At 39.6% G+C, this 70842-nt stretch overlaps 3 protein-coding genes and 1 pseudogene across 3 annotated transcripts; 3 read left to right on the top strand and 1 right to left on the bottom strand.

Moving 5' to 3' along the window:
- The first annotated feature begins 1748 nt into the window (after positions 1-1748).
- Positions 1749-2222, top strand: LOC126604893 (V-type proton ATPase subunit c4-like). Its single transcript, XM_050272219.1, has one exon. The coding sequence runs from the start codon at positions 1828-1830 to the stop codon at positions 2194-2196; it is 369 nt and encodes a 122-aa protein (XP_050128176.1). The 5' UTR covers positions 1749-1827; the 3' UTR covers positions 2197-2222.
- A 13704-nt stretch (positions 2223-15926) lies between these two features.
- Positions 15927-19875, top strand: LOC126602908 (uncharacterized; annotated as a pseudogene).
- Positions 19876-23683: 3808 nt separating this feature from the next.
- Positions 23684-25651, top strand: LOC126605018 (putative UDP-rhamnose:rhamnosyltransferase 1). The gene is given in 2 exon segments (XM_050272368.1): positions 23684-24238; positions 24241-25651. Coding segments are annotated over 2 exon segments (1422 nt in total). The 5' UTR covers positions 23684-24126; the 3' UTR covers positions 25551-25651.
- A 121-nt stretch (positions 25652-25772) lies between these two features.
- On the bottom strand, positions 25773-35846 carry LOC126605017 (uncharacterized). Its single transcript, XM_050272367.1, has 6 exons — positions 35493-35846; positions 35315-35412; positions 33947-34764; positions 26757-26886; positions 26138-26496; positions 25773-26055 (listed from the first exon to the last, which is right to left on the bottom strand). The coding sequence occupies exons 1-6, from the start codon at positions 35791-35793 to the stop codon at positions 25932-25934; spliced, it is 1830 nt and encodes a 609-aa protein (XP_050128324.1). The 5' UTR covers positions 35794-35846; the 3' UTR covers positions 25773-25931.
- Positions 35847-70842: the final 34996 nt, after the last annotated feature.

A 70842-nucleotide genomic window follows, 5' to 3' on the forward strand; every position in this document is an offset into this window, starting at 1 on the left:
TGCCAGTGCTGGGTGGGTGGTTTTCCAGTGGCCGAATTGCCCATGGGCTTTTTCATGCCTTCTGATTGTTTTTGGTGGTTCCTGCAAGGACAAGCTGGGAATTGTGTGTGACACGTGTTAGTACCATATTATATTGGGCCTCGTTGCTTGGGCTTCCAGATATTGAGCCCATGATATATGTAAAAGGGGATGAGCCCTTAGTCTATAAAAGGGACTCATCACCTTTACAATCCTCAAGCCTCACATCCCCAAACAGAGGCTCTCATATTCAGAACAACCCTTTCACAAACTCTTTCTTTCTCTGAGGGACTCCCCTCACACTTGTAATCCATACATTCATATAGAGAAATACAATCAACATCAGTGTGGACGTAACCCAAACATTGGGGTGAACCACGATACATCTTGTGTTCTTTACTTTCTTGCAGATTCACAGTTGGATTTACGTTGTTCCAAGACCCCTCCGATTTTGTGCATCAACATTTGGCGCCGTCTGTGGGAAACGACATGAAAAGCTATGTCAGTTCTCTTTCATTTTTTCACTTCCACCGTGAATATGCAAAAACCCAAGAAACCAGCTTTTCTCTCTTTCTCTCTCCCTCCCTCTCTCTTTCTCCTGCCTCAGTGCCCAGTCCTAAATTCATTGCCCGTACTCATCCATCTAATCCTTCTCAGTGGACTAGATCGCTGATTAGAGAAAGAGGGCCCTTCATGACCAGTCGACTCGAGGCAGACTCAGCTCAGGCGGTCTCCAACTCGCTCTCGAGCTCATTCTAGCTCTAGCTAATCATCAACGACACTATTTCACCATGACCCAGCCTTTTGGTTGTGATGGGTGGAGGAGACGTCTGATGCAATGAACCTTGACCTGAATATGGGTTATGGTCCCGATGCTGGCTCGATGTCAAATGAACCTGTAACTTTGGATGCTTGGATTGAAACGCCTATCCGCAGAATTACGGAAGCTATAAGGAAGGCTCGGCAGAGGAGATGGCCACTACTTAAAAGGCAAAAGACTCCGACCTGACCCGACTTCTCCATCTCCGACGATGCCAGCGAGATCCAACAAAACCTGACCCGATGGCCCGTAAAAAAATCAGAGAGTATGACTCCAAAAGGCTGCTCAAACAGCACCTGAAATGACTTGCTGGAATCAATCGCCGCCAAGTTTAATTTTCCTAACAACCCGCCGAAGATTTCAGAGGGAAAGCTGCAGAGCACGGGCGATATCCAAGTTGAGGCGGAGTGGTTCGCGAAGATTCCGAGGTGCCACCAGTTAGAGTCACATACGGAGATGCCACAACAAAGACGATTTCTTGTACTACCAGACTCAGCAGCAGCAGCATTTTCAGAAGCCCAAGCTTCATCACTCTTTTGCTTACGACGACGGCGTTTCCAAGGAAGGCTCCGATCACGAAGTTGAGTTACCGTCGCATCCGACACATAGTCCTTACTCATCTCATAATGAGTGGGAACGGAAATTTACCATGTTGTTACATGACAAGAAGAAGCAAGCATTGGTTACGAGGAAGAAAAAAGATAGATGCGACTTTGAGAAAATAGCTGCTTTGGCAAGCAGAATGGGGCTTTATAGCCATCTATATTTGAAAGTTGCTGTTTTTAGTAAGGTCCCATTGCCAAACTACAGATTTGATTTGGATGATAGGCGCCCTCAGAGATAGGTAATTCTAGATGCTTTACTCTCATGGAAATGTTGCTGATTTGGGGTAGATGTTCGAGCTTCTTCGTCTTCATCCAAACCCCCAGATTCGCTCACGCCACCCAATCCCTGCAACCATACACACCTACTCACACACACAGCGATACATGGCTTCTTCTACCTTCAGCGGCAATGAAACCGCTACTTTCTTCGGCTTCCTCAATGCCGCCACAACTCTCGTCTTCTCCTGTATGGGCATCGCCTATGGGACGACCAAGAGTGGTGTGGGCGTGGTCTCCATGGGAGTGATGCAGTCGGAGCTCGTGATGAAATCGATCATTCCGGTGGTTATGGCGGGAGTGCTTGGGATCTATGGGCTTATTATAGCTATTATTATTAGCATCGGGATTAACTCGAAGGCCAAATCTTATTATCTGTTTGATGGGTATACTCACTTGTCATCCGGCCTTGCTTGCGGTCTGGCCGGACTCTTCGCTGGAATGGCGACTGGGATTGTCGGTGGCGCTGGTGTCTAAGCTAATGCACAGCAGCCCAAGCTCTTTGTTGATTAAGGGAGTCCACTTGGCACGATGACAGCGCAAAAGATGCCCATCAAAGAAAAGAAAAAGAAACATATCATGATGTTACTAAAGAAAAGAAAAAGAAAAAGCTGATGAAGTTTCTGGGCCACAGTATTAAAAAAAAAATGAAAAGCATCAAAGTGACGAGACAACAGTCATCCACCATCTACTGAAAAAACACCTACATGAAAAAGTAGGGAATAAAGGGAGGCTTTCCTCTGCAAGATCACATGAGGGACACTGCAAAAGCAACTGCCAACTGCACATGCTATCCTATTATCCAACCATCTGCCATCCCCACATTCTACAACAGCTTTTTTGAATGATATGATTTACTTTTCTTATCTTTCGAAGACATCTGTATAACCCCACCGGAGGGTAATCATAAATAAAGAAAAAAAGTATGTCCAGTACTCCAAAATTATTCGGCAGCCTGCCGTTATTATCACCCACTAGTTGATCAAAAGTACGTCCAGTACTCCAAAATTATTCGGCAGCCTGCCACTATTATCACCCACTAGGTGATTAAAAGTACATCCAGTACTCCAAAATTATTCGGCAGCCTGCCGCTATTATCACCAACCAGGTGATCAAAAGTACGTCCAGTACTCCAAAATTATTCAGCAACCTGCTGCTATTATCACCAACTAGGTGATCAAAAGTACGTTCAGTACTCCAAAATTATACATGAGCATCACTCAGTCAATCATACATAAACATTCATGAGCATCACTGATGCGAAAATTAACTTAACACACAAATTTAACCATCTTTTGACAACTGTAGTATAAGTATAAGTAGGGATCGTTCTGGATCGGGGATTAGGAGGGCTTGCTAATAACCTCTAAACTGACTAAAAAACATAAAAATAAACTTAAAAATACTTAACAAGACTCACAAGACTCAAAGCAAACTTAAAATACTCAAAACAGCTTAAAACAACTAAATAAACTTAAACTAGACACTAGGAATGACTTTGGACGAAAATTGACTTTTACTTGAATCAAAACATTTAAAAACACAAATTAAAATAGATTCTAACTAATTAGACACACTAAAGTAAAGGGGGATTGAGTTTTGGACAAAGTTGAAACAAACAAACAAGTATGAAAAACTAGACAGATTGTAAAACAAATTTGAAAAATAAGATGATGGATGGGATAACTAGAGGTTTTTTCTCCACACATGATATGTATGCAAACAACTCGATTTCCAGTTACTACTTCATTGAATTATGAACGACAATGCCCCAAATTAACTGTGACGTCACTAGTTAACCCTTAGATTTTCCTTGTTTTATTGGATTGGATGACATCATTCGACAACCCAAAACATTCTTTAAAAGTTCCCTACATGACATCATAATAGAGATACAATCAAAGATCATTACGTTTAATGAAAATCTTAAGCATTGACAAAACATTTGCAACTATGACATCATGTCACTCATGCTAGGAATTAAACTTAACGCGATCGTTTATAAACGACCTCCACTACATGTGAATATAAGATTGTAACGATTATGTGAAACTTCCTTATATTCTAGCAACGGATTTATGCATGCCAATTAAGTGTCGACCCTTAATTAACAAATACAAATAAGTTATCAATCAAATAGTTAAGTCAATTGCATTCACGATTCAAGAGTTCATAACTGGAATTTATCAAATTATATTGCACACATAATCATGGCTTTGAAATCACCCCTAGCCAAGAGGAGTTTAGCCACTCATATTTACATCAAAAGAAAAGGAAATGAATTTAAACATTAGAAACAAAAGAAAGAAAACACCTAAACGCTCCAATGATCCAAGTTGGACAGCAAGCATGTCCAAGCACTTTCCTTCCCTTCCTTTGCTACGGCACAAGGTGTTGGTGAGTGTTTGAAGGTTTGTTTGTATGGAGGAATGGATGTGAAGATGAATGGATGTGTTTGGATGAAGGTTGTGTTGAAATGGGAGTGAATGATCTAACTAAGTATGAACTCAATTTAAGTTACACACACTTCTTTTTATAGAGAAAGTGCATGGCAATGGAGGGGAACATGGAGTGGTGTAGCAATTGAGTGCAATGATTCAATGTAATGATGCATGAAATCTGAAATGATGGAGGGAACAAGGAATGGTGTAACAAATGAGTGCAATGATTCAATGTAATGATGCATGAATCTGAAATGATAGAGGGAACAAGGAATGGTGTAGCAATTGAGTGCAATGATTCAATGTAATGATTTATGAAATCTGAAATGATGGAGGGAACAAGGAATGGTGTAGCAATTGAGTGCAATGAGTGGTGTTTGAAATGATTCAAAGGTGAAAGTGAAGTGATGATGAAAAGCATGGGGGTAAAATGGAGTGGTGTTACAGCTAGGGAACATGAATGATTGTGCACATGGTAGAGAAAGGAAAGGGAGGTGGAATGATGCAACAAATGAGTCAATGGAGGGAACATGGATGATGATGCACGTCATAGGAATCCAAAGGGAGTGCAATGGTGGTGCACGGCAATGATGGAAAGGTGAATGGTGGAGTGACACCCCTTTGTGGCTGAGCTCTTTGTCCTTTTTACATTAATTCTTCTTTCTCTTTAACACATTCCTAGGCTCTTTAGTCTTCAATTTCGTCCATCCACCTTGCTCCATGTATGTGCTATTCATTCTAAGCCCAAAACTGCTCCAAAATGCACCAAAATGCATCTTATTGCTTCATAAGGCTTATGGACCTACAAACACATGAAAATAGCTTAAAATACATAATTAACTAAGAAATAACAACATAAATACATGAGAACAAGCTAACTCAGTCGCATAAATATGCTCCTATCAATCACTCATGTTAATCATACATAAACATTCATGAGCATCACTCATGTCAACATTCATGTCAACATCCATGAGCATCACTCATGTTAATCAACATAAACATTCATGAGCATCACTCATGCCAATCAGCTTCGAAAGCTTCATTTACAAAGATTCACTTTCAAAGCTTCACCTACAAAGCTTTAGTGCATGGTATACAAAGACCGTCTCCGAATAACTGCCACTTCGGCTCGTACATGGATTGAATTTGAAGTCTCCAACCAGCAGACTCTATTGACTGAGGACTTGGGGGACTACACTATGTACCATATATTGGGCTTCCGCAACTGGGCTTCATGAAAAATACTTGGGGGACTTAGCCCATTATTTATATACTGAGGAACGAACCCTTATGTTATAAAAGGGACTCCCTCACTTTCATTAGAGAGCACTCATTATTTATGTATTGAGGAGCGAGCCCTTATTATATAAAAGGGACTTCCTCACCATCATTAGAGAGCATCGCCGCTAGCTGAGCAACCGTCTCACCGCGAGCATCACTCCTAACCCATTACTTATGTATTAAGGAGCGAGCCCTTATTTTGTAAAAGGGACTCCCTCACCTTCAATGCCACAAGCCAAGCCAACCAAGGCAATATAAGCCACAAGCCGAGCAGCCTCGCAACATGTGCTACTTCTAGTTGAGCATCATTTCACATTGAACACCGCCTTATATCGAGTATCAGTTCTAGACGACATCTAGTTACTTCGGTCCACACATGGACTGAATTTCAAGTCTTCAGCCAAAAAACTCTCTTAATTGAAGACTGTTAGTACCATGTTATATTGGGTCTCGTTACTTGGGCTTCCAGATATTGAGCCCATGATCTATGTAAATAGGGAGGAACCTTTAATCTATAAAAAGGACTCCTCACCCTCACAATCCTCAAGCCTCACATCCCCAAACAGAGGCTCTCATATTCAGAACAACCCTCTCACAAACTCTCTCTTTCTCTGGGGGACTCCCCCTCACACTTGTAATCCATACATTCATACAGAGAAATACAATCAACATTAGTGTGGACGTAGCCCAAACATTGGGGTGAACCACGATACATCTTGTGTTCTTTACTTTCTTGCAGATTCACGGTCGGATTTACATTGTTCCAAGACCCCTCCGGTTTTGTGCATCAACAACACGTGTCGGTCATCCTCCTATTCTCTTTTGGGGTTTATTTTGCTTGCTTTTTGTTTCCGTTTCTCACTTGCATTGGTAGTTTTCTATCACTCTCAGCTTCTCTTTTCTTTTGGTTCCCACTGTGTGCTTCTCTTTGGCTGTGGTTTTCAGAACGTCGCATGCGCTTCCTTTGTCTGATAACTCTGTGGTGCATGATTTTTTTTTAAGATTTTTGTTTTCCTTTGCAGATTTTTATGTTGGTTTGCAGAACGGGTTTTCTTCTGTTACATTTAAAGAGATATGGACTTCGTTGGCTTTTTTCAGTACATTGTTTAATTTTTGTGATGTTCTTTGTTTGGGTGATGGGTTCAAATGGATTTTAGGTTTTTAAACTGTGAAAGGGTTTTCTTCTGTTGCGTTTAAAGAGATGTGGACTTTGTTGGTTTTTTTTTTTTTTTTTTTGCAATTCATCGTTTTATTTTTGTGATGTTCCTTGTTTAGGTAATGGGTTCGAACGGATTTTAGAGTTTTAAACTGTGAAAGGAATCAACGCCTGTGGGGAGAGAGGTCTAGGTGCATCATGGGAAGCAGAGGTTGGGGAAAGAGATAGAGGGTGTAAGAAGTGTTGTTGCAGGTGAGCATTTGAGGTTAGTCACTTGATGAAACTGTTATGGGTCTGTAGTTTTTGAGACTTTGGGTTTTTTCGCATGAGGGAGTTGGTATTGGTTCATGAATTAGTTGTCTATTTTTCTGTTTTGATTTTTCTTTGTTCTTCATCCCCTCTACAACACCACCGCCAACATCACTTTCGCTAAATGAAGGTGGAGATTGTGGAGCCAAAAATATTCACTAGGCGACACGTGGACTTTTGGACAAAAGAGGACAAAAATACCCTCGAGGCATACCGGGTTTCCTACGCGCAAGTAGTGGGTAATCATCCTCAATCAATTAAAAAATGCTCCAAAAGAGGTAACCAATTCCAAACTATCTCATTTTAGGTAATTATTTCCAAAACTTAATTTCTCTAATATATTATTTAGTTAATTAATTATCTAAATAATATATTCTTCCCATATCTCCTAAAATCATCCCTTAAAATCATAAATAATTGATTAATTAGGGGATCAACTCAATTAATCCCCTAATTGTCAATAAAGTGACCCAAATTAGTAGACAAAACCGGCCACCTCCCTTTGCTCCATACCTTTTTTGATTTTCTCCACCTTATTACCCAAATAAAGCTAGTCATTCAATTTGGTAACTTCCCTTTTATTTTTCTCATATTTAATTAAGCCAATAAATTGGCTAATTACATCACAAACTCACCAAAAAACATACAAAGTGGCCGGTCGCTTTCTTGGAAAAGTGGACCAACCTAGTCCTATAAATAGTCACCCATTTTTACCAAACACCAATTCCAATTCTCTTACAAAAAATCCTAAACACTCTAAACACTTTTTCTCTCTAAAATTCTAACTTTGGCATCGGAGGTTCTTCGGCCAAAGCCCCCCCATTCATCGTAGGCGCGTGAGGCTTTTGGCTTTAACCTAAGGTGCTAGTTGTTTTGTAGGTGCAAAATCGTCCAAGATCGAATAGGAGAAAATTTGCATCCACAAATTGGTGCTTTCATTGAGAGTTGAAATCCATACTCGTAGAAGACTCTCGCACAAAAAGGTTTTTTCTTTATTTTCTAGTCCATTTGAATATTTTTCATACGTTCTTATTATTAGAATTTTTTACTTGCAAAGGTTCTTTGATAAAACATATAAGCAAAATATAATGGCTAGAAATTTAGAAAATTCCACAAGTGAAAATTCTAATGTTCAAGAAATGGGATTGCGGAGATCTATGAGGCTAAATGCGACAATAAGTGGAGCAGCACCACCACCACGAGTTTCCACCATGGGAACCACCACAGTGGCTACCTCGGTAGCCATCTGTGGCGAGGTCCATGGTGCCTTCACCACGGCTCGAGCCATGCCATCCAAGGCTAACGGCACCAAGGCCACGGCCCAAGCCATGTCACTCCAAGCCCAATGTGAATTCAACGCGTTTCCAAGCCAAGCCCAAGTCTCGCACCTATGTGCATCACACTCTGAGCAGCCTGCTCCCGACGAGCAGCCCACTCCCGTGGTCCAGCCTGCTCCCGAAGAGCAGCCTACTCTTGTGGCCCAGTCTGCTCCCGACGAGCAGCCCACTCCCGTGGTCCAGCCTGCTCCCGACGAGCAGCCCACTCATGTGGCCCAGTTTGCTCCCGCTAAGCAACCTGCTCTCGCAGCCCAGCCTGCTCTAGTGACCCAACCTGCTCCCGACGAGCAGCCCACTCCCGTGGTCCAGCCTGCTTCCGTCGAGCAACCCACTCCCGTGGCCCAGCCTGCTTTCGTCGAGCAGCCCACTCTTGTGGCCCAGCCTGCTCCTGCTAAGCAGCCTGCTCTCGTGACCCAACTTGCTCCCGATGAGCAGCCCACTTTCGTGGTCCAGCCTGCTTCCGTCGAGCAGCCCACTCCCGTGGCCCAGCCTACTTCCGTCAAGCAGCCAATTCCCGTGGCCCAGCCTGCTCCTGCCAAGCAGCCTGCTCTCGTGACCCAGCTTGCTCTTGCCAAACAGCCTGCTCTCGTGACCCAGCTTGTTCCCGATGAGCAGCCCACTCTCATGGTCCAGCTTGCTTCTATCGAGCAGCCCACTCTCATGGCCCATCATGCTCCAGTGGTTTTCCAAGCAGCCAAAGTCGGCCCAAGACTATCTCAACCATCCGGACCTACCATTGAGCCGGGGGCATTCTCACCATATTTTTTCACGAATTTGACATTTCCCAACTCAAATCTCGTGCCTGGAGTCTACCACTCTTCCATTGCCCAATGAGGCACATTCCTTCCAAGCTCTTCCAACCCAAATGGAGAACAACACTTGTCACGACAGGTCATAGAGTTGACAAGCGTCCTCGCACAGCAGACGACCTTGGTGAACCGGCTCTTGCAAAGCACCGAGATGCAACGTGCCCTAGACGAGATGTTCCGAAGTAGGACAAGGGCAGACAAAGAACCTCTCCAGTAGCGTCCCGGTAAGCAGCCACTCGACCAGCCACGAACGAAACGTTCAGGCAGTATACACTCCCGATTGGGCCCCCGAGATAGCGTATACTCCTGTCTTAGAGCGTGGAGGAGCGTGCACTCTTGACTAGGCCCACAAACGAGCATACATTCACGGTTAGGGTCACACTCCGATAGTCAACATGAGCAGCCTTCCAGGCGAAGTGTTCATTTATGGCTAAGCCCGTAAGGAGCATCATCCACCTCACATCGGAGTAGGCAGCCCGACGGACGGAGAGAAACAGTCACTTAATCCAGCTCAAGTTCAACCAGCAGCCTGCGAAGAACTCGTTCGCCTGCTAGAAACGCACCATATGCACTGCATCCACGACATAGACGAGCCAAACACATGGAAGAGCAGCCTAGACCAGCAAGTCATGGCTGGGGGCAGCCGAGAGCTCCGCTACCCCAATAAAGGCAGATTCAGAAAGAAGTAGAGAGACTTTTGACCAAGCGATTACATGATTTCCAACGCAACGAGGTCACCGACGAGGCACTACGACGGAACATGACCAACATAAGCAGGTCACCCTTCACGGACGAGATCGAGCAGGCAGAGCCTCCACGCGATTTCAGCATGCCACATTTCACATCTTTCAAAGGGGATGAAGACCCGGAGAGACACTTAAAGCGCTACCGAAGCACAATGATCCTTTATAAAAACAACGATAATCTCATGTGCAAGATATTCGCCACTACTCTACAAGGCGAGGCGCAAGATTGGTTCTACACCCTGCCGCCACAATCCATCCGAAATTTCTACGAACTTTCTTTGGTTTTCACCAAAGAATATTCATCATATCGCTCGATCAAAAAGAAGTCTGACCATTTGTTCGATGTCAAGAAGAACCCAAAGGAGTCGCTTCGCGACTATGTGAGGAGGTTCAAAGTAGAGAAGGCAAAAATAGTCGGATGCAACGACTCGATAGCTAGAGCAGCCTTCCAAAAAGGACTTCCAGCAGACCACCCGCTATTTAGAAAATTGATCATGAAAGAAGTTCTAACTCTGGCAGACTCTTTTGCTTTGGCAGAGAAGCATGCACTCTGGGATGAGGCTTGCCAATGCACATTCAAGGACTTGAAGAAGTACCCGACATCACCTCCATAGTAGCAACGGAGGACTTATTCGCATGTTGACGGTATCTAAAGTAGCAATAAGCTCTACCATTATGCGAGAAGAGCTGGAGGCCCGACTACCTGTATTCTACAGTTCAAAAGCTCTTCTCGATGCTATTAAAAATTCAAAAGCTAACTTTGGCGATAGTTGTTGTAACCCAAAAGCTTAAGTTTTACCTTCAAACGCACGCAGTCATCATCATGACGCATTATTCCGTCGAATCCAAACCTACGACGATAAAGGCATAGACCCTGGCAGATGCAAAGTTTTCTGACGAACACAACAACTCGGCCCAAAAGACACACCAATGGCAGACAAACACTAGAAGGAACACTCAGAAGCAAGTTTTGTCCTCGTCGCCCCAGAAGATTCAACTCTAGAGTGGCCTAATACCGGAAGTTGAGCATCTCCTTCTACATGTAACATGGCCCCAGCTCCACGGCTCCCTACCGCGCCTTCAAGCCTAGCCTTGACAACGCAACAGAACGGCCCAACGGCACCCCGAAGGTAGCTGAGCACACTTTAGCCACACCTGCTCCCTCAATGGAGATTTTTGGCGTTTGCATGACGATGGCGCATCCAACTACAAAAGCTCGTGAGCAGCCGTGGTTCTTGCCACCCCAGACGTTTCAATGCTCGAGCAGGCGATCACTCTAAGCTTCAAAGCATCTAACAGCGAAGCAGAGTACGAAGCCCTACTAGTAGGCCTTCGAATGACAAAAAACTTGGCGGTGAAAAGCTTTCAATTTATTCCGATTCCCAACTAATCACCAGCCAGACTACTGGGGGCAAAGGCATGACGATCGTGGGAACTGACTACTTCACCAAATAGGTAGAAGCAAAGCCCATGGTGACCACGATTCAGACGGCCATAGAGCGTTTCATATGGAGGAACATCATTTGTCAATATGGCATCCTTTAATCCATCGTCACCGACAACAGCCCGCAATTCATGGGCAAAGATTTGGCGAAGTTCTTCAAAAAATATGGCATCAAGCAGCACATGTCTACGCCAAGATATTCTCAAGGCAATAGGCGGGCCAAAGTATCCACCAAGATGATCCTCGACTGTCACAAGAAATCCCCCACCAGTAAGAAAAGAAAATGGCCAGATGAACTCCCTAGATGTCTATGGGCATATCGCACCACCAAAAGAAGAGCAACCGAAATGAGATGGCCACAAGCTTAAATCTGGCAGAAGAGAAGTGCGAGTAGACTTCACTCGCATCGCAGCTTACCAGCAGCAATTTCAGCCCAGAGATCTAGTCCTAAGAAAAGCCTTCATCATTGCCCATAGAGAAGGTCCGTACAAAATCAGCAGAGTAGGCGGCAAGAGTAATTACACCCTCGCCATCATGAAACGATAAAATGATCGAAAAGTAGTGGAGCGCCTACAATCTGAAGAAGTACCGTGTGTGACCTCCCACTACATCAAAGCCCGAAGACTCAAAAAGCTTGACGGGCACCACCTCACAAGCTGAGGACTATCCAGTTGTTATGCAATTCCTACCTTACAACTAAGTTCTCGTTCGTTTCACTCGTTTTTCAATGAGGATTTTATAAGTAATTACAACTTGGCTCGGCTGCATGCTTACAACAACTAATCACTCATGCACTTCAAAAGAAGACTGCGCCCTTCTTAGGGACTCATCGCAGGAATTGCACCCCCCGAGGGACCAACCATGCTCTCCAGTGCGAGAGGGTAAACCAATTCCCCGACACCCATATGGGTTAGCTCTCCAAGACGAGAGGATAAACTTTACACTCTGAATATCCAGACGTGGATGAGCCTGGCTGCCCTAGTGTAACTAGATGCACGATGGCTTACGCCGGGATTCCTAGAAGTAGCCACAATGGTCTTTTTCAAGGCTTAGCTAACCGAAGGATTTTGGGTCTCTTGGCCTAATTCGTGGGGAACCGGGCCTTAGAGACGGAGGGGGCACATTACGCAGTACACCCTATAGACGGCTGCCCTGGAACCCTAAAGCTACTACCGAGTGCACTAAGGTAGCCTACGGATTCCGGAAGACTGCCTACGGCTTGCCCTTCGAGCAGTAAAGTAGCGCTAGACTTATACAACCGCACATTCTTGTGAAAGGTTAAACAAGCTAGCGCGCATATACGAAGTTTTATCCACTGCCGACATGCTACGTAGTCGATAAGCTTCACCTCTGCCAAGCGCGGAACAACCTACACCAAGTCCTAAAGTGTTATGATACTTGCTACGCAACCTACGGAATTGAAGAAAGTAAAGGTTAACAGCCTAGTGGTTACGCGGACTTGTCTGCTTCTGTAAGTAAGGCATCCGGCTGCCAACCCTATGGCTAACAACTTTGCAAAGTTCTACACCAACACCTACGGCTGCATAGGCTACGCGAGCTTGTCTGCTTATAAAAAAGTAGCATGCCTGCCACTGGTCTATCAAGTCTAAAGGTTAGGGCATGAACAAAAGAAGCGAAGATGAAGAAAAACGAAGGAAAACATGTTTATAAATAACTAGCAAAGGCCGAAGGAGTTCAAGCAAAACAAGAGCTACAAGGAAAAACAAAGAAAATCCTAAAGGCTACCTAGAATACTACACTACAACAACTTAGACATCCCACGACTACTCGGTCGCCACACCTTCAGCAGCCGTAACACTCTTAGTAGCGGCATCATCCGGCGCTTCACCCCCGGCTGCCCTAGCCTGGGCACTAACTTCTCCAACTACTTCACCAATGGAAGCCTTAAAAGTAAAAGCAAGCAAGTCTTCCGGAGAAATAGAGAAGGTCTTAAAACCTCAAGCCCATCATTCTCACCCTTCAGCTGCTCATTCTTCTTAAGCAGACTAACACGGACGCGCTGCAGCTCATCCACTCCCTTCTTAGCATAAGCAGCGAAACAAAGCTCAGAAACTGCAAACTTAAGATCTTGAATCTGAGAGAAGTGGGGGCAGAAATATTAGACCCCTTCAAAACAACAAGCTCAGAATCTGCCATAGTATTTGCCATCTCCTTAGCAGCCTTGCTATATTTGCATCATAGCAAGCAGAGCGGTCCTTCTATATTGGGTCGTATGCTTCGCAAACGAGCTTGGGCAAACAACCTTTCTGACGCCATCAACAAACTTGGCACAAGCATCCATGTTTTCAAGAGATCTGGTTTCAAAAGCACATAGATCTCAGCAGCCTCCCCAGAAGCAGGTTTAGTGGATTTCTCACAGCTGCCTACGCGAGCAGTCTCCTCATTCCCAACATGTGAATCAGTCTCAGCAGCTAAGGAATGGGCCTTGGCGCCACTTTAGCAGTAGAGTCCACCTTATCGCTTTTCATAATAGCAAGCCTCTCCAAAGGTGAACTGGACTTAGCTCCCAACAGACGTCTTGGTACAAAATTCGGCACTAAGGGCATGACAAGACCTTTATGCCCAACAATCCTATCAGCAATCGTACTAGCCATTCTTGACATGGCAGGTGCCACATGCTCAGATCTAGTAGCCTCATTTTTTCGTCCCCTTGGAAAAAGTCAAGTCAATCACAAGCCTAGAGGTAGTCGGCGAACCAACTCGAGCAGCGAAAGAAGTTTTTTGTTTTTTCTCAGCCGGCATCTCTTGAGCAAGCAGAGAAGATCCATTTTCCCACCTTCGGTTGCAGCGAGATCCACAACAGTGATTGGACGAGCCAGTGCATCCACTTTGATCCTATTCACCTCCTCTTTTGGGAGCAGCCCACGTTTCTCCTGACGAAAAGAGTTAAAGTAGCCAATGTCATTCGTGGTACCTAGCAGGGAAGTTCAACCCAACATTCTAGCAGCTCATGAGGACCGCAACCTCTTCATTTCTCTCAATCACCGGCCTAGCTCGCGTCATGTCCAAAAGCCTAAAAGGACATAAGCCATATGACTTGCCTAGTACTGCGCCCCAGTGCCACAATCCGAGACCCCAGCCACACAAGCTGCCCTTGGTTCTAGCCAAGTCGAGCAGCTTAAAGCAGTGGTCCCTGCCACAATACCTCCTCGGCCTATGCCGAGTCGACTCCTGGCCTATGCCAGCCGACGTGCCGCACCACCCCGACGGCTGCCCCGCAGTAGCACCATCCACGAAGAAGACGAAGAAATCAACGAAAGACGGTCCTTTGCACGGGCAAGATGTAGAAGATTGCTAGAGGAGGGGGAACAAATATCCTCTAAGCCATCTCTCTTGTAGGGTAGAATAAATCGCTCTCCAAAGTTGATTTAATAACCCACTTAAGGTGGATTTAAATAGGCTTTGAGAGAAATTTATTTCCCTTTCCTAGAAGGATCTAATTTCCTATTAAAGAGAGAATATACATCAAAATAGGAAGCAGTCTTAAGTTTCCTAAAGCAAGAAGATCTTTACACCTGCTGCCCTTTTCTGCGAGCAGCCCAACAAGTGTGGGGGCATTTGTGGAGCTGAAAATATTCACTAGGCGACACGTGGACTTTTGGACAAAAGAGGACAAAAATACCCTCGAGGCATACCGGGTTTCCTACGCGCAAGTAGTGGGTAATCATCCTCAATCAATTAAAAAATGCTCCAAAAGAGGTAACCAATTCCAAACTATCTCATTTTAGGTAATTATTTCCAAAACTTAATTTCTCTAATATATTATTTAGTTAATTAATTATCTAAATAATATATTCTTCCCATATCTCCTAAAATCATCCCTTAAAATCATAAATAATTGATTAATTAGGGGATCAACTCAATTAATCCCCTAATTGTCAATAAAGTGACCCAAATTAGTAGACAAAACCGGCCACCTCCCTTTGCTCCATACCTTTTTTGATTTTCTCCACCTTATTACCCAAATAAAGCTAGTCATTCAATTTGGTAACTTCCCATTTATTTTTCTCATATTTAATTAAGCCAATAAATTGGCTAATTACATCACAAACTCACCAAAAAACATACAAAGTGGCCGGTCACTTTCTTGGAAAAGTGGACCAACCTAGTCCTATAAATAGTCACCCATTTTTACCAAACACCAATTCCAATTCTCTTACAAAAAATCCTAAACATTCTAAACACTTTTTCTCTCTAAAATTCTAACTTTGGCATCGGAGGTTCTTCGGCCAAAGCCCCCCCCATTCATCGTGGGTGCGTGAGGCTTTTGGCCTTAACCTAAGGTGCTAGTTGTTTTGTAGGTGCAAAATTGTCCAAGATTGAAGAGGAGAAAATTTGCATCCACAGAGATATTTAGATACATATTAAGATGCAAGAATTGTATTAATAATTTGGTTAATAAATATAACATTTTGATACAGATGTCGAGGATCTCTACCATTTGATTTTTTTTCCTTTTTTTTAACATCTTTTGTTTGAAAAATTTCCCCTTTTTTTGGCCTCATGATAGCCGGTTTGGTTATGTGATCAACTCTTTGTCACTTTGTTTCACAACATGGATGAGTGGATTGCACATCATTTATAATTTTTATTGCTTTTTCTTTCTGTGGGTTTGTGGGAATTTCTAATGTGTCGCTGCAATTTCCTCTTCATAGGATAAATGGAAAACATTCACCCAACTCCTGTTAATCAGTTAAGACTATACATGAAGGCAGATAAAATCAAAGTTCGGATATGTAGAATTTGGAAATCCATGATCCCAGGAACTGTTCAGAGGTACATTGCCCTGCACTGTGTGTTCGTCAATAAAGCGGTGAGGAATCATTGTTTGATTAGTTTAATCAAAAGTAGAGGCAATGGCAATTAATTGAGTAAATAATGTTCACGTCGGGATGGTTTTGTACATGTCACATGGTTAAAATTAGTTGTCTTATGGTTAGCGAAATGTGTGTGTTGACCATCTGTTTCATGTCTTCATTTTTTTTTCTCAATTTTTCGGCTTCTTTGGTTATGTTTGACACGTGGTGTTTTCTAACTCAAATTTTTGTGCCCCCATAGATTTTTTTTTTTTTTACATCTTGCCTCAGATTATTTAACTGTTTTGATTTGTTGTGTTTATTTTATGGTAACAATTTGATTAATGCAATGTGAAGCAACATGCGGTGGAGGGTTGTACATCAAATGGTGATCACGATGTTATGGCCTCCAAAATTGAAGCCAGTGGATGTTATGAAATCATGGATTTTTGGACCGTTAAAATTAGGGCACAATACAAGGTAGTACCGCATGAAACCCTGATTTTGTTCAGCTCGAAAACAGTGTTTCGAAAATTAGTAAGCGTCTTACCGCCTATCCCTTGCCATCGATTTTTTCTACAATATTATAACACACTGTACCCTCGTTTGAACAATGTTGACATCCTCACAAGTACTGTTAATCTATATGTGGATATGCATGGGTTCAAGTGTGTTTGCATTTGTTTTCCAAATTGCTCTTTAACTTTCTTTATGTTTTAAATAATAAGATGTCATTGGACATATAAGCACTGTACAGCCTCTTGAATCCAAACAAATTAATCAGAGGATTGCATACAAGTGTGATGTCCGTATCGAGAATATAAGGTTATATTTTGTTTCATATGGATGTTCGTCACATTTGTTTTCATTATTTGTTAATTTGTTGCATTAAAAAAAAGTGATAAGTTTATTCGTTGTTCCCTTTGTCAACAGGAAAGAGGAAGTGATGGTTACGTTGTGGGGGGACATTGGAGAAGCCTTTTCTTCTTTGTCAATGGATGCGTTTTCTTTGCCCGTTGTTGTTTTCACAAGTCTGAAAGTGAAGCTTTACTTTGTTTTCTTAAAAACTTATTTTTGGCTTATTTATTTTGGTGTCTACAAATGTTTTTTCGTTTAAATTCTCTAGATGTTATATTGTTTTGCAATTTTATTATTTGTCTTTGCTCCGATTTGTCATTATATGTTTTTCTTCTTTGTCATCAATTAGTTTAGAAGCATCTTAATATATCAGTCATTACTGATTGCTACTGATCTCTTTCTTACTTCTTTTTCTTTTTTATTCAACCATGTGTGTTAAGTAGATTTGATCATCAATTTTTCATTAACAGTTAGAAAATGATAAATATTGTTTTATGAATGACTTAGTTGGTTTGAAATGCACGACATCATACAACTGATTGTCCCACGATTTTATGAAAACTTTTTAAACAGTTGGGTATCTACGTATTGTAGATTATCTCTATTGTGTAGTTTTTGTCAAAAAAATGTGATGAGCCACCTTTATTAATATTTTCTTTATGTTTTATGTGCTGTGATTCCAACGTGTAGATAAGATCGCTTTAAACAGCACTGGTTCGTCCCTTTTTTTTATTGATCCAGACATCCCCGAAGTCAATGCATATAAGTCAGTGTGAGTGTGTTTCTCATTGTCAAAACAAAATAAGACTGTTAATTCTTTTTGGTGGAGTATGGTTTGTGTTTTTTTTTTTGTAATTGTTAAACTCATAAAATGTTTTGATGCTTGCAGGTTTTCTGATTATACAGAATCTTCGAAACAAGCAAACGAAGATGAAATTTTGCAGACTGCTAAAGGGTTACGATTGATGAATTAGCGTTTTTAGATCCGGACTTGCACAAGGTATTAAAACTTGACGATTCAATTTTAAAATTTTCAACAAGACTAATTGTGTTGTCATTCTACAAATAAGTGACAAAATGTGTTACAGGATGACACATTTATGTGCAAAGCATCTGTTAAGCGTTTTGACATGCGCTTCGATTGGTGGTACAGCGCTTGCTTGCACTGTGTAAAATAAATGCACAAGGATCTAACTAGTGGCCAGCTCATTTGCCAAAAACATCCCAACCAGATTCCAACGCCTTAGTAATGTTAAATCGAATGTTTAAAGCAAACCTAATTAAAAAAATTGGCTCTTTCTGGTGTCCTGTGGTTTGTTGTTGTTTGCCAATCGGAACAAATAGATAAAGAGAAGGCTAATGACATTCAGTACAGAATATACAAATTTAGTTTCATTCTTTATGCAGTCACACTTTAAAAAATTTTAAATTTTGGATTGTGAAGTGTTTTTGCAATGGATGTCCAGAATGGTTCCTAAACATGATGTTCTTTGAAAAATTATTTTTGCTACCATTGTTTTCTCTTTGCTTTGTGTTTTTGTCTCATTAACATCATATAAACCTAAATCGTATAAATTTTTTTTTCCTGCTGTGGCAAAACTTTCTTTTTCCCCTTTCTTTCATTTTCCTTTTTCTTTTTTGTTATATTTGGTTGCATAAGATCATTGTATAATTCAATAAAGTTACTGCCTATGTGTGATCTGTTTTAGTTCTCCTTATTTAGATATTTAGTTTGCGGCAATTTGTGATTCTCAAAAAATCTCATAAGGTTGAGTTTCTAAATGTAGGTACAAAGTTAATCTCATTCTCGAAGATGAAACAAATGAAATGAGTGCTTTGATAATTGGTAAATGAGGCGAGAAACTTTTTGGCATGCCATGCAAAGACTTGGTAATGAATCAGAGACTGGTGGACCAACAACTATTACCAAACGAGTTTCTCAGGCTTATCGGACAAAGGAAGATTTTTCACTTACGATTTGGCAACAGGAGGTATACTTTTAATACGAACGATGTGCTCATTCACAATGTGACTGAGGATACGACTATGCAGCCGGTAACTCTGCATCCTTTGTCAAAAGAAATCACAATGTCCTCCACCACTGTTTCATCTTCTACTTCAACAGCTGAAATCACTGAGCAATCATATAAACGGAAAGGGAATCAATTAGGAGAGCTCTTTTTACTGCCGACGAACATAGGTTTGTGCCGTAACAGCTTTTGCAACTATAAATTTCAAATTTCCATATATTCATACTATTTAACATTGGGAACCCATTTAAAATAGTGGAGCCGAGGAAATTTAAGACATAGATCCAAGAGAATTAGATGAAGTGCCAATCAAATTGCTTAAGAAGAAGTCATCCCCGATTGGTGAAAAGATGAAGCCCCAGTTTGGGGTTGAGGTGATTTTAAAAAAAGCTCATATGAAAAAAAGCTGGGAGTGTTTTTGGTGTTTGGTAAACTTAAAAAAAATGGCTTATTTTGGAAGTTGCTGTGAGAATAAGCTGAAATCAAAGGAAAAAGCTGAAGCTGCAATTTGTAGCTTTGGAAAACTGGCTTTTTTTCAAAGCACACAGAACTACAGTGCTCCTTTAATGAAAAGACCCACTATCAGACTGCTTTTTTTTCTAAAAGCACTTTTACAAAAAAGTTTACCAAACACTCTGCTGATTTATTTCACAGCCGCTTATTCTCACAGCACAACCGCTTATTCTCACAGCAGTTTTTTTTCAAAGCACAGCAATACCAAACCAGCCCGAACTCCACTCATCCAAAAAGAAGCTAGGTCATTATATTTTAACGTTGCCTTTCTTTTCTTTTTTTAGACAAGATTTATTCCAACGTATATTTAATAACGATCTTACCCTTATAATTTCTTTCGTTTCTCTAGGTTGGTTTTTCAAAATTGGACAGTGCAATAGCAGAAGTTGGCCGCAATGCCCAAAAATTCTAATGGTCTTTTGTTAACCTGTATCAAACAATATTTATCTTATTTGATTGTGATGTAAATATCTCTCTAATCTGAACTTCGTAATATTTTTTGCCTATACATAGACCAGCACTTGCCAATTTTTTGTATCCGAATGCTGGTTGCGCTTGAAAGGTGGTTCCAAGTGCTAAAATTGAACACATGTCTGTAATATTTTTTGTTTGCATGTAAATAAACAACTTTTAACCTTTTGTATCTGCATTGTACAAATTAAACATTTTCTTTATAACCCTTTTGTGAGCTCTCTATTTTTTATGCTGTCGATGTTTTGTCATGCCATTTCTACATCTTTTCAGCATGATGTTAAGTATAGTTTCCCACCTGTAGTCGTTTTGAAGTAATGTTCGTCCAAACTATGGTAAGTCCTCTTTTCTTGATCTTTCTTGTTTTTCTTTTTTAGATTTTTCATTTACACATACATTTTACGTTTAAATTCTCTTTTTGTTATCCTACAGATTTTCTCTCTGTAATAAGATGCTTCATATCTCTGTCTGGTTTTGTTCTTCTTCACTTTCAAGAACGATCAATGTTTATTGAAGGTATATAATCCGTTCAGCCATTTAGTTTTCAATGTATCAAATATTTTGCATTGTTAATTTTCTGTTACTTTTGTTAATGCCTCCCTTTCTTTTGTCTTGGACATTAAGTGCATTTTTTGGTTTTTAAGTTTCACTGCCAAACATCAAATCTTTCATTGTGATCCATCTGTGAGATTGGATATATGATTTAAAAATTCTGTTAATGAATGTTGATTGTGATTCATTTGTTTTTTCAATCATGTAGGTACATGCAATCTAAGCAACTCTAAAAATGCCGACTATACTTCAGTTGATCAAACAATAGAAACTGCATGTGTGTATTATGAGAGGAAGCGGAAAGCAATTTGTCTCAGTTTTGGAATGTATTGGAATTAAGAAAGCTAACTCAAGGTCCTATTTGAATTTTCCTAAATTATTTATTTTTATTTTTTTTGGATGAATTCTTTTAGACATGAATTCTCCATGTTTCATCTGGTAGTTGAAAATTTAAATTTGGCACTTCTTCCATTTAGTTATTTAAGAGTTTGAATTTATGAATGCCAATTTATGTTTTTTGGCCCAGCTGCTATTTCAAAGCTGGAAGAAGCATTGTGGACTAATCATAGCAAATATGATGCTTTGTGGTGCTGGAAAATGCTTAAGCTGCTTGAACATTATGCGTTGCGGACCAAAATCACACAAGCGTTCCAAAAGGTGTTGCAGTGCTTCCAAAAGGTTTTCAATGAGGTACTTCCACTTACAAATCCCAAAGAAACTATATTGTTTTTTTAACTTTTGATATGTATTAAGGAGGGTAGTGAGATTGACTGCATAATTTCTAATTTGGGTTCAATGACTTGCAAAATTGCAATTTCAAAGATCTTAAATTACAGCTTAGTTATCCATTTTTTTAAATTCTTGTGCATAGTAATTGATAAATGCAATACTATTACAAGGTTGTTATTACTGGGATGAAGCTATTCTTACTATGTGTTTGCTTAGCTTGATTATAAATTAATTAGGGGTGGTTGAAAATTAGAATTTTATTCATGCAGTTTGTGTGAACTCCAAACTCAAGTCAATCCTTGACTTTCATCTACTTTGTACAAGAAAACTATCTTATTTCATGTTTAATAAAACTCATAATTAGGACAACTGTTTGAACAGAATGATACATAATTATTCATCCAATTTGTAATCCAGCAGCAACGCGCTGGCATTACTAGCTAGTATCATCTATTGGTGGGTTGGTTTATGGGTGTCGATCAAGTAAATTGAAAGTCTCAAGCAGCTCTCTATATACAAACTCCTTCAAAAAGTCTAAAAAAGAGGCACGCACAAATATTGACCATCATAAAGTTTATGGAATCACGAACACATGGTTTAGAAAAATTTATTTCAACTCATATAAATTTATTCTGCACTCAACTTACTTTATACATCCAAATTATTTTTTAGTTAAACTGTCACGTTCCGATTTCGAAGATACATTTAGGATCGGCACGTGACGTCACCACATACCCATTCAATCTTCATGTCTCGCCTTCGAGACATGACCAAAACACAGTTAAAGATTCAACCACGCTGAAACTTTTCTTTTATTTCATGGTTGCATCAAGCCATTCGTAGTTCTCCATTCATTAGACTCCTCCGTGAACGTCTGGAACTTTGAAGGTCGTTGGTATGTTGAGTTGCCCCTTGGTTTTCACCTCCCAAGACCTAGGGCCAAAGTGACTGTCTTAGAGACCTAATTAGAATATTTAAAGGTCTATCCTAGAAACCTAACTAGAATATTTGAACTATGAAAAAACTTGTGTTTCTTTGTTCCCCTTTCTCTCTTTCCAAAACTTCTTTATATAGTGGTTACGAAAATGATACAATGACTAAAATGCTCAAAAAATTCCCGAGCATATTTCAATCTAAATATCTCTTGATTTTCATCTAATTATCACATAAATAATTAAGAGGTTTAATACCCATGTGGTGGAATATCTTTGATTTATCCTATAAGATGAATCCTACACCATTCAACAAGGTTCTTGCGAAAAATAGTGTATCCAACACTATCACAATGAATATGAACTTACCAATCGAACAAAAATTGTACAAAAACATTTTTTTTTTTTTTCATCTGTGTTCAGGATCCATAGTTGTCACTACGTTCTTCCATTCTGCTATTTGAGTAGAGTTTCAAAGAAGCTTGAGTAAAGTTTCAGACAAAGTGAAGTTCTTCATTTTGCTATTTGAGTAGAGTTTTAAAGAAGTTTGAGAGGAGTTTTAGAGAAGCAGGACAAAGTGAAGTTTAGATAAGCACGATAAAGTGACAAAAATAGCAAAGTTTATCAGTCATTTGGTTATCACGTTTTTTGTTTCAAAAACTTATTAGTGTAATTACATTTTTAAGAAATCGCTAATGGCGTGTTTACCAATCGAGATTGGAATAGAGAGAAACAGAATTGCACTCTTTCCAATGCATTCTGACGTTTACTAGCAAATGGGGAATCAGAATTTCTGTGGAGACCACCCAATATCAGGAAATTGGGTTCCCTCTATAGAGGTGGTATTTGAATTCCGAGTAGAATGCTCCATCAGGAATCAAAATTTTCTACCCAAAATACCCATGTATATTCCTGCCCCTACGTATTTGTTTCCCTCACAGCACAAACCACCCAACCTTCGTGATTTGGAATGATGCCGCAACGACGAACGTGTTCCGAAGTGTGGGTACTGTGTACTGGGGCAACATCCGTTGGACGGGTGTTTGTTGTTAAAATTTTGTTGAGTGTTTTGGTAAAGCGGCTGCATAAAAAATGGGGGAGTGAGGGGGAGAGAGAGAATGAAGTAAAATTTTATCTAATGGGGTTTAGGGTGATTAAAAGTTTTTTTTTGTCAAACGATTGATTTTGTTAGATTAGATGTTAGATTTTTGAATCCAAGCCATCATGCAAGTGTTCAAAACCTTTTCACCACTATGGTAAAATGCCACTTGTAGGATGATTAAGAGTTAGAAGCAAATAAAAATTGATTCTTTTATGTCAAATTTGAACAAATCTACGTGTAAAGGGGCTTCTACATACGTCTAGAGTCTTCTCTAACAGCAAGAATAAATATTTTATACAAAAATTAAAAGAAATTCTCTCAAATAATAAAAATAAAAATAAAAGAATACAAAATCTACGTAAATTAATTGACATATAAAAAAAATTTAGTTAAAATAGGGGTACTTTAGTAATCACATTAGTTTTCATTTCGATTCATGTGAATCAGTAGACAGTTTATATAGATCAATGTCTTTTCTACTTCGATTCCAGACAGTTTTAGTAAACAACTTCAACGGAAATCTGATTCTGATTCCTCCTCAATTTAATTCCTCTCAACCTAATTACCGATTAGTAGACAAGCCACAAGCCCTTTGTGGTATATATATGGGTATAACTGTCGTTTACACATTTAAAAACCAATATGATGACTTGTTCCACGGTCTTAAGGGCTATCGGACAAAAAAAAAGAGTAAGACAAAAGAACCTAGCAACTCTCCTGCCGAACGCCGCCGGAGAATGACTAGTTTCTGAAAAGTAAATGACAACAACAACGTATTGACGATCGAGTATTATAATAGCATGCGTGTACAATTAGCTTATTTATAAGAGGCAAATGTGAACCTCCGGATGAGCTCAAACCCTCAAGCCCTACTACAATGAGCTCCTTAACAGAACCTATTACTAACAAGAAGCTTCTTCACATAGCCTTGTTTCCATGGCTTGCTTTTGGTCACATAATACCAGCTCTCGAGGTCGCCAAGCACATAGCTCAAAGAGCCACAAAGTCTCCTTCATATCCACTCCAAGAAACATCCAACGCCTCCCGAAAATCCCACCAAACTTGACCCCTTTGATCGACTTGGTCCAAATCCTGCTTCCCCGTGTCGAAAACCTCCCGGAGAATGCCGAGGCCACCATGGACGTGCCATATGACTTAATTCCGTACCTCAAATTGGCACACGATGGACTCGAGCAAGGTATTACTAGTTTCCTACAAACTCACACTCCGGATTGGATTATTTACGATTTTGCTCCTTACTGGTTACCACCAATAGCTTCCAACCTAGGAATTTCGCGAGCAATGTTTGGGGGCTTCAACACGTACACCGCATGTGCTTTCGGACCAACACTACCGGATGTACTAAGTCGCTATAGTCCTAGAACACTACCCGAACATTTTACTGTCCCGCCCGAATGGGTCCCCTTCCCTTCAAAACTATTTTTTAGGCTTTTCGAAGCCAAGAAATTGTTTGACGCTTTGGAACATAACGTTTCCGGCATTAGCGATTGGTTTCGTATGAAGTCAACGGTCGAAGGTTCCCAAGTATGCCTCTTTCGGAGTTGTAGAGAAATCGAGGGGGACTGGCTCGATTTGGTTCCAGAGCTTTACCACAAGCCCGCGATTCCAGTGGGCTTGTTGCCACCCTCGGTGCAAGATACTGAAGACAAAGAAGATTGCAGTTGGTCCATAGTTTGTGAGTGGCTGGACAAGCAAGAGAGAGCTACTGTGGTGTACGTTGCACTTGGGAGCGAGATTAATCCAACTCAAGAAGAGTTCACCGAATTGGCTCTTGGGTTGGAGCTATCTGGGTTGCCATTCTTTTGGGCTCTTAGGACGCCGAATGGATCAGCAGCCGGTAATTCGGTGAAGTTGCCGGACGAGTTCGAGGATCGAAACAAGGGTCGCGGGCTGGTCTGGAGAACTTGGGCTCCTCAGCGCCAAATCTTGGCTCACAACGCGGTTGGGGGATTTTGGACTCACTGCGGTTGGAGTTCGCTCATAGAGGGCATACACCGTGGAATTCCTCTTATTATGTTCCCCTTTCTATATGACCAAGGGCTGAATGCTAGGTTGTGGGACAGGAAGGTCGGAATTGAGGTACCAAGAAACGACGAAGATGGATCGTTTACGAAGAAAGAGGTGGCCGAGTCACTGAATTTGGTTATGGTGGATGAGGAAGGGAAGGCTTACAGGGATGGAGCCAAAGAATATAGTGCTGTAATTGCAGACAAGGACCTCCATGATAGATACATGGACAAATGCGTTGAGTATTTTGAAAAGAATGTACATAAGGTTTGAATGCTTTTGTATTATCCTTTTGTATCTTCTGATGTTTATTTAAGTAATTGTGTTTTTATCATAAATTTGGTCATTTATGTTTTGAATCAATCAATTTCATCCTCCATGTTTTGCCTTGCATATCAATGTTTTCCCTGCTGTTAAGTTCCGTTAGAAATTTCGTTAGTGTGTTGATGTGGCACGTGGGGGACCAATACAAGTAAGCACATTGCGCCGTGTGGATGAAACTAAAAAATCAGTAGTGTCATCAAACTATATATGCATCAAGCAACGGTCAGCATACAAAATGAGGTTTTACAACAGATGTAAGAGGCACAAGATCAGAACAGGTAGCAAGCACAGAAGGGAGGAGTTTATACTGACTGTTAAGATGCAGGCAAGTTATTTACTTGAGGGAGAGGTCAGCCTATTTTCGTCCGAGTCGTGCTTTGATGAAGAATCTCCACCCATCAATTCCTGGAATCCTTCAACCTTCACGGGTGGAGCCCTCAGAACACTCATGTTCCTGCACACGTGAGAGAGTTCCATAACGTCAGTGAAGCATTACTCGTATGGGTAAGTAATAATTGTATTCAGATTTTCCTTACTGCGCTTGGATTTGAGGAATTTGGGAAGCCATCTGTCTAAATTGATTTCCCGACTGAGCATGGACATTTGACATTGTAAGATTCGACGTTGGAGGAACTTGCTGCTGCCTAAACTGCATCTGTGGATGTCTGCTATTGAAACTGTTGAAGGCATTACCATCCATGGGTAACTCTGATGGGGCTTCAATCTTGACCTGTACCATTGGTCTTTCCTTATCCGTATCCATACCTGCTCGAGGAGTGGATGGTTGACATCTTCGCATTCTTTCTAACTGCTGCCGTTGCTGAAAAGGCACATTTTTTGAATGGGCAATTTGTTGCATCTGCGGATGCATTTGTCGAGACATCTGTTGGTTCACCTAACAATGTAATAAAATATACCATTGTTAATGATGTCATACTATGTAGAGATCAACTTTTTTTTTTTCCTGAAAATAGATCAGCTTTTGGAAACTAAAATGCCCCTACAACTCCATAAATTTAAGAAGCTATATGGGAAACTGAGGGGGTACGTACAGCACCCCCACAAATAACCCATTAACCATCCATAAATAAATTATTTACAAGTATCAGGATCAAAATGTAAATTTATTAAGGAAACAATTGAAATTATCAATACTTGTTGGGGTAGTCGAATGAGATTCTGGTGCTGTGGCTGCAACTGAGACTGGATTCCGTGAATTTGCTGCTGAGTTTGCTGAAAATTCCTGGAGCCGTCTTTGACTTGCTCCACTAGAGAGCCAAAATTACTTGTGGAAGAAACAAAAAAAGTAAGTAATGGATACACTAGAAAATTGAATTACTAGATGTGACTAACTTGCACAAACACAACAATGTTGATAATGGAAGTGGAGTTTAAACTGAAAGTCCAAACCTAACGTCAATCCATTGAGTTGTTAATGAGTAACCGTTATGACTTGATTTCACCGTAATATGATGTTGAGATTGATATTGGTAATGATGGTGTAATGAGAAAATCAAACCATGGGTCTTAATGGTTAACTGTTAGCAATCAATGAATTGATTTGCCATCTCTAACTGCTGGTGATATTTTTGTTAGATGGATATATAGATTGAGGAAAACTACCATTTCAAAAAGGGAGGAATGATGAGTGATTGATGTAAATCAACAAGATGTGGGTCATGCTTATACAAGGATAGGACCGATGAAAATGGTGAAAGGTATAGAAGAGCGAAGCAAGAGGCGAAGAAAGCTGTGAGAGAAGCTAAGTTAGCGGCTTATGACGATATGTATAAGCGACTAGATATCAAAGAAGGAGAGTTGGATATCTATAAACTAGCTAGAGCAAGGGAAAAGAAGACAAGGGACCTAAACCAAGTGAGGTGCATCAAGGATGAGGATGGAAAGGTTCTTGCTACAGAGAACGCGGTCAAAGACAGATGGATAGGTTATTTTCATAATCTTTTCAATGAAGGACATGAAAGGAGTACTCCTTTAGGGGAGTTGAGTAACTCAGAAGAGTGTAGAAACTACTCATTTTATCGTCGAATCAGGAAGGAAGAAGTGGTTGTAGCTTTGAAGAAGATGAAGCATAGAAAAACAGTGGGCCCAGACGATATACCGATTGAAGTGTGGAAAGCCTTGGGAGAGACAGGTATAGCATGGCTCACTGACCTTTTCAATAGGATTTTGAAAACGAAGAAGATGTCAAACGAGTGGCGAAGGAGCACCTTGGTGCCTATTTACAAGAATAAGGGCGACGTACAAAATTGCATGAACTATAGGGGTATTAAGCTAATGAGTCATACAATGAAGCTCTGGGAAAGAGTCATTGAGCATAGATTGAGGCAAGAGACACGGGTTTCGGACAACCAATTCGGGTTCATGCCAGGGCGCTCAACCATGGAGGCAATCTATCTCTTACGAAGATTGATGGAAAGATATAGAGATGGGAAAAAGGATTTACACATGGTTTTTATAGATTTGGAAAAAACGTATGATAGGGTCCCAAGAGGCATTCTTTGGAGGATTTTAGAGAAGAAAGGAGTACGAGTAGCATATATCCAAGCTATAAAGGATATGTATGAAGGAGCAAAGACTGCCGTAAGAACTCATGAAGGACAAACCGAAAGCTTCCCCATAACTGTAGGATTACATCAAGGCTCATCCTTAAGTCCTTACCATTTTGCGTTGATAATGGATGAGTTAACAGGACATATTCAAGATGATATTCCTTGGTGTATGCTTTTCGCAGACGATATAGTGTTGATAGATGAAACTCAGGAAGGGGTAAATGCGAAGCTTAACCTTTGGAGAGAAGTGTTGGAATCTAAAGGTCTTCGCCTAAGCCAATCAAAGACAGAATATATGAAGTGCAAGTTCAGTGCAAATGGAGGCCAAAATGAGTTAGGGGTGAGGATCGGAGATCAGGAAATACCAAAGAACGACCGTTTTCGCTACCTAGGATCTATCTTGCAAAAAACGGAGAATTAGATGGAGATCTCAACCATAGAATACAAGCTGGATGGATGAAGTGGAAGAGTGCATCCGGCGTGTTGTGTGATCGTCGTATGCCACTGAAGCTTAAGGGAAAATTTTATAGGACGGCAATAAGGCCAGCGATGCTGTATGGCACAGAATGTTGGGCGGTGAAGCATCAACACGTACACAAAATGGGTGTAGCGGAGATGAGGATGCTTTGTTGGATGTGTGGGCACACGAGAAAGGATAAGATTAGGAATGAGGATATCCGAGGTAAAGTAGGAGTAGTCGAAATTGAAGGAAAACTGAGAGAAAATCGGTTACGGTGGTTTAGATATGTGCAAAGAAGGCCTACTGACGCTCTGGTTAGAAGATGCGACTACATGACAGAGGTTCAAGGCCAAAGGGGTAGAGGAAGACCTAGGAAAACTTTAGAAGAGACTCTAAGAAAAGACTTAGAGTACTTGGATCTAACAGAGGACATGACAAAGGATCGAGCACAATGGCGTTCTAAGATTCATATAGCCGACCCGACTCAGTGATTTGGATTTTTCAAGTCTCCAATCGAGAAGTTTTCCCCACTCGGGAAATTAAAGGAACACTAACTCAACCTACATGCTCCACTCACAAAGCTTCAACATACAAGTTTCAACAAAAGAAAAATTCAAAGAACTTAGTGAAGAAGGCTTTGGTGTATTTAACACAATACGTTGAAATGAAACAAAGCTTATTTATTGATATCTCTAAGAAGTTACAAATATGTACATATACACGAGTCAAAATAAAAAAACAAGAGGGAGCCTTCACAAAGGTTTCTTAGAAGAAGTCTCAGCAGTCGGCAGAGCCCCAGAAAAAGAAGGCATCGGAGGGGGATCATTCGGAGCCTCAGTACTGGACAACACCCTAGAAGGAGGAGGCATCGGAGGTTGATCATTTGGAGCTTCATTACGTGGTACAGCCCCAGAAGACGAAGGCAATAAATGCCTTTGGAACAAACCCACAAACCTCTGATGATCATGTAAAATCTGACCATCAGATTCCTTCATCTGGTCAAGCTTCCTCTTCATGTTTGTAGCATAGTCATGTGCGAGCCGGTGCAACTGTTTATTCTCATGCTTGAGCCCTCTAATCTCCTGTTTGAGACTTATCACTTCAGCCGTCAATGATTCAACTTGGCGGGTTCGAGCAAATAGGCGTTGGGCCATATTAGACACAGAACCTGCACACTGAACACTGAGAGTCAGAGAATCCTTAACAGCCAACTCATCAGACCGTTTGGAAAGTAGTCTGTTATCTTTGGGAGTGAGAATGTTCCTGGCCACCACCGCAGCGGTCATATCATTCTTCATCACGAAATCCCCAACGGTAAGAGGACCAGTAGGGGATAAGAAGGATGGGCGCCATATGTTGTCTGGAGAAGGCGTGGCTGCCTCTTCAACAAGGTTCAAGTCAAAACGACGGTCGGAAGGGTCAGACATTTTCAAAGGTGTTGAAGAGAAAAGAGGTCGGACAAATCAAGATCTTAGAAATGCAAGAAGGGAGCTTTTACTGGTGGAGATTCAAGTGTGCTTTGAAACTTAATACCAGCCTCTATAAAAATCTGCACTCGATGGAGCTGCAGAAATCGAAGAGGCGCCTGCTCAGAAATCGAAAAGGCGTTTGCTTTCTCAAAAGCTGGGCTGCTCAGAGACCACGAGGGCCGATCTCAGGAATCGAAGAGGCGTTTGCTTTCTCAAAAGCTGGGCTGGTCAAAGACCACGAAGGTCGATCGCAGAAATCGAAGAGGCGCTTGCTTTCTCAAAAGCTGGGCTGCTCAGAGACCACGAGGGCCGATCTCAGAAATCGAAGAGGCACCTGCTTTTTCAGCCTTGTCAGCACCTATCACATGCACACTCAACTTTGCGGAAATTACGGGCATTCTGTTGAAGATTTCTAGTGAAGTAGAAAGCACGTGAATGTTACTGTTCAATCATTCACTTTCCACACGCAACATCAGCTCACGGGTACCACAGATAACTTTGCCAAAAATCTGTGACAAAGTTTAGACACGTGAAGCTTGCAACTCCCATTACATCGCTATGACCAAGAAGGGTAAAAGAATAGCAAAGAAACAACACTAACAAAGTTTAGATACATAAATTTTGAAGGTCTAGCTACCATATTATTACCCACAAGGGTAAAGGAACAGGACCACTGCTGGATAATTGGAAAGTCCCTGTGGGTCAACCTCTGTGCTCTGTGGCAAGGTAGACTAGCAAACAGGCTTAACCTTTACTCATATTCGAGAAAACACTCCCAACAAGATTGCTTGCTTCAAGATCGAAGAGGCACCGTCCTCCGAATCTCGAAAGCCAGACTCTCAACATGATTACTTTCTCAAAAAGCGACGAGACACCGCTCTCCGAATCTCGAGAGCCAGACTCCTAGCAGGATTGCTTTCTCAAAAATCGAAGAGGCACCGTTCTCCGAATCTCGAGAGACAGATCCTCAACAGGATTGCTTGTTCGAAAACCGAAGAGGCACCGTTTTCTCAACTTCGAGAGCCCCTTAGATAAAGCTTGTCTGTAATCCTCACACCGCTTTCTCAACTTCGAGAGCCAGTTTTCCTTGGATAAAGCTTGTCTGTAGTCTTCACACGTAACATCAGCTTTCCAGATACCACAGACCACTTTTTCAAAGTGCTCTGACAGAGTTAAAACACATGAAGCTGGCAGCTCCCACTATCGTGCTATGACCAAGCAGGGTAAAAGAATAGTATTACTCCTTCTTGTTAGAGAGACTCCTATATATGTCGACCTCCATCCTCAACGGACAGGCAGACCTGCAAAAATGCTCAACCCTTCCTCATATCTGATAGGGCACTCCCAACGAAGCCTCTCGAAATACTCAGCTTTCTTTCCCCCCGAGAATACCTCTGCAAACAAGCTACACCAAAGCAAGAATATCTCATATCATCAGGGTTAAAAGCAAGAGTATCCCATATCATGCTTTTTCCCTGTCTTTTCCTTTGACCTTGTTCTTACCTGCAAGACAAGGAGAAAGAGAGCAATCAGTCAGCACTTGGAATCAAGCTTCCAGTCCGGAACTGATTGCCTGGAACCCCATTGCTCTCGAGTACTCATCTTCAACATCTTATGCTTCCCAAGAAGATACCACATCTGTCTGAGGAACAAATAGGGCAAGTGAGAATGATACAAGGAAGCATGTGGAGACAAGCGCAACAGAACACGTGCCGATACATTCACTACTTTGTCAACAGCAAAAGTATCCCATATCAGCAGGGTCGAACGTACTCTAGATTTGATGGACTTGTTTTGACCCTCAAATTCTTCAGTCGGCCTTATACTCTGGCGGAAACAAGAAAACCCTCCAGCCCAGTTCAAGAATAAGCCTGTGGAAAGTTACTTCTTCAAAAGCAAAAGTATCTCATATCACATTTTCTCCTTTTCTTCTCTTTATCCTTCATGCTACCTGCAAGATAAGGAGAAGGATAACAATCAGCCGGAACTCGAAATCAAACTTCTGATCTGGGACTGATTGCTTGGAACTCTGATTGCTTACCTTGTCTGTCACCTCTTTCAGCAGATCCCCTAGCTCGACGACTTGGGGGACTCCTACTACATGGTTTGTATCGTGCTTGACCAAGCCTGAAACTACAAGTAAGCGTCAAGTGAAATTGATACATTACCTTGTGCATCTCCACCAGTTAAAGATACCACCCCTGGAGGGAGGAAGAGTACTTCCAAAGAAGATGCCACATCTACCTATGAGACAGATAAGGCAAGTGAAGACGATACTACACTTCGGTACTTAAAAGTTTCGTGATTACGAGGTCATTCTTCCACAATATTTCCTAATGTCATTTGTACTAAATCATTCACTTGTACTCACTAAAGGAGAGCTTGAACCTATATACTGTGTAAACCCTTCACAATTAATGAGAACTCCTTTACTCCGTGGACATAGCCAATCTGGGTGAACCACGTACATCTTGTGTTTGCTTCCTGTCTCTATCCATTTACATACTTATCCACACTAATGACCGGAACAATCTAGCGAAGATCACAAACTTAATATTTAAGATGATATTCTTTGGTGTATGCTTTTCGCAAACGATATAGTGTTAATAGATGAAACGTAGGAAGGGGTAAACACGAAGCTTAACCTTTAGAGAGAAGTGTTGGAATCTAAAGGTCTTCGCCTAAGCCGATCAAAGACAGAATATATGGAGTGCAAGTTCAGTGCAAACGGAGGCCAAAATGAGTTAGGGGTGATGATCGGAGATCAGGAAATACCAAAGAGCGACCGTTTTCGCTACCTAGGATCTATCTTGCAAAAGAACGGAGAATTTGATGGAAATCTCACCCATAGAATACAAGCTGGATGGATGAAGTGGAAGAGTGCATCCAGCGTGTTGTGTAACCGTCGTAGGCCACTAAAGCTCAAGGAAAAATTTTATAGGACGGCAATAAGGCCGGCAATGCTGTATGGCATAGAATGTTAGGCAGTGAAGCATCAACACGTAGGTGTAGTGGAGATGAGGATGCTTCGTTGGATGTGTGGGCACACGAGAAAAGATAAGATTAGGAATGAGGATATCCGAGGTAAAGTAGGAGTAGCCGAAATTAAAGGAAAGATGAGAGAAAATCGGTTACGGTGGTTTGGACATGTGCAAAGAATGCCTACTGACGCTCCGGTTCGAAGATGTGACCACGAGACAGAGGTTCAGGGCCGAAGGGGTAGAGGAAGACCTAGGAAAACTTTGGAAGAGACCCCAAGAAAAGACTTAGAGTACTTGGATCTAACGAAGGACATAACACAAAACCGAGCGCAATGACATTTTAGGATTCATATAGCCGACCCCACTTAGTGGGAAAATGCTTTGTTGTTGTTGTTGTTGTGGTCATAATATGCCCTTCTATTGCTCATTCCCTTGTGCTTAAAAGATACTATCACATTAACGTTTACGGGGCATCTTCCATTATGAGATTATTTGTTAAGATGAGTGTCTGCAGCAAATTTTTCAAAGAGAATACTCTTACAACGGTAATAAACACCCTGGAAGCAGTTCATTTATTCATTAATCCAGAGCCTACAATGTAGAAGTATATTCATGAAAATTACAACTAGTAGGTCTCTACCCAACATCACGAGTGCATAAAATACCATAGAAACATAACATCAAACTATTTTGATCAATCATTTTCCTCTTTTTTCTAACCCATGAAAATTCATACCCGCTTAAGTAAAAGATCATAATTAAAATATTAACAAATGAACCAACAATGCGACAGTAATTTATAAGAAACTACAATTAGATACTCAACAATAAAGAGAAAAGTATAACCTTAGATCCGTAAACTCACCCATATCCCACAGTTTGAAGGAACATCTTTAGTAGTTCAAGCGCTGAGCACTGCTTTCTGTAACTATCAGCAAGAAGTTTCAAGCTGCCACCCAATTTCTGGATATGGCAGCTTAGTAACTTGGAGAAAACATCAATTGGAACTTCTGTAGTACCTTCAAACCCGATACTTATCATCATCCTAGCTACTACCTTTTGAGATAACTGTGTTGCTTGCTCTTGACTAAGACATTTTTTGTTCCCTCCAAAAGCATTTTTTCTGCGGTGTATGATTCCTCCTTGTTCCATGCTGAGGTATTCAGGCCTGATGCCAAGCCTCTCAAGCATAACGGGACTCCTAGTCATTATCTGAGGCAATGTATCAAGAACTCCAAAACATTCCATTTTTTGGTTGTCATCCACTCTATTCAAAGGTGGAAGTGCACTATCGGGAACACAGTTGAACGTAAACATTGTTTCTGGGAAAAAAGATGTTTCACTATCAACTGAGTTACTACCATCTAAAAGGGAATTTGGATTCATGTGTGATGCATCTTGGATCGGATTTCCAAATCCCATATACGGATCTTCTTTGAAAGCTACGCATCTTTTCTTATGCCTCTCAAGAAGTTTTAGGTAAGCAGACATCTCCTCTGGAGTACGTTTCTCTGATTCTCGCTCCCCTGATGACAACCTAGACGGTTTGCTCATTCTATATCTCTCAAGAAACTGATTATACCATGTCTCAGACAGCTCGTCATTTTTGAATCTCAATGGTATGTTATCAATTTCAGATTCTCCATATCTTGATCCAGCACCAAAAGCGGCTTTAGATTGAGTCTGCAAACACAGTAATAAACTATAGTTATATAAGAACTCTCCACGGTTCAACTTCTAACTTTTTTTGCTCATTTTCCTCCAAAATTTCTTTTGACACAAATGCATCAGTGCAGCTCAATTTATAAATGACATCACTAGGTTGGACTAGAATGTTAGATTCAAGAGTTCATATTGTTTTGGGTCCAGCACTAAATAAACTTCGCCAACTGAATTGGCGCATTTTGCTAAACAAAGAGGAGATAACCAGCAATGCAGCCATAGGAATTCTGCGAGATGAAATCTGACGACTTTTTTGGTTTATACACCCATTTCCATTGAAATCTCAGTAGCCAAGTATTTGAAACATATGAAAAAAACGTGGAATTTGTAAGTATAACAATGAGAGTTAATTCCGCATTTTCATTAAAGGATTCCATACATATACTTCACATAATGTAGAATTATAACGAAACTACAAAAAAGGCATAAACATACCTAATCCATTTACTAATTCCAATTTACCAAACATATCACATTCATGGCACAATCGACGAAAGCTCGAAAATCATACCTTGGACGGCACCAAAGCGTCACGTTGTTGAACTTGAACCCCATCCTGAGACGAATTCTCCAGAGTGAAGTAGACGTCGTCAGGGTGGAGTTGCAAATCTGCAACCAAAAACAGTGGCATCGATCAGAAGCAATGAAATTAAGCCGAAACGAAAGCAATGAGCAACTAAGAAACTCACAAATGGGATTGAGCTTGGAAACGGCGATTGAAGAAGAAGAGGAGGAGGAAGAGGAGTTGGAATTGGGGCGGAGGAAGAGGGAAACGCAGGCCTTGTCGAAAAGAAGAGCTCGAGCGCGGAGTTGGAGATGGAGGGGAGCCTTAGATTTGGAGTCCATGAAAGCTTCCCAGGTTGAAGGGGATTTGAGGAAGGGGGCGAAGTGGGCGTAGGTGGAATCGCCAAGCCATGTGCGCCAGACTTTGCAGGATTCGAGTTTGCAGGCTAGCTCATAACCACGACCGTCGTCCCCGAGTAGAGCCATTTGGGGGAAAGGAGGGAGAGGGAGGGACAACTTGGATGCGGTGGTGGTGATTCGAGAATTTTTTATTTTTTATTTTTATTTTTGATAAGGTAAATGCATTCAGAGTAAATTGTAACAATGGTCCATCAACGTTAATCAAATTGGAGCAGTGGTCCCTCAACTAAACATCCATTACCATTGGTCCATCAACTTATCAAAATGTGTAGCTATAGTTATTTTCATCAATTTCGTCAAAATTTTGTCAAAATAAGTTATGTTAGAATAACCATTTATATAATTAGGGTCCCTCAAATCATCAAAGTGTGTAATTATGATCATTGTTGTCAACTAAGTAAATTTTTTTGTCAAAACGAGTTATGTTGGAAGGACCATTGCTACAATTGAGTTAAAATTAAGGGATCATTTCTCCAGTTGAATTAAAGTTGAGAGATCAATGGTAATGAATTTTTAGTTGAGGGACCACAACTGCACGTTTTGATGAGTTGAGGGACCAATGGTAATGGATTTTTAGTTAAGGGACCATTGCCCTAATTGAGTTAAAGTTAAATGATCATAGCTACAATTTACTCATGCATTAAGGAACAAAACTTATAGAGCAACTTGTTCCAGCACGTCAAGATGAAAAGCAGGAAGAGTAACTTTAGGAAACAGTGGTCCTAAAAGTGAGGATTAAAGATAGAGAATGAGGATCCTTGATAGGAGCATATTTATGCGACTTAGTTAGCTTGTTCTTGTGCATTTATGTTGTTATTTCTTAGTCAATTATGTATTTTAAGCTATTTTCGTGTGTTTGTAGGTTCAAATAACAAAGTTAGCAACAAAGTGCTATTTGGAGCATTTTAGAGCATTTTTGGGCCAAGATTGGATAGTGCAAGCATGAAGACATGAGGATGGACGTTTTTGAAGATTTGAAGGCTAGAAATCAGCATGTGTGTGTGCAAGTGTGTTGACCTACAACTCCAAACATCCATCCACTACACCCATTACATCCACTCATTACCAAACATCCACCCACTACACCCATTACATCCACTCATTACCAAACATCCATCCACTACACCCATTACATCCACTCATTACCAAACACTCACCCACTACACCCATCCACTACACCCATTACATCCACTCATTACCACAACATACACCACTACCACCTTAATTAGATGGTGGTCCTCTCCCTAGCCTATAAATACATCCACCCTTCACCATAACAAAGGGGGAGGAGAAAAGATCCATCAAAAGACACTACATTCACATCTCACAACTCCATACACTTACACTTTCATTCCTTGGCCGGGAGAACACAATCCACCCATCCACCCTTCACCATAACTCACCTATATCCATCCACCACCATAATTTACCACTCATCCATCAAACCACACCTTGTGCCGCAACAAAAAGAAGAAGGAGGACCCTTGGACGTGTTTGCCATTCAAGTTGGATTGTTGGAGCGTTTTTAGTTCTTTTCATTCTTTTGTTTTCAATGTCTAAATTTGTTTATCTTTGCTTTGTGAGTATGAGGAACTAAACCCCCCTTAGCTAGGGGGAATTCGAAACCATGTTCATGCTTGCAATATGATTTGATTACCTTTAGTTGTGATTTCATAAGTTGTGAATTCAATTTGTTTAACTGCTTGATTGATAACTTATTCGTGTATGTTTATTAAGAGTGCACACTTAGTTTGCATGCATGAATGTGATGCTAGAGTATAAGGGAGTTTCACCTAATAGTTACAAACTTATATTCACAAGTAGTGGAGGTCGCTTATAAACGATCGCGTTAAATAAATTCTTGGCAGGAGTTTCATGCTCATCATAGTAACGAATGCCTTGTCAATACTTATAGTTTTCATAATGCTTAATGATCTTTGATTGTATCTTTATTGTGCTGTTCACGTAAAGAACTTTTGAAGAATGCTTAAATTGTTGTATGCGTTTTCCCATCCAATTCAATAACTTAAGGAGAACTTGAAGGTTAATTTAAGCGGACTTAATTAACCTGGGGTGTTGAGTTTCATGATTGATCGAAAGAACAACTGAAAATTGGTTTATGTGCAAGTATGTCATGTGTGGAGAAGAACCTCCTAGCTAGCCTTCCATCTATTCAATTTACTCAAATTCGTGCAGATTTCATTAGTTATTTAATTTACTTGTTTTGTTTTCAAATTCGTCAAAACCAAAACCCCCTTTCCTTTAAAGTGTTTTATTAGTCAAAATATGTTTTGATTTGTGTTTTTAGGTGTCCCAAAAGTGTGTTAGAGTCCAAATCTGCCCAGTTTGTGTTTTTAGGCAAATTTGAGCGTTTTTAGCTTGTTTCGAGTCCTTTGAGTTTGTTTTAAGTTCTTTGAGTCTAGTTTATTGTTTTTAACTTTGGTTATATGTTTTTAAGTCAGTTTAGAGGTTTTAGCAAGCCCTCCTAATCCCCGGTTTAGAACGATCCCTACTTGCATTTATACTACAATTTGACAACAAGAGGGTTTAATTTGTGTGTTAAGTTAAAATTCGCATCAAATTTTTGGCGCCGTTGCCGAGGATTAGCAACTTTGCTAATCCCTTGTTATTTCTTTTTCTATATTTTCGTGTCTTTTGTTTTTAGTTACTGACTTTGTTTTTGTTTGTGTTTTTTTTTTTTTTTTTTTTTTGTTTTACTTTTGATATTTGATTTAGTTTTGTTTCCTTGACTTCAGGTACTAGAGAAGTAAGACATAGATTTTGCTACCATTCATGCTCAATTGACGAAACTTACTTCTCAATTGTCACAATATTCCGAAAGGACCACAATGCAAAGTGTCCCTACATATGGTGTGTCCTATGGGCAAGGATATCCAACTCATCAATGTTCTCAATTCACTGCGAATGAAGATGTTCGGGGTTATCAAGGCCATAGCCAATCATGGGACAACATGTTTTCCAACGCTTACAATTCGGATTGGAGAGATTATTCAGATTACATGTGGGGAGAACCTCAACAATTCCAACAAGATGGATATTGGCAGCAAGAAGAGGAGTTCTATTCAAGACCTATGCAGCCACAACAACCTTCTCCACAACAATTCAAATCAAATTCAAGTATGCCTATGAGTTATGATGAAATTCTTGATGTACTAACCTCTTTGACGCAGGGCTCACAACAAGAAGAATATTTGCCGCCATCGAATGAGTTCTATCACTGGCCATATGAACCATCACAGCGACCACAACAATCTACCCAATTCAATTCAGGTACGTCTTTGGATAATGACATGTTTAATAAGTTACTCACCTCTTTGAACCAGGAAGTAGAAAATCGAAACAAGGAGATTCAAAATCAAGCCAGGAAGATGGGTGAATTGGAGAAGCAAATTGGGCAGATTATGGAGTTCATGGCACAAATTCAAGAGCAAAGTGAACTCTCCAACTCAACTATTGAAAATTTGAAGGAAGATTTTGAAATCCATGATGCTATCACTTTGGGAAGTGCTATGGAGGTTGGAGGTGAACCCAAGACATCCAAACCAAGCCAAAACATGGATGAACAGTTGCTGCTTGAAGAAGAGGAGAATAACAAGGCCACGGCAAGGGAAGAACCACCCTTGCCGCTGCCCCATATGCCCTCTATGCCATCCACTACAACCAAGGTAAGCCTAAATTCAATTTGTCCTGACCCCGTTTCACCAAATGTCTTTATTCCTTGCAGGATCATGCAATCCAAGGAAGAAGAAGGTGAGAAAGGCATCTTCGAAACCTTTCCAAAGAATCAAGAGCAAGAAGTGGATGGGGAATGTCTAGAATTCATCAAAGAAGATACACTTGAGAAGAAAATTCCTAAAGAAGTTGGATTTTATGATAGGGGAAAAGTCCTAACTCTTATAACACCAAATCTGGCCAAGTCCCATATCCCTGATGTGGTGTTCGTAATTGAGTTTGTGTTGGAGCAAGCAAGTAAGTCATCTTTTCCAACTTCGATTTTATTATATACTAACTTGCTGATTTTGATGATTAAGGCACCTACACTAGAATTTAAACCATTGCCGGATCACGTCAAGTATCACCTTCCATTCAAGGATCAATTCCATGCTATGGACCCTATCCAAGTTTAGAAGGAAGTTTCGTTCGGCTGGAAGACGTTAAAGCAAGCGCTTCTTGGGAGGCAACCCATGTATTCAAATAAGGAAGTTTTTTGAATCGCTCCACAATCAGTTTTGCGTTTCTAAAAACCTTTCCTTTTCTGCATTTCTATTTTGCCATGATTGTCATTTTTTATTTTTGTTGTTTATTTAATTATTTTTGGGTGTGGGTTTATTTTTGAAACATTGACAGATATGCAAGGTATTCTTACATTCATTTTCATGAAAAAAAAAAGGAACATTAAGCAGAAAATTACAAGAGGGAGCCTTCACAAAGGCTGTTTAGGAGAAGTCTCAGTAGTCAGCAGAGCCTCAGCAGTCGACGGAGCCCCAGAAGGAAGAGGCAGCAGAGGTTGATCATTTGGAGCTTCAGTACACGGTACAGCCCCAGAAGATGAAGGCAAATGTTGTTGGAACAAACCCACAAACCTCTGATGATCAAGTAAAATCTGACCATCAGATTCCTGCATCTGGTCAATCTTTCTCTTCATGTTTGTAGCATAGTTATGTGCGAGCCTGTGCAACTGTTTATTCTCATGCTTGAGCCCTCTAATCTCCTGCTTAAGGCTCATCACTTCAGCCGCCAATGATTCAACTTGACGGGTTCGAGCAAATAGGCGTTGGGCCATATTAGACACAGAACCTGCACACTGCACACTGAGAGCCAGATAATCCTTAACAACCAACTCATCAGACCGTTTGGAAAGTAGTCTGTTATCTTTGGGAGTGACAAGGTTCCGGGCCACCACCGCAGCGGTCATGTCATTCTTCATCACCGAATCCCCAATGGTAAAAGGACCAGTAGGGGATGTGAAGGATGGGCGGCATATATTGTTTGGAGAAGGCAAGACTACCTCTTCACCAAGGTTCAAGTCAAAACGACGGTCGGAGAGGCCATACATTTTCAGAGGTGTTAAAGAAAGAAGAGGTTGGATAAGTCAAGGTCGTAGAAGTGCAAGAAGGAAGTTTCTATAGGCAGAAATTTAAGTGTGCTTTGAACGTCCTACGTACCTCTATAAAAATCAACACTCGATGGGATTTCAGAGATCGAAAAGGCGAGCTCAGAAATCGAAAAGGCCAACTCAAAAATCGAAGAGACGCTAGCTTTCTCAAAAGCTGGGCTTGCTCAGAAACCACGGGCCAATCTTTTTTTCCAGATTTGTCCGCACTTGTCACATGCAACCTCTGCACCTGACGGGATTTCAGAGATCGAAGAGGCGAGCTTAGAACTCGAAGAGGCAAACTCAGAAATCGGAGAAACATCTGCTTTTCCAGATGTGTCAGCATCTGTCACATGCAGAGTCAGCTTTGCAGAAATCATGGGCAGTTTGTCGAAGCGCCGATTCCAGATATCGAAGAGGCACTTGCTTTTCCAGACATGTCAACGCCTGTCACATGCACACTCAGCCTTGCGAAAATTACGGGCAATCTGTCGAAGAACTCTTATGAAGTAGAAAACACGTAAAGTTTACTATTAAATCATCCAACGGTTGCTGACAAGGGTGAAAGAATAGTACCGGTTATTAATTCCTATAAATGTCACCTTTCACCCTCCATTGCAAGGCAGACATACATAACCCTTATTCTTTTTCGAGAATGCCTTTCCAACAAACTCTCTCGAGTCACTCAGTATTCCTTATTCCTTGGGGTACCTCTGCAAACAACTCATCCAAAGCAAAAGTATCTCATATCATGCTTTCTCCCTGTCATTCTCATTGTTGTTGTTTTGGGACAAGGAGAAAGAGAGCAATCAACTAGCACTTGGTATTAATCTTCTGATCTGGAACCGACTGCCTGGAACCCCTTCCTGATTGCTTACCTAGCCTTGCTCTCGAGTATTCATCTTCATCATTTTATGCTTCCTCTTCGTCTACCACATCTGCTTGGGGAATAGATAAAGGAAGTGAAAATGATACATCGAAGCATGTGGAGACAATTTGCCAATTCATCCTCAGCTAGGGACAAGGAGAAAGAAAGCAAGAGGTGGGCACTTGGAAAGATTGAAGAAAGAAACAGACCAACACCTCTACCTCGTGCCTGCCTGCCGTGCAGAAGAAACAAGCAGAGAAGAATGCAGACTACACAATCAAATCAATCCAGCAGAAGAAGTCTGATTTGAAACCAAGGAACTCTCATATTCCTCGCTCAGAATTCCAAACTAGTTCGAGATCAAAGCTGTGGAAAGACAACAAGATCATCAATCTCCAAAACCAGATTTGCGTTCTTAAACTCTATTATGTCTGGTTTTTACTTTGCCATACTTGTCATGTTTATTCGTTGTTTGTTTGTTTGCTTGTTTTTTTTTTTTTTTTTGTGAGTTTATGCTTAAAACATTGAGGACAATGTTTAATTTAAGTGTGGGGGGGGGGGTAACCAAGTTGTTTTGCATGAAATTCGTGGGAGTTTATCATCCATTACTTCTAAGTGTTGTTCCTTGATGTTTTTAAGTGTTTTTAAGCTGTTTTGGAGTATTTTAGTGTGTTTTGACATAAAAATCTGAAAATCTCATAAAAATTTGAAAAATTGTTTTGAAAAACCCAAAAATAGTTGTTTTTGTTTGTTTGTTTGTGTCTTAGGGTACCTTCCAACACAATGATGAGGATTTGATTTTTAATTACATGACTGTTAAAGAGAGTTATAAACACGAATGAAAATTTGATTTACTCTTTGATGTATGCTTGGTTGTGGTTATAAATTATGAATTCACATGCAATCATAAAGGAAAAATCAGTTTTTGTAACATGCTTGAAGGAAGGAACTCAAATGAACGCTACAACCTTGTGAGACTTGAGCCTAAACGTTTATTTGGAGAGTTAATAATTTGTGCACCATTGTTTTCTAAAAGTCGTTGAATGATCTCATTATTCTTTGCTTGGTTGCTACTTAGAAGGCGTTTCATCATTTAGTTCCAAATGCTAGAACTCATGACTATTTCATTCAAATCATGCTATTGATTTGCATAACACATATTTAAGATGAAGTTGTGTAGTGACCACCAAAGCCAAATTGCCGTGCCTCTATTTCATTATGTGTTTAAGTTTAACCCCGTTGAGCCTTGTGTTGCCTATGTTCTTTGTTACCCGCACTATCCTCACCTAGCCTAGATTAGGACCATCCATACCCTTGTTCTTGAAGCATAGTAAAGTATAATTTAGAAGGAATTCCTTTTGTTGAACTCTTGCAGAAAAACAAGTGTGGGGGAAGTGATTTTTGTATGTGTGTGTGCCAAAGTCCTTCATAAGGCACGGGTAGAAAAGGAAAAGAAAAAGAAAAATTGGTGGAAAATAGAATGAAAAGAAGAAAAGTTGTGAAAAGAGTTGAAAAATTTATGAGAAAGAGCTCTAAAGTGTTGTTTGTAGAAGAAAGGGTCCAAAGCATTGAATTCGACCATAAGTGTTGCATGAATCTTCCCTTTGTGTTTAAAAGTTGATTTTTGCATTCTAAAGTAAATTCCAAGTGTCGATTCCATTACTTTACTTGCTATCGCTTTAAGAACGTTTGTTATTCCTATCCTTTCTTTGTTAGCCATTACCCCCAAGCCCTGTTACAACCTTTGACTTCAATCTTGAGTGTTGTGTGTTTCAATTTGTAAAGTTTGAAATTGATATGAGCATATGGTGTCACTGGTTCTCGCATCTAAGTAGTAGCATTCTAGTCATGAGATCATATATATACATGAATTAATAATTCCAGAAATTGCTTCTTTGTTGAAAAACATATGTGAGTACTAGTTTTCATGTTTACACCAATCTTTTCACATATACCTAGTATAGGGAGTGTAGTCAGAAATTCTTGTGTGAAAATAAGAGTGTATCTAGTAAGGAATTGAGGAAATTCTCTAAGGCATGTTACTATATTCAAAATGTTGTTTTAATTGATTAAATGTGAGCTAGTGATTGGTGACTATGATTAAGAATGCTCAAGGGTAAGGAATGCTTAAATCTATGTAAGTGGTGATCTTTGGCATGTCATGTTTCATTGAAAATCCCTGAGGCAAATGTTGGAAGGTCAAGGTTATGTTTTGTTTGTTTTGTTTGTTTTGTTTTGCTCATGGACTAGCAAAAGCTAAGTGTGGGGGAATTTGATAGGAGCATATTTATGCGACTTAGTTAGCTTGTTCTTGTGCATTTATGTTGTTATTTCTTAGTCAATTATGTATTTTAAGCTATTTTCGTGTGTTTGTAGGTTCAAATAACAAAGTTAGCAACAAAGTACTATTTGGAGCATTTCGGAGCATTTTCGGGCCAATATTGGATAGTGCAAGCATGGAGACATGAGGATGGACGTTTTTGAAGATTTGAAGGCTAGAAATCAGCATGTGTGTGTGCAAGTGTGTTGACCTACAACTCCAAACATCCATCCACTACACCCATTACATCCACTCATTACCAAACATCCACCCACTACATCCATTACATACACTCATTACCAAACATCCATCCACTACACCTATTACATCCACTCATTACACCCACTACATCCATTACATCCACTCATTACCAAACATCCATCCACTACACCTATTACATCCACTCATTACCAAACATTCATCCACTACACCCATTACATCCACTCATTACCAAACACTCACCCACTACACCCCCACTCATTACCACAACATACACCACTACCACCTTAATTAGATGGTGGTCCTCTCCCTAGCCTATAAATACATCCACCCTTCACCATAACAAAGGGGGAGGAGAAAAGATCCATCAAAATACACTACATTCACATCTCACAACTCCATACACTTACACTTTCATTCCTTGGCCGGGAGAACACAATCCACCCATCCACCCTTCACCATAACTCACCTATATCCATCCACCACCATAATTTACCACTCATCCATCAAATCGTACCTTGTGCCGTAACAAAAAGAAGAAGGAGGACCCTTGGACGTGCTTGCTATTCAAGTTGGATTGTTGGAGCGTTTTTAGGTCTTTTCATTCTTTTGTTTTCAATGTCTAAATTTGTTTATCTTTGCTTTGTGAGTATGAGGAACTAAACCCCCCCTTAGCTAGGGGGGAATTCGAAACCATGTTCATGCTTGCAATATGATTTGATTACCTTTAGTTGTGATTTCATAAGTTGTGAATTCAATTTGTTTAACTACTTGATTGATAACTTATTCGTGTATGTTTATTAAGAGTGCACACTTAGTTTGCATGCATGAATATGATGCTAGAGTATAAGGGAGTTTCACCTAATAGTTACAAACTTATATTCACAAGTAGTGGAGGTCGCTTATAAACGATTGTGTTAAATAAATTCTTGGCAGGAGTTTCATGCTCATCATAGTAACGAATGCCTCGTCAATACTTATAGTTTTCATAATGCTTAATGACCTTTGATTGTATCTTTATTGTGCTGTTCACGTAAAGAACTTTTGAAGAATGCTTGAATTGTTGTATGTGTTTTCCCATCCAATTCAATAACTTAAGGAGAACTTGAAGGTTAATTTAAGCGGACTTAATTAACCTGGGGTGTTGAGTGTCATGATTGATCGAAAGAACAACTGAAAATTGGTTTATGTGCAAGTATGTCATGTGTGGAAAAGAACCTCCTAGCTAGCCTTCCATCCATTCAATTTACTCAAATTCGTGCAGATTTCATTCGTTCTTTAATTTACTTGTTTTGTTTTCAAATTCGTCAAAACCAAAACCCCCTTTACTTTAAAGTGTTTTATTAGTCAAAATCTATTTTGATTTGTGTTTTTAGGTGTCCCAAAAGTGTGTTAGAGTCCAAATCTACCCAGTTTGTGTTTTTAGGCAGATTTGAGCTTTTTTAGCTTGTTTTGAGTCCTTTGAGTTTGTTTTAAGTTCTTTGAGTCTAGTTTAGTGTTTTTAACTTTGTTTATATGTTTTTAAGTCAGTTTAGAGGTTTTAGCAAGCCCTCCTAATCCCCGGTTTAGAACGATCCCTACTTGCATTTATACTACAATTTGACAACAAGAGGGTTTAATTTGTGTGTTAAATTAAAATTCGCATCAATCCTCTCCAGATTCCCTTTGTGAGGATTTTGGAGATTCTCTAATCACGTATGTTCATCGTGTATCGTGCAATCATTTTTCATCAAATACTATTTATATTCAATTTTAAATAATAAAAAATTTACAATGATTTATGATCGCACAATATACGATGAACAAACGTGATTGGAGAATATTCGGGATTCTCACAAAGAGGATCTGGAGATGATCCTTATTCAAAGATAGATAGGCTGAAATGAGATAACGCATCCGCCACAAAGTTAGTTTCCCTGAAAATATGCTTCCACTCCACAGAAAGGAACTCACAAGCCAGAATCTGAATGTCGCGCATGATGGAGTGGATATGCCAGGGAATATTAAGGGCTCGTTCGAGATATGCGGGTCGACTATGATGAATCATACTATTCAGTTATGTAATAAGTACGAATAAAAAAAAATTAAAATCCAAAACTTATGTTAAACTAATAATCAGAGTTACTAATGACCACTTGCTCATCACAGAAATCACCTACGTACTAAGTCCTTGAGGGGCGTAAAACAGAAAGTGTGAGTGGGCAAATATAAGGATTTACTAAAACACCTTTGTTTTTTCACAACATAAAAACTCATTGCTGTAAAATCTGTATAGTTTCCAAAATCATACTATGTATAAGTATGAAAACCAAGTATCAGTATAAAATAATTATTCTAAGAATACGAGTAAACCACACATATCTCAAAAACAATATAACATGCTTATCAAAATTATGCTTACTTACGAGTCCTTGCAGAAAGTAGCTACATGAACATGCTATGTGTAATAATCTACTTGAGTACTACATCATGAAGATGGCGCTAAGCACGTCAAATATGAGTCATAGATGCAAAAGCAATTAGTTTAGGCAGGTACCTGCAATGGATCCAATGTGAGCATTACGATACGTTTCGAACATACACGTGAAACTGGTTCTGCCCTAAACGAGTAATATAGTAACCGGTGTAGACATGCATGATGAGCAAATAAAATATGCATGATCATGTTGTCACTATGGGGCCAAAAATAATCACAAGACGACACGTGGATTGTTGGACAAAAAGGACCAAAATACCCCTTAAGTACACCAAGATCTCTACGCGCAAGCAGTCGACAATCTTTTTTCAACAAAGTCAAAGATGCTCCAAAAGAGGTAAACAATTCAAAATCTATCTCATCAAATTCCCTTTTGCAAGGTAACCTCCAAATTATTATGTTAATTGGTTAATTAATGGATTAATTACCCAATTAATCCATTAAATATCAATTAAGTCACCCTTTATATCAAATAAACCACCAAAAACCACATCAATGGCCGGCCATCCCTATCTGAAAAGGGATTCATCCTATTTCCTACCTTTCCTTACCCTTTTCTCCCCTTTTTAGCAAATTATTTAGTTATTCTTTATTACCTTTTCATAACCTAATTATCAATTTATTCTAAATAAATATGTAACCACCAATTTATTCTTTAAGGTTTAATTAGCCAATAAATTGGCTAATTAAACCAAAATCTCAACCACAAAAACTCCTTCAAGGGCCGGCCATTCCTTGGAAAAAATGGCCAAGCCTAGCCCTATAAATAGGCTCCTATTTTCACCAAAAACTCATTCGAACACTTTGGCAAAAATCCAAAAATTCTCTAAATACTCTTTCTCTCTAAATTCTAACTTTGGCATCGGAGGTTCTTCGGCCAAAGCCCCCCCACCCCATTCATCGTGGGCGCGTGAGGCTCTTGGCCTTAACCTAAGGTGTTAATTGTTTTGTAGGTGCAAAATTGTCCAAGATCAAGGAGGAAGAAATTTGCATCCACAAATTGGTGCTTTCATTGAGAGTTGAGATCCATACTCATAGAAGACTCTCGCATAAAAGGTTTTTTCTCTATTTTCTAGTCCATTTGAATATTTTTCATACGTTCTTATTGTTAGAATTTTTTATTTGCAAAGGTTCTTGGATAAAACGTATAAGAAAAATATAATGGCTAGAAATTTAGAAAATTCCACAAGTGAAAATTCTAATACTCAAGAAATGGGACCGCGGCGATCCACGAGGCTAAATGTGGTCATAAGCGGAGTGGTACCACCACTACTAGGTTCCACCATGGCCCAAGCCATGCCATCCAAGCTTGCACGGGTCCGAGGCTAACTCCCGACGAGCAGCCCACTCCCGCCAAGCAGCCCACTTTCGCGGCCCAACCTGCTCTCATGGCCCAAACTACTCTCGCAACCCAGCTTACTCCTACTGAGTAGCCTGCTCCCTACGAGCAGCCCACTCCCGTGGTTCAGCCTGCTCCCGCCGAGCAGCATACTCTCGCAGCCCAGCCTACTCTCATGGCCCAGCCTGCTCCCGCAACCCAGTTTGCTCCCGTGGCTTTCCAAGCAGCCCAAGTCGGCCCAAGACTATCTCAACTATCCGGGCCTACCATCGAGCCGGCGGCATTCTTACCACATTTTTTCACGGGTTTGACATTTTCCAACTCAAATCTCGCGCTCGAAGTTTACCGTCTTTCCACTGCCAAAGGAGGCACATACCTTCCAAACTCTTACAATCCAAACGGCGAACAACACTTGTCTCGACAAGTCATAGAGTTGACGAGCGCCCTTGCACAACAGACAACCTTGGTGAATCAACTTTTGCAACGCATCAGGATCCAACGTGCCCCCGACGAGGTATCCCGAAGTAAGACAAGGGTAGACGGCCCTTTCCAGCAGTGTCCCGACAAGCAGCCATTCAACCAACCACGAGCCGAGCGTTCGGGCAGTGTACATTCCCGAATGGGCCCCCAAGATAGCGAATACTCTCGTCTTAATGTGCGGAGGAGCGTGCACTCTCGACTAGGCCCACGGATGAGCATACATTCACGGTTAGGGTCACACTCTGATAGTCAACATGAGCAACCTTCTGGGCAAAGTGTTCATTTGCGGCTAAGCCCGCAAGAAGCATCCTCTACCTCACATCGGAGTAGGCAGCACGAAGGACGGAGAGAAGCAGTCACTCAATCCAGCTCAAGTTCAACCAGCAGCCTGCGAAGAACTCGCTCGCCTGCTAGGAATGCACCATATGCACTGCATCCGCGGCATAAACGAGCCTAACACATGGAAGAGCAGCCTAGACCAGTAAGTCATGGCTGGGGGCAGCAGAAAGCTCCGCTACCCCAACAAAGGAAAATTTAGGAAGAAATAGAAAGACTCTTGACCAAGTGATTGCATGATTTCCAATGCAACGAGGTCACCGACGAGGCACTACGACGGAACATGACCAATATAAGCAAGTCACCATTCACGGACTAGATCGTGCAGACATTGCCTCCACGTGAGTTCAGCATGCCATATTTCACATATTTCAAAGGGGATGAAGACCCGAAGAGACACTTAAAGCACTACCGAAGCGCAATGATCCTTTATCGAAACAACGATGACCTCATGTGCAAGATATTCGCCACCACTCTACAAGGCGAAGCGCAAGATTGGTTCTACACCCTGCCGCCACAATCCATTTGAAATTTCTACGAACTTTCTTTGGTTTTCACCAAAGAATATTCATCCTATCGCTTGATCAAAAAGAAGTTCGACCATTTGTTTGACATCAAGAAGAACCCAAAGGAGTCATTTCATGACTATGTGAGGAGATTCAAAGCAAAGAAGGCAAGGATAGTCAGAGGCAACTACTCGATAGCAAGAGCAGCCTTCCAAAAAAGCCTTCCAGCAGACCACCAGCTATTCAAAAAATTAATCATGCAAGAATATCTAACTTTGGCAGACTCTTTTGCTTTGGCAGAGAAACATGCACTTTGGGACGAGGCTCGCCAATGCACATTCAAGGACTTGAAGAAGTACCTGACATCACCTCCCTAGAAGCAGCGGAGGACTTATTCGCATGTTTGACGGTATCTAAAGTAGCAATAAGCTCTACCATCATGTGAGAAGAGTTGGAGGCCCGACTACCTGTATTCTATAGTTCAAAAGCTTTCCTCAATGCTATTAAAAATTCAAAAGCTAACTTTGGCGATAATTGTTGTAACCTAAAAGCTTAAGTTTTACCTTCAAACGCACGCAGTCATCATCATGTTACATTATTCTGTCGAATCCAAACTGGCGACGATAAAGGTGTAGACCTTGGCAGATGCAAAGTTTTCTGACAAACGCAACAACTCGGCTCAAAAGACACGCCAAGGGCACACGAACATACTCATAAGCAAGTTTTGTCCTTGTCGCCCCAGAAGATTCTACGTAAGAGCAACAGGTACTGGCGGTCGAGCACTACTTTCTGCTGCACGTTACACGACTGTAGCCGACCCTTGCTCCATTATTCAGCTCTATAGTGGTTTAATACCGGAAGTTGAGCATCTCTTGCTACATGTAACATGGCCTTAGCTCCATGGCATCCTACCGTGCCTTCAAGCCCAACCTTGACAATGCAACATAGCGGCACAACGACACCTCGAAGGCAGCCAAACACACTTTAGGCACACCTACTCCCTCAATGGAGATTTCTGGCATCTGCATGTCGACGACGCATCCAATTACAAAGGTTCGTGAGCAACCGTGTTTCTTGCCACCCTAGATGGTTCAATGCTTGAGTAGGCGATCACTCTAAGCTTCAAAGCATCTAACAATGAAACAGAGTACGAAGCCCCACTAGCAGGTCTTCGAATGACAAAAGACTTGGTGGTGAAAAAACTTTTAATTCATTCCGATTCCCAGCTAATCACCAGCCGGACTACTAGGGGCAAAGACATGATGATCATTGCAACCGACTACTTCACCAAATAGATAGAAACAGAGCCCATGACGATCACTATTCAGACGAACATAGAGCATTTCAAATGAAAGAACATCATTTGCCGATTTGGCATCCCTTAATCCATCGCCACCAACAACGGCCTGTAATTCGTGGGCAAAGATTTGGCGAAGTTTTTCCAAAAATATGGCATCAAGCAGCACATGTCTATGCCAAGATATCTTTAAAGTAATAGGCGGGCTAAAGTATCCACTAAGATGATCCTCTACTGCCACAAGAAATCCCCCACCAATAAGAAAAGAAAATGGCCAAACGAACTCCCTGGATGTCTATGGGCACATCACACCACCAAAAGATGAGCAATCGAAGGGAGATGGCCACAAGATTAAATTTGGCAGAGGAGAAGTATGAGCAGACTATCACCCGCATCGCAGCTTACCATGAGCAGTTCTTTTCCAGCCACAACAAAAGGGCCAAGATCCGGCAGTTCCAGCCTAGAGATCTAGTCCTAAGAAAAGCCTTCATCACTGCCAGCAGAGAATGCTCCAAAAAGATGAATCTTATCCAGGAAGGTCTGTATAAGATTAGCATAGTAAGCAACAAGAGTAATTACACAACAAAAAAAATATCGAAAAGCAGTGGAGTGCTTACAATCTGAAGAGGTTCCATGTGTGACCTCCCACTACATCAAAGCCTGAAGACTCAAGAAGCTCGATGGGCACCACCACACAGGTTGAGGACTATCCAGTTGTTATGCAGTTCTTACCTTACAGCTAAGTTCTCATTCATTTCACTTGTTTTTCAATGAGGAATTTAGAAGTAATCACAACTTGACTCGGCTGCATGCTTACAACAACTAATTACTTATGCACTTCAAAAGAAGACTGCACCCTTAATAGGGACTCATCGCTGGAATTGCGCCCCCAGAGGGACCAACCATGCTCTCCAGTGTGAGAGGATAAACTAATTGCTTTCCAGTATGAGAAGGTAAACCAATTCCCCAACACCCATATGGTTCAGCTCTCCAAGACGGGAGGATAAACTTTACACTCTGAATATCCAGACATGGATGAGCCTGACTGCCCTTGTATAACTAGATGTACGATGGCTTGCACCGGGATTCCTAGAAGTAGCCACAATGGTCTTTTTCAAGGCTTAGCTAACTGAAGGATTTTAGGTCTCTTAACCTAATTCGTGGGGAACCGGGCCCTAGAGGCGGAGGGGGCACATTACGTAGTACACCCTACAAATGGCTGCCCTGGAACCCTAAAGTTGCTACCGAGTGCACTAAGGTAGCCTACGGATTTCGGAAGACTGCCTACGGCTTGCCATTTGAGCAGTAAAGCCGCGCTAGACTTATACAACCGCACATTCTTATGAAAGGTTAAACAAGCTAGTGCGCATATACGAAGTTTTATCCACTGTCGACATGGCCTATCCTTCTCACCCTTCAGCTGCTCATTTTTCTCAAGCAGACTAACATGGACGCGATGTAACTCATCCATTCCATTCAAAGCAATAAGCTCATAATCCAACCTCTTGATCTCTTCGGCTGAGGAATAAACTTCAGCTACCATAGTCTTCGCCACCTTCTTGGCAGCCTTGCTGTATATACATCATAGCAAGCAAAGCAGTCATTCTATATTGGGTCGTATGCTTTACAAAGGAACTTGGGCAAACAACCTTTCTACCGCCATCAACAAACTTAGTACAAGCGTTCATGTCTTCAAGCAAATCTAGCTTTAAAACCACACAGATCTCAATAGCTTTCCCAGAAGCAGGCTTAGTAAATTCTCACAGCTGCCCACGCGATCAGTCTCTTCCTTCCTAGCAGGATCAGTCTCAGCAGCAAAGGAAATGGGCATTAGCGCGACTTTAGTAGTAGAGTCCACCTTATCGCTATTCATAGTAGCAAGCCTCTCTAAAGGTGAACCGGACTTAGCTCCCAATAGACATCTTGGTACAGACTTCGGCACTGAGGGCATAACAGGACCTTTATGCTGAGCAACCCTATCAGTAATCGTACTAGCCATTCTCGACATGGCAGGCGCCACATGCTTAGATTTAGCAGCCTCATTTTTTCTTCCTATTGGAAGAAGTTATGTCAATCACAAGCATCTCGGCAGTAGGCAGGCCCTCATAAGCTCAAAGGAAGTCTTCAATCGTTATCAACCGGTATTTCTTGAGCAGGTGAGGAATATCTCTTTTTTCCACCATCATTCATAGTAGGCTCCACGACAGCGATCAGACGAGCCAATGCATCCGCCTTGATGCTCTTTAGGGAGCAGTCCACTTTACTTCTGGCGAAGAGAACTAAGCAGCCAACGCCATTCATGGTACTCAGCAGAGGAGATCAACCCAGCATTCTAGTAGGCAAAAGGCCTACATGCCCAGCATTTCAGCAACCCATGAGGCCCGCGACCTCATCATTTCTTTTAGTTGCCAGCCTGGCCTGAGTAAGGTCCAAGAGCCCAAAGGACATGAGTCATGTGGCTCGCCTAGCACTACGCCCCAGTGCCATAATCTGCGGCCCCGACCGCACAAGTTGCCCTTGGCTCTAGCCAAGCCAAACAGCCCAAGCAGTGGCCCTTACCACAATGCCTCATCGGCCCATGCCAACCGACGTGCCGCACTACCCTGACGGTTGCCCCACAATAGCACTATCCAAGAAGAAGACAAGAAAAAATTAAATTTTTCTTACATCGGTGTGGCATGGAAAAGATGAAGAAATCAACGAAAGACGATCCTTTGCACGGGCAAGATGTAGTGAAGGATTTATTTTGAAAAACATGTTCATTTGAATAACATCTATAGCATGCAATTAACAAATTAAAGGCGGAATCATGCTTGTATGCATTCAAAAACAAAACATTACCCATGAAATTCAAAGCCTAGTAGATTGGTGAACCAATAATCAACTCAAAACAAAGTGAGTTGAAATTAATACCTTTGTAGATTCCTCTTTGCATAAGCAAAGGCTAATCACCCAAAGAGATAGGGCCTTCATTCCTTGCTTCTTAGATCCATGGATTTGGATGGAAGAATAGGTTCTCCAAGTTCCCAAAATTGAGAACCTCTAAGTCTCTTCACCAAGGTTTGATTGTAGAAGAAATGAGTGACCTTGGAGTAGTAGGATTGCTAGATGTACCCTCCAAGGTGTTGGCCTCTTTAGAGAGAAAATGGAGAGACAATTCTCACCCATTTTCACCCAAAATAAACCCTTAATCACATTTATGAATATTTTGTTATAAAGTCATTTATATAGTCACTTCTTTAAGTGACCTAAATAACCAAACAACCCTAATTCATCTTCATGGCCGGCCTACCTTGGGAATTTTGGGCTTTTGGGCCTTTGTGAATCTTTATTCATTAAGTTGTCATACAACTTAAGTCAATGGGCTTGACGTTCGAAGCCCATTGGGCCTTAAGGTCCAAAACTATCCCGAGGTCTTTAACGAACTTATTCGTTTGATTAATTAACATATTAATTAATCCTTGCCATAAATTAAATGATTAAACCATTTAATCATTCTTACTCATTTCCGTTTAATCTCCAATCTCTACCTTTTACGGTGTGCGATCCATTAGGTTCCTTTTAGCGAGGCAGTGGGCGATTAAAACAATTTTACATCGATTGTGAATTGAAACAATTTTCAATTCTCCCTTTAGTGGTTATACACGTATAGGGCTTCCACAAACCATGGTTGACGCCTAGCAGCATGTCATGGTTACCCAAGCTAATCAGAAGAGGTTAGAGAACCTATTCAGTTCGGGATTACAAATGCAATACGGTCCTTCTCTAATCTAATACTCTTGACCACATTGTTTGGTATGATAGTTTATTTATTCATGTCTACTATCCAATGTGATTCATTTGCTTATATGATTTCCTTGAATGTGATTTGGAACGCATTCCCCAATCTCATTCATACTCTGGCCAGAGATTCCAAATCATATCATAGAGTATTCTCCCTCAACTGTTTGAAGGTTAGAGATCCCTTGTTGCGCATTCACTTGTCTCCATAGCTAAGTGGCTTAACCCCAACGATGCCGTGACACCCCGAGGGGGTGAATTAGACATAATCAAAGATTAAGGACTTAACCACAAGACAACTGTGATGCCTCAGGTCAAAGGACTACTTTGCATTATCCCAACCATGAGTTCTCATGTGACATGGAATATAAGAACTCTTCGTTGATCACGTTCAGTGAACTCATTCTCTTATTGAGCACCTACGTACTTGTCTTGATGTCACACACACCAATGACTCGAGACTAGTCACTCTCCCTGAGAGAAGACACAGTACGTACTGATCTTAACGGACTGTCAATGCCCAATTGGTAATCCTATGATCAGGAACATTTAGGATGTGTCTACGAAAGAATGGTCTCATTAATCTAACTTCATTAGATTGCATTCTCCCAATCACATATTCCTTGGACTTTATCGTTTAAGCATATAACATTTATATGAGACGGCTCAAACAATAATCTTTGCCCTTTATATGTTAAACTAGATTAGTTTAACATTTGAAATGTCCGTAAAGTATCATCATATGATTGGTTTTAGGGCACATTTCCAACAATCTCCCACTTGCACTAGAGCCAATCAGCTAGGTCATCTTGATGATACCTCTTCTGTAGTCATTTCATAAATGGCTGAATAGTAGGCCTTAGACAGTGGATATCTATATGTGTTATCCACAGAAGCAACCTTGAGAATAACGACGTCACCATTATACATGATTCTCAATCATGTGGTTCAGTCTCTCATTTGTGTTCGGATCTTGATGAGACCTTGATTCCCAGGCTTGAGCTATCGCCCCATTAGTGTCATACACTTTCTGGTTGGAATCGAATAGAGAGTTCATAAATGAACTTTCCCATCCAAACAACATTGTTGTAAACTTCTATATGGCAATATATCTTGCATTCATAATGGAACACACTAAAGTCATTACTTTAATGTTTCCATCCAAATATCTCTTTAGTCATAATAAAGAGATATTTGTTTATCTCTTCATTCATAATGAAGAAACATCCAATGATGAATTAGATTCATAATCTAATACATTTACGCTTCCATTACGTTACTCTAATTCTTCCTCATTCTTTGAGGAATCTATCCTTAAGTATTTCTTAAATACTTAAGGACTCACTTGACAGTTGCCACGGTTCTGATCCTGGGCTTGCACTGATATCGTCTTGTACCGTTCTAGGTACAACTCATATCAATGTTTTCATACAATATGAAATACATAAATCACCTTTCTGCTTATGCATAAAGGATTCAATTTACGCATTATTTTTATGGGAGTCAAAGGGTACGTTCCCTTTGAGAAGGGCAACTTGCTAGTCTCACTAGAATCGTCCTTCTTATTGAAGTTTATCATTATATGAGAAACTTCCTAGCATCCATTGTCTATTATTAGGGATTGATATAATCCAATTATATCATGAAATATATCATTATAGATTTCCATCCCATGTATATAGACTATATCTCCCATATACATTCTATCTTCATATAATGTATTAAAGTCATAACTTTAACGAAGAAGTATTCTTTTCATTTCCAAAATTAATATATCATATATACTTAAATTTTAGGAACATGATTAACTCCCACTAATCTTTTGTAAAACTCGTAAACAAAAGATTCATTTACATCTTGATGAGAAATCAAACGATTTGATCCTTTTTCCTCATAAAATGCAAATAGCTCCCACTAACTTGCTAAGATCCATGATGGATGGATCTCTACAACTTACATGTCTTGTGATTTATAGTTTTGGACATATATTATCAAGACTATCTTAATAATGGTTTCGGAAACCCATATTATGTCAAAACATTGAATCACCATTTTAGTTGTAGCTAGCAATCTTCGAATTAATTGAAACCAAGCCTACCTCAAAGATGGTTTCTTCAAAGTCAACCATTCTCTTTGATTGTAGTTACCTTAAGCTACCAATTAGCTATGAAGGTTTCATTATTTCGAGTCAAATGGTACTTTACCATTTCCTTGAGTATATATCGTATATGCACTCAATGTAGTCATAAGGATTTTCATTCTTATCGACTACCTTGGAGCTTGTGGTATAGGAACTAGGTTGTTATATTTGTTGATTACTTCCTTGTCTCTCAAAGAACCCATTCTTTGAGTTCTATCTCTCGTTCATTTGCTCTTAGGCAAATCACATTGTAGGATTACAATGAACTTCCCAACAAAACAACATTTGTTAGTTGGTTTATAGAAGCGATATCCAAAAGTTATTTTAAGGATATCCTACAAGATTGTTATCAAACGAATATTGCTTATTAGCACACAACCCCAAATCTTTAACATGCTTAAGATTTGTCTTTGTTTTCCAACTACATCTTATGGAGTCATGAAAATATTGGAAGATCTTCTCATCGACAATCATATTGTTTTAGAAGTATATATCCTATATATGGGTAATAGATAACATTTAACGAACTAAATCTTATTCAAGTTCGTTCTTCTCCTAATGGAGAAATACATTATCTTATGATGCTATTTTCCTTGATATCTTTCAAGGAAACTCATCTAAAGTGTTACCTTTCCTTGGATCAAATCTAAGGAGGTAAATACTTTAGATATCTTACTCATCTATTTACATTTCTTGAATTCTTTGAAACCTTTTGCAAAGTATTCGGACTTGTGTTTATTCAAAATAAACTATAGTCCAACCGAGAGTGATCTTCGGTGAATGTCATATAACATGAGTAGTATTATGTTGTGGACAAGTGCCACTAACATCTAAGTGAATTAACCTCAACAACTTTGTGATTCTTTCTTCTTTCCAAAAGAATAAAGATTCGAACATTTCGCCTCTATACAATTTTAACAAGAAGGTATTGGATCCGGATCTAACGATCCAAAGCATCCTTGTTTCACCAACTCGTAACTTATGTTTTAGAGGTATCACAATTTAGTTGGGATTAGTCACTACCTTGCAACCTTTTGGGTTTTAAGCATCATTATATTCTAAACAGTTAACACTACCATATCATCTCTACTATAGAGACAATCAATTAGATTACTATAATCCAATTTCTTTGGTAGTTCATATCAGGAAGTAAGTACTATCTGCTTTCGCAGAGATCTATATCTTATTCACGTTCCGTATGTGAAGCACCTTTTCTTCTCTCATATATCTTCTACTTCTTATTAGTCACACTTTTACAACGATTTGTAAAACATAGTTACTAATACGGAATCATACATTCAAGTAGAAGAACCAACTGTTTTGAACTATTCAAGAACAATTTACAACACCTTCGAAAGGTGTGTTCTTGACACTTGCAAGACATTTCTTGCAAATACCCCTTCCAATGTCCATCCTTTCATAAAGAAAGTTTGTTCCCTTGGAGTTATTTATCTTCTTTATTTGACTTTCACCTTTGACTACATTAGTCATGGTCCCTAAACTCCCACTATCTCTCTTGAAACCTTTTGCAATTGTGTTATACACATCAAACAATTTGGAGAGTATGTGGTTATTGTTCACTACATAGTTTACCATAAACTTAGTGAACCATTAGGATAGGGAAACAAAGGTAAAGTCCTTGCCTAGTTTCCGTCTCGTTAAGTGGTTTAACACTTCAACACTCAATGATTCAAAATCATCATAAGTCCATGTTAATGGACTATTTTTGTCAACCAACCATTATGTTCTAAACATAATTACAAACTTTCAAGAGTTGTACAAGGCAACTCTCATTTCTTCATACAACATTTGGAAGTGAAGAATCATGGCACATTAAGTGTCCAAGCCTTTGTTCTTTCTTCTCAAGTTCCTTGTTCATGTAACAAAGAAACAAGCACTAAGTGTTTGCATTGATTAAGGGTTGTTCAAAGCAACTCTTATTTCTTCATACAACAATTTGTAATTGAAGAATTATGACATTAAAAGTGTTGTCCTCTTTATGATAGACCTTTTCTAACATATTCTTCTAATGATACATTATCAATAGGAAGATTGTGAGGATGAGACTACTTAGGTACATTTACAAGCCATTAAAGACAATCTATGGTTTTGTAGTACCAAGTCCGTAAACTAAACGTTCGGCTTTTATTTGTCAAGTGTTGGATAGCGTTTGCAAATATATTGGTAAATAAATACATAACGTATATAAATTGATTGATTTTAAGCCATTTGATTCGGGTCTTTAAATCAAATAGCATCACCCACTATTTTTGGCAAATTCCATATCCCTCATTGGAATTCGAGAGTTTTGGATGAAACTCTTAGTAGGTTATGGGAGGCTCACTATTACCAAGCCCACCTCACGATGATACGATATATGGCTAGCATCAATAATAATGAGAGAGTACGCTTACTCATTTGCAACTAATGCAAGTACCCATCTTATTTGGCCTCTAGAGAATGTAACCTCACAATGATATGATATTGGTTCCATTGCACTTAGTTAAGTTCTTCCCACCATGCTTAGTGCGTGAAGGGGTTCAAGAATAGCCTCACGATGATACGATATATAGCTATCCTCGTTGCCTACACTCACCTCATCATATGTATATAAACTCCTCCTGAGTATAAGCATGCACTTTGTACTTCCCCATGATAGGGTGAAGCCGGTGTACAAGTCATAAACGATTGGAACTACCATGGTGGAAGGCCACGAAAGAGTGTTCAAAGCACTCTCACGCTTTCAACTTAATATTGGGTTGGTTGAGGGTTTTAGGTCTCATCACATATCAATATACATTTTAATCTCTATTAAAACAATTTTGGTCCTATTACAACTATTGGTCCATATGATTGTTTTAGTTGTACATAATACTCCCACTATGCTTTTAAAACGGTTTTTAAAGCAAGAGTATATGTTACTACTAACATAAGGTTTGCATTCATTTAATGGACTATATAGTTGCCTTAGGGCCTTAGGATGACTATGAACCTTTGTTTAGATTCAACACGAGCCTTGTGTTGAATCTCGGTCTAGGGATGGAGATTGATTTTAGTTACGCGTTTAATCACATTAAGGCGTGTTGTCTTAGGGGCGTTGGACCCAATTACTTCATTTTCATGCATATCATATAAAGCAAGAAAGAAATACTTCAAAGTAAAGGATGAGCTTATGCTCATTACAACATTTGCATAAAACAAATTACCTTAAAGTAAAGAAGGACTTATGCCCTTTTACAACATTTGATCAAATCAAATTACAACCAAAATCTAATCTACACATTCCCATGGTTCAAACAAATTTGAAACGCCTTTCACATAGCTCAATTATATTAGGCTTAGGTTCATAATCATCCTTTAATTAATTAACGCTTTAACTAATTAATTGAATGCAACATTTTCATTTGGTTTTTGTATCCATAAAATTGATTTAAGTGGAGCTAAACAAAATGAAAATCCAATTCTCATTTAAAGAGACAAAACAATTTTGTTCTCATCCTATTTGGGCCATCATGCAATAACCACAACTTTTTGGGCCATATTGCGAAAACATAAACTTTTGGGGTCACTTTGTAAAAACACAAAAGTCACTACTTCATGTAAATACAACTAGAACCCAAAATTTAAATAAATTCAAAAACTTCATTAAAGGAGCAAAACAATTTGTCCTTTAGCGTTTTTAGGCCTTAACGTCAAAACGTAAACTTTCGGGTCAAAGTACAAATACACAAAAGTATCAAAACTTTATGTAATTGCATAAAAGCCCCAAAAATACCCTATTTTATTAGGGTGGCCGGTTTTTAGGGATAAAAATGAGTGATGGGTGTTTTGATTTATTAGTTTTGTCAAAAAACAATCAAGTAGTGCTTTCACCTTTCATAAAAATAATATATGTTTTGATGATTGATGTTTCCATCATCATTTATTCAAATATTTAACACTTTAAATACTTTCATAAAAGTAATATATGTTTTGATGATTGATGTTTCCATCATCATTTATTCAAATATTTAACACTTTAAATACATGATAAATCATTTGAAAAACATATAACATAAACTTTATGAAATATTCAAAACTTTGAATCAAAACACAAAACCTTTTTGTTCTTGGCAAGAACATCAAGAACAATGAAGAACATCCATGAAAACCCATAAGAGCTCCATGAATGTTTTCAAGCCATAAAACTCAAATTTTCACCATTCAAAATGGTGTTAACATCCTAGGGTACTTAGGGGTTCCAAAAGTCACCTTAAAACATTTTTAACAAGACAAACATGAACCCAAAAAATCACCCTTTGGATTTGGCCGAAAATCCCCAAAATCATGGCACCAAATTTTAGCTCCAATATTCATCCTCATATGAACTACATCTACAACATTTGAGATGGCAAATTTTCAAACAAAATTTACATTCAAAGAAGCAAGAATAAAGCTTGTAACAATTACAACTTTTAAATCATAAACTTATGAACTACAAAACCCAAAAGGATTCACCAACTACTAGACCTAGGCTCTTGATACCACTTGAAGGATTTATTTTGAAAAACATGTTCATTTGAATAACATCTATAGCATGCAATTAACAAATTAAAGGCGGAATCATGCTTGTATGCATTCAAAAACAAAACATTACCCATGAAATTCAAAGCCTAGTAGATTGGTGAACCAATAATCAACTCAAAACAAAGTGAGTTGAAATTAATACCTTTGTAGATTCCTCTTTGCATAAGCAAAGGCTAATCACCCAAAGAGATAGGGCCTTCATTCCTTGCTTCTTAGATCCATGGATTTGGATGGAAGAATAGGTTCTCCAAGTTCCCAAAATTGAGAACCTCTAAGTCTCTTCACCAAGGTTTGATTGTAGAAGAAATGAGTGACCTTGGAGTAGTAGGATTGCTAGATGTACCCTCCAAGGTGTTGGCCTCTTTAGAGAGAAAATGGAGAGACAATTCTCACCCATTTTCACCCAAAATAAACCCTTAATCACATTTATGAATATTTTGTTATAAAGTCATTTATATAGTCACTTCTTTAAGTGACCTAAATAACCAAACAACCCTAATTCATCTTCATGGCCGGCCTACCTTGGGAATTTTGGGCTTTTGGGCCTTTGTGAATCTTTATTCATTAAGTTGTCATACAACTTAAGTCAATGGGCTTGACGTTCGAAGCCCATTGGGCCTTAAGGTCCAAAACTATCCCGAGGTCTTTAACGAACTTATTCGTTTGATTAATTAACATATTAATTAATCCTTGCCATAAATTAAATGATTAAACCATTTAATCATTCTTACTCATTTCCGTTTAATCTCCAATCTCTACCTTTTACGGTGTGCGATCCATTAGGTTCCTTTTAGCGAGGCAGTGGGCGATTAAAACAATTTTACATCGATTGTGAATTGAAACAATTTTCAATTCTCCCTTTAGTGGTTATACACGTATAGGGCTTCCACAAACCATGGTTGACGCCTAGCAGCATGTCATGGTTACCCAAGCTAATCAGAAGAGGTTAGAGAACCTATTCAGTTCGGGATTACAAATGCAATACGGTCCTTCTCTAATCTAATACTCTTGACCACATTGTTTGGTATGATAGTTTATTTATTCATGTCTACTATCCAATGTGATTCATTTGCTTATATGATTTCCTTGAATGTGATTTGGAACGCATTCCCCAATCTCATTCATACTCTGGCCAGAGATTCCAAATCATATCATAGAGTATTCTCCCTCAACTGTTTGAAGGTTAGAGATCCCTTGTTGCGCATTCACTTGTCTCCATAGCTAAGTGGCTTAACCCCAACGATGCTGTGACACCCCGAGGGGGTGAATTAGACATAATCAAAGATTAAGGACTTAACCATAAGACAACTGTGATGCCTCAGGTCAAAGGACTACTTTGCATTATCCCAACCATGAGTTCTCATGTGACATGGAATATAAGAACTCTTCGTTGATCACGTTCAGTGAACTCATTCTCTTATTGAGCACCTACGTACTTGTCTTGATGTCACACACACCAATGACTCGAGACTAGTCACTCTCCCTGAGAGAAGACACAGTACGTACTGATCTTAACGGACTGTCAATGCCCAATTGGTAATCCTATGATCAGGAACATTTAGGATGTGTCTACGAAAGAATGGTCTCATTAATCTAACTTCATTAGATTGCATTCTCCCAATCACATATTCCTTGGACTTTATCGTTTAAGCATATAACATTTATATGAGACGGCTCAAACAATAATCTTTGCCCTTTATATGTTAAACTAGATTAGTTTAACATTTGAAATGTCCGTAAAGTATCATCATATGATTGGTTTTAGGGCACATTTCCAACATGTAGAAGATTGCTAGAAGAGGGGGAACAAATATCCTCTAAGCTCTCTCTCTCTCCTTGTAGGGTAGAATAAATCGCTCTCCAAAGTTGATTTAACAACCCACTTAAGGTGGACTTAAATAGGATTTGAGAGAAATTTATTTCCCTTTCCTAGAAGGATCTAATTTCCTATTAAAGAGAGAATCTACATCAAAATAGGAAGCAGTCATAAGTTTCCTAAAGCAAGAAGATCTCTACACCTGCTGCCCTTTTCTACGAGCAGCCCAACAGGTGTGGGGGCATTTGTGGAGCAAAAAATAATCATAAGGCGACACGTGGATTGTTGGACAAAAAGGACCAAAATACCCCTGAGGTACACCGGGATCTCTACGCGCAAGCAGTCGACAATCTTTGTTCAACAAAGTCAAAGAGGTAAACAATTCAAAGTCTATCTCATCAAATTCCTGTTTGTAAGGTAACCTCCAAATTATTATGTTAATTGGTTAATTAATGGATTAATTACCTAATTAATCAATTAAATATCCATTAAGTCACTCATTATATCAAATAAACCACCTAAAACCACATCAATGGCCGGCCATCCCCATCTAAAAAGGGATCCATCCTATTTCCTACCTTTCCTTACCCTTTTCTCCCCTTTTTAGCTAATTATTTAGTTATTCTTTATAACCTTTTCATAACCTAATTATCAATTTATTCTAAATAAATATGTAACCACCAATTTATTCTTTAAGGTTTAAATAGCCAATAAATTGGCTAATTAAACCAAAATCTCAACCACAAAAACTCCTTCAAGGGCCGGCCATTCCTTGGAAAAAATGGCCAAGCCTAGCCCTATAAATAGGCTCCTATTTTCACCAAAAACTCATTCGAACACTTTGGCAAAAATCCCAAAATTCTCTAAACACTCTTTCTCTCTAAATTCTAACTTTGGCATCGGAGGTTCTTCGGCCAAAGCCCCCCCATTCATCGTGGGCGCATGAGGCTCTTGGCCTTAACCTAAGGTGTTAATTGTTTTGTAGGTGCAAAATTGTCCAAGATCAAGAAGGAAGAAATTTGCATCTACAGTCACAATTTCATAAATCTCAACAATGTAATATTTCTTAGGAAAAACGGGGCATGATGGAATACATTTGTCAAAGCAATGATAGGAACCTAAAAAATAAAGCCCACTCACTAATATGTAGTCTGGTTGTAGCCGCCTTATCTTGCTTGGCCTCTGAACTCCTGGAGATAAGTATCTCCTATATGCCCCATTTTGTTCGTTGGACATAAGGTAGCTTCGGTTCTTTGTTTTACCCGTTAAGGACAAGTTCTTTCCAGCATATCCTTTTATCCAGTAGAAATTAAGGATAACCATCACCTATTATACAATGGAAACCTTGATCAAAGAGAAAGGAGATACCAGTTCAATTACAAGCAAAAGAGACACACTATGCTCAACTCCAAGCAAATGGGAAGAACATCTTCCCCTAGCTGATGGAAAATCTCCCTTGCCTGCTGCAAGCTTCCTACACCAGCCATAAGCCTAGCCCTAAGTTTTCCATTCTCCCTTGCCTAATGTCTGTCGTCATTTACTACAAAGATACCAAATCTACAAACCAAACCCTTTCCAACACATCCCTTCAACCTAATGCCTAGGGGAAAAAAGATTCATCCTACAGGAAACCTCATTCTTGCTGCAAAAACCCTTGCTTGACTACTGCAAGCTTTCCAGTAAGCTATAGACTCTAGCTTTAAACTTTTACCTTTCACCACTCATCTTCTACCTTAAAAGCCTCAACCAGCCACCATGACTAAAAGCTCAACCACTACTAGATCTCTTATGAATTCTTCTATTACATTATAGCCTAACTACAGTAAAACAAATCACGCCATCTCGTTTACTAAACTTGTGGGTCTTTAGCTCTCTCACCTCATGCTTTCATGCCAAGCCTATTTGTTTTAACTTCTAGTGTTTGTTAGTTTAACAAATACTCCTCAAAGCCACATAAACAAGTAAGGGAAAGAACCTCGTCAGTGCCTTGGGAAACATTCATCAGTGCCTAAAGGAAACACTTTATCAGTGTCCAAGGAAATACTTCGTCAACACCTAAGGAAACACTTTGTCAGCGCCCAAAGAAACATTTCGTCAGCGCCTAGGAAAACACTCCACCAGTGCCTAAAGGAACACTCTAAACACTTCCCCAGGGCTTAGGGAAGCACTCCATCAGTGCATAGGAAAACATTCCATCAGTACAGAAGGAAGTATTTCATTAGCACTAGAAGCACTTCAATGCCAGAAGTACTCAGCATAGCACTAGACCAAGCACTCATGAGCTACTTGGAACAAGAACAAAGCATCCCTAGGACTTGTTTTTCCTTTGGGATGCTTTGGGCCTTATCGTCGATAACTAAGTAGGGGACATGAAGGTTTTGGCTTGTCTCTTTATAACACAAGCCTATCAAATTTAACACAAAAACCCCACAACAATTGTAAACACGAAAATTTTGTATCGAATGAGACGAGAACACATGTACAAAGTAGATTTGTATTGATTTGAATTTGTAGGTTACAATCTCTGTTTACAAACTTTTCCTCTGATTTAGTTTTCAAGTTTGATGTAGATGGTTGATTGTTGATCCAAGGGTCACGATGACTTGATCTCGAACGAACGATTGAATGATTGCTTCAAGTTTTGAGCTTGAAAATAACGCGGGGATGGTCTTCACCCTAAAGTGTAGTAAAGATAGTGTGGATACTAGATTTCATTGCTTCAAGGGTCTTGGCAACTTGATCTTGAAAAAAAGTTTGCTACAAGTTTATAAGCTTGCAACAAAGTCTTGAAGGAATCGATACGAGTGCTTGTTGATTCTTCAAGGAAGTGCTTCGGCTTTGGTCGAGAGAAAGCTTCGGCTTTGGTTGAATGTTCTTCGAAGAGAGCTTAGGCAGCGTATTAGTCTTCAAAGGTTTGGCAGAGGTTCTTCTGTGTAGAGATTTTTTGACCCCCAATGCTTGTGGGAAGACCTTGTATTTATAGGCTTCTCAAGGCTTGCTTTTGGGAGGATTTGGCTTTGATTTGTGTCCTAATTTGTCCATAAGAGAATTTAGGCATGTTTTGTATATTAATTTCAGCCACTTTCCTTGCTTTAGCCGAATTTAAGAACCTTGTTGCCTATTTTGTGAGCAATATTCAATTCTTACTTGTTTAATGAAGATGCTTTAACTTATTTTTTTTTTCCGATTTTGAAAGATTTTGGACCTCCTTTGCCGAATTTAAAGGATGTTTCTTCTCTTAGCCAAATTTAGGGAATGTTTTATACTTCCCTTACTTGATTTGTGCCACATGTCATTGATGACTTGTCCATTTGTGATGAGTTATATGTCACATGCAGCTTTGTGATGCATTGTTTTATATGCAACAAAATTTACATGTCTACAAATGCCCCCACTTCAAGGCGCATTGTAGGCATGTGCTTGTCACATGTAGGAAACATATTTTGAAGTCCTGCAATGTGAGTGTTCTAACTCAAGGGTCGATGAGGCTTGATCTTGAATTAGTTTGTTTCTTCAAGGGCCGTAAAGACGAATTTCTTGAATTGCAATGATGAACTTCATCAAGGACCATCGAGGCATGTTTCTTGATCGAAACATTTCTTCAAGGGCTATAGAGGCTTGGTCTTGAATTGAAGTGGTGAATTTCGTCAAGGGCCGATGAGGCGTATTTCTTGAACGGAACATTTCTTCAAGGGCCGTTGAGGCTTGGTCTTGAAAGAAATGAAAACTTTTCTTCAAGGGCCGTAAAGACTTGATCTTGATGAAATGAGCTTCTTTCTTCAAGGGGTGTAGATGCTTGATCTTGAATGAAAACTTGAAAATGGATAAATCGGCACGTACTTATCGTGCGTATTGATTTTCCATAATTTTTTACAAAATGCATTTGGCACATTCTGAACTTTTCCTTATGGTTGTAGGAAAACAAACTTTTTTCCTTGTGGTTGTAGGAAAATGAACATTTTTTCCTTCCTTCGATAGGAATTCTCTTCAATTTTGGTAACGAAGGTGACTTTCTTCAAAATGTTGGAAAGTTTTAGTGATTTCCTTCAATGTTTTGGAAAGATTTAATGCTTATCCTTGGGTGAGTAGGATGTGCATTTTTTACTTTTTTTTTTTCTCTTTTCCCACGGCAAGGGGGAATTTTTTATTTTTTTCTTGTTTTGATTTCCCATGGCATGAAGGAGGGATTTTTTTTCCTTTCTTCTTTTGATTCCACGGTAGGGAAGGAGTTTTTTTTCCTCTTGTTTTGATTTTCCACAGCAAGGAAGGAGTCTTTCTGCCTTGTTTTGGTTTTCTACAGCAAGGGGAAAGTATTTTTATTCTCCTTTTGATTCCCCATGGCAATGAGGTATCCTGGTTTTTTTTTTTTTTTGGGAAACATGTCATCTGACTTGCACGTCCAGTTTAAGGTCAATTTTTTTTTTTGGGAAACATGTCATCTGACTTGCACGTCCAGTTTAAGGTCAATTTCTCTTCTAGAAAATTCTGAAACAATATGGGAAACATAGCTTTGTTTCTTATAATTTTAGGCATATATCGCATGCCACCAGGAAAAATCGGGAAAGCCTTCAACTTTTCATTTTCCTACAATTGCACAATCCTGATGGGAAAACGACTTCTGTGAGAATGATTTTGAAAACTGGAACGTTTGGCTTTATGGAAAATTATGAAATTTGGATACAAGGATCCTCAGCTACTTAGCTTCCTTCTCCAATTGACCTTGCATCAAAACGCTTTTGGAAAGTTAAACTATCACCAAAAACGTCCTGCCTGCACAAATTGGCTGAAACTTGCCATTTTTTCTTGGAATTTGCTTCCCTCTTTTGGTGGGAATGTACTTCCTTATTTTTTTTATTTTCCTTTTGCTATTTGGGTATGCATTTCCCTTATAGCATTAGGAAGCAATTGACCCCTATATATAGGACCATTGGGTGTGTATTTTTTTCAGACACATAATTGCTTGCCGTGGACTACCTTTAAGCTTTTGCCGTGGGTTGAATGATTGCTTCAAGTTTTGAGCTTGAAAACAACGCGAGGATGGTCTTCACCTCAAGGTACGGCAAAGATAGTGTGGATGTAGGATTTCGTTGCTTCTAGGGTCTTGGCAACTTGATCTTGAAACAAACGTTGTTATAAGTTTATAAGCTTGCAACAAAGTCTTGAAGGAATCGGCACGAGCGCTTGTTGATTCTTCAAGGAAGTGCTTCTGCTTTGGTCGAGAGAAAGCTCCGGCTTTGGTTGAATGTTCTTCAAAGAGAGCTTTAGCAGCGTATTAGTCTTCAAAGGTTTGGCAGAGGTTCTTCTGTGTAGAGATTTTTCGACCCCCAATGCTTGTGGGAGGACCTTGTATTTATAAGCTTCTCAAGGCTTGCCTTTGGGAGGATTTGGCTTTGATTTGTGTCCTAATTTGTCCATGAGAGAATTAAGGCATGTTTTGTGTATTAATTTCAGCCACTTTCCTTTAGCCGAATTTAAGAACCTTGTTGCCTATTTTGTGAGCAATCTTCAATTCTTACTTGTTTTATGAAGATGCTTTAACCTTTTTTTTTCTTCCGATTTTGAAAGATTTTGGACCTCCTTTGCTGAATTTAAAGGATGTTTCTTCTCTTAGCCGAATTTAGGGAATGCTTATACTTTCCTTGCTTGATTTGTGTCACATGTCATTGATGACTTGTTCATTTGTGATGAGTCATATGTCACGTGGAGCTTTGTGATGCATCGTTTTATATGCAACGAAATTTACATGTCTACAACAACGACTAAACACAATTTTTTATTTTACATTTCAAATGTTGGTATGAGACATCTTATCAATATTTTTATTATCAGATGAAACTACCAAATACATTCTCAAATTATAAAAATTATTTATATTCACGGTTTCGTTCAGTTTTGTTTTAAGTGGTTCTACCAACATGAGAACTAAAACCGAAATCGGTATGAACGATTGGGTCCGGTTCTTGAACTTACGTTGATTTTTTTTTTGTCAACACGATTTTACCGGTATATTTCATCACAGTTCGATTCAGTTTCGCGATTTCATGGTTTTTATGCCCACCCCTATGGTTTATCGTTGAAAGGGAAGAAAATCTGGGCAACGTTTTCTTTTTTTTTGGTGGAGGACAATGGAGGTTGGGGTTACTCGGGAGAACTGAGCAAAGCTCTTCATTATTTTTCAAGTTTTTAATTTTTAATCTTATTTTTCATTTAAAAATTAATTGTTTAAATGACAAGAAACCCTCTCAAAATCCATTCAAATCTTTAATCAAAATCTATAAGAATCCTTGAAAATCCATTTGAAATCTATAATCCTATCAAATCTTCACTTTAAAAAGTTTTAAAATCCTTCTAAATCCTCGTTTGACTACACCTCTTTTAGATTTGATAGTATTTTTTTTTTCCTAATAATATGTTTTTTCCTTTACTTGACATTGTGTGATCAAAACCTTCTCTTATTCTAGAACATTTTATTTGATTTATTCAAGTTAACTGCCAAGCCAAAAATAAAAGTCTGTATACATGGTAACAGTTGTATGTAGAAATTCTCATTATTTGCTTTTTTTAATATATATTTTATTTTTATGTTTAATGCTAATAGAATTAGTATTTGTTAAGTTATCTTCGTAGGAATAATATTATTACATAATGTTGATATTAAGTCACTCATCTCTACTAATTAATAAAACACTCATTATCAATCAAAACTCTATGAAATTACCAATTTAACCCTTTAATTAAAGGGTAAATCGCCAAAATAGTCCTTGAGATATGCATAACTCATCACTTTGGTCCCAGCAATTCCAAATCGATAAAAGTGGTCCCTGAGATTGTCCACCATCCATCATTTTGGTCATTTCGTTAAAAACTCCGTTAAGTGTCCCCGAGTTCTTGGCCGGAAGTTTGGGCAATTTTCAAAGCTTCGTAACTCAATTGTTTCTTAACCAAATTCGACCCATAATATATCAAAATGAAGATAAGAAAGATTAGAATAAGATTATACCTATTTCGAAGCCCAATGGTTGTCGGATATTGGCGGAAAATAGCCTCAAAGTTGACTGGTCCGAGTGAAAACTTGAAAACTCGCCGGGGTAGAAATGTAATTTCACACAACCAAATTTTGCTGTTTTTTTTCATAGCCTCACCTATATGTAATCCTAACATATATCTAATAAAAAAAAGTTTCAAAATAAAAAAATAAGAAAACCTTCTCACTTCCACATTCTTTATCACTCTCTTCCTCTCTTCTTCTATTTCAAAAACAAAAATAAAAAATTTTCTCACACACTTTGTGTGTGCCCATATGCTAGTATACCTAATATACAAGAAGAATTTCAACCTTATAAAGTTAAAAAAAATATTAAATTCTAAATACACCTCAAATCAATTTTAACATGTATATCTCAAGATTATTTATCTTCTTCAACTCTCAAAACTACTTTCACCTCCCTTGTAGAACAACACTCTAAGCAATGAAACTACTGACACCTTATTGAAAAAAATAATTATTTTTGATGTATAAAAAATAAAATATGAACATAAAATTGTGTCAAAGTTAGTTTTTGATAATATACATTCCTCCAACATTTCTTATACCTTCATGTAGACATCAAGATCATGGACGGAGCCATCTTAGGCCCAGAGGGGTGGATGCCCCCACTCAGTTTTTTTATACACAAAAAAATGTACATGCTTGTGACATTATTAAGGTGTATAACTGATTTAGTTGTTTGTGGCATTAGCATTAACTCTTCCAGTACAACTTCCAAAGTTGAAAAAGCATTTTCTGTTGGAAATGTGCCCTAAAACCAATCATATGATGATACTTTACAGACATTTCACATGTTAAACTAATCTAG

This window comes from Malus sylvestris, chromosome 15, assembly GCF_916048215.2.
Source record: "Malus sylvestris chromosome 15, drMalSylv7.2, whole genome shotgun sequence".
Lineage (NCBI taxonomy): Eukaryota > Viridiplantae > Streptophyta > Magnoliopsida > Rosales > Rosaceae > Malus > Malus sylvestris.

Coding starts and splice junctions, on each gene's coding strand:
- LOC126604893 (XM_050272219.1), top strand. CDS start 1,828: ATGGCTTCTTCTACCTTCAGCGGCAATGAAACCGCTACTTTCTTCGGC.
- LOC126605017 (XM_050272367.1), bottom strand. CDS start 35,793: ATGGCTCTACTCGGGGACGACGGTCGTGGTTATGAGCTAGCCTGCAAA. Junction 34,765..35,314: donor ACGCTTTGGTGCCGTCCAAG/GTATGATTTTCG, acceptor CTGTGTTTGCAG/ACTCAATCTAAAGCCGCTTT. Junction 26,887..33,946: donor CTTCAAACTGTGGGATATGG/GTGAGTTTACGG, acceptor TTCTTCCACAAG/TAATTTTGGCTCTCTAGTGG.